General features: G+C 40.8%; 1 protein-coding gene and 1 pseudogene across 3 annotated transcripts; one reads left to right on the top strand and one right to left on the bottom strand.

Annotated features, from left to right (window-relative positions):
- Positions 1 to 12,855: 12,855 nt before the first annotated feature.
- TCEA1 (transcription elongation factor A1) lies at positions 12,856 to 71,616 on the top strand. Of its 3 annotated transcripts, XM_005563317.5 has the most exons (10): positions 12,856 to 13,101; positions 25,112 to 25,174; positions 35,743 to 35,848; positions 42,285 to 42,372; positions 48,654 to 48,799; positions 49,889 to 49,945; positions 52,402 to 52,556; positions 57,710 to 57,856; positions 67,367 to 67,438; positions 70,057 to 71,616. In XM_005563317.5, exons 1-10 carry the CDS (start codon positions 13,039 to 13,041, stop codon positions 70,063 to 70,065), a joined length of 906 nt encoding a protein of 301 aa, XP_005563374.1. In that variant the 5' UTR covers positions 12,856 to 13,038; the 3' UTR covers positions 70,066 to 71,616. The 3 variants fall into 3 exon arrangements, with proteins under 3 accessions (XP_005563374.1, XP_005563376.1, XP_065375295.1); XM_005563319.5 differs by lacking the exon at positions 25,112 to 25,174; XM_065519223.2 differs by lacking the exons at positions 67,367 to 67,438; positions 70,057 to 71,616 and adding an exon at positions 58,982 to 59,050.
- On the bottom strand, positions 63,954 to 66,206 carry LOC102140713 (ESF1 homolog pseudogene; annotated as a pseudogene).
- Positions 71,617 to 72,089: the final 473 nt, after the last annotated feature.

Genomic DNA, 72,089 nt, shown 5'->3' with positions numbered 1-72,089 from the left:
GACACTAAGCTAACCAAACAGATACTTTAGTGACTACACATGACAGTTTAGAAATGTCATTAAACATATAAACTAAAAAACTCACATTAACAATAAGCGGCAAGAATTCTGACTTTAAAAGTTACATTATAATCTTCAATATGTTCATTTTTCAGCAAAAAATATGAGGCATACAAAGAAACAAAGCCTGGCCCATTCACGGGGGGAAAAAAAGAAATGAGCAGAAACACTGTCCTTGAGGAAGCTCAGATATTGGACTTACTGAGCAAAGACCTTATTCAGCTGTCTTAAATGTAACTCAAAAAACTAAAGGAAACCATGGAGAAAAAAATTAAAGCAGGAGGACAATATCTCAACAACTAGAGAACATCAATCAATAAATACAAATTATAAAAAGGAACCAAATACATATCTAGAACTGAAGATAACAATAATTAAAATAAAAAATTCATGAGTTGTACAGCAGGTTTGAGCAGGCAGAAGAATCAGCAGACTTAAAGATAGTACAATTGAAATTATCCAGTCTGGCCGGGCGCGGTGGCTCAAGCCTGTAATCCCAGCACTTTGGGAGGCCAAGACGGGCGGATCACGAGGTCAGGAGATCGAGACCATCCTGGTGAACACGGTGAAACCCCGTCTCTACTAAAAAATACAAAAAACTAGCCGGGCGAGGTGGCGGGCGCCTGTAGTCCCAGCTACTCGGGAGGCTGAGGCAGGAGAATGGCGTGAACCCGGGAGGCGGAGCTTGCAGTGAGCCGAGATCTGGCCACTGCACTCCAGCCTGGGCGACAGAGCAAGACTCCATCTCAAAAAAAAAAAAGAAATTATCCAGTCTGAGGAATAGAATGAAAAAAGAAAATAAAAATGAACATAGCCTAAGAAACCTGTGGGTTTCTAGAGTAGCAACATACACAAAATGGAATTCCAGAAGGAGAGAAAAAAGAGGAACAAAGGGAATATTTGAAGAAATAATGGCCAAACCCCAAATTTAGCTGGGCGCAATGGCTCATGTCTGTAATGCTAGCAATGAAAGGCTGAAGCAGGAGGATCACTTGAGGCCAAGAGTTTGAGACCAGCTTGGGCAGTATATTGAGACCCCATCTGATACAGTTTGGATGTTTTCCTCTCCAAATCTCATGTTGAAATGTGATCCCCAACGTTGGTTGTAGGGTCTCATAGGAGGTGTTTGAGTCATGGGGGCCGATCCCTCATGAATAATGGCTTCGTTCCTTCCTCACAATAATGAGTGAATTCTGGCTTTATTAGTTCTTGCAAGAGCTAGTTGTTTAAAGAGCCTGGCACTTCCTCCCGGCCCCACTTGTTCCCTCTCTCACCATGTAACATGCCAACTCTCCTTCTCCCTTCTGCAATGAATAAAAGCTTCCTGAGGCCCTCATGATGCTTGCACCGTGCTTTTTTTTTTGAGACAGGCTCTTGTTCTATTACCCAGGCTGGAGTGCAATGACATGATCTCGGCTCACTGCAACCTCTGCCTCCCAGACTCAAGCCATCTTCCCACCTCAGCTTCCCAAGTAGCTGGGACTACAGGTGCTCACCAAAATGCCTGGCTAATTTTTGTGTTTTCTGTAGAGATGGGATTTCCCCATGTTGTTTGGGCTGGTCTTGAACTCCTGAGCTCAAGCTATCTGCCTGCCTCAGCTTCCCAAAGTGCTGGGATTACAGGTGTGAGCCACCCTGCCTACCCACCATGCTGCTTATATAGTCTGCAGAACTATGAGCCAAATAAGGTTTTTTTTTTTCTTTTTGAGATGTAGTCTTGCTCTGTCGCCGGGCTGGAGTGCAGTGGTGTGATCTCAGCTCACTGCAACCTCCAACTCCCTGGTTCAAGTGATTCTCCTGTCTCAGACTCCTGAGTAGCTGGGATTACAGGCACATGCCACCACACCCCACTAATTTGTGTATTTTTAGTAGAGACAGGGTTTCACCATGTTGGCCAGGATGCTCTCGATCTCCTGACCTTGTGATCCACCTGCCTCAGCCTCCCAAAGTGCTGGGATTACAGGCGTGAGCCACCACACCAGGCCTGCTTTTTTTTTTCTTTAATTATTTTTATTTTTATTTTTTATAAATAGTTACCCACCCTCAGGCTGGTGCAGTGGCTTATGTCTGTAATCCCAACACTTGGAAGCCTGAGGCAAGTGGATCACTTGAGGTCAGGAGTTGGAGACCAGTCTGGCCGATGTGATGAAACCCTGTCTCTACTAAAAACTACAAAAATTAAGGCCAGGCGAGGTGGCTCTTGCCTGTAATCCCAGCATTTTGGGAGGCAGAGGCAGGCGAATCACCTGAGGTCAGAAGTTCGAGACCAGCCTGGCCAACATGGTGAAACCTTGTTTCTACTAAAAATACAAAAATTAGTTGGGCATGGTAGTGGGCACCTGTAATCCAAGCTACTCAGGAGGCTAAGGCAGGAGAATCGCTTGAACCTGGGAGGCCGATGTTGCAGGGAGCCAAGACCATGCCATTGCACTCCAGCCTGGGCAACAAGAGATAAACTCCATCTCAAAAAAAAGCAAAAAACAAAAAAGAAAAATTAGCTGGGCATGGTGGCACACACCTTTAATCACAGCTAATCCCAACAACTCAAGAGGCTGAGGCAGGAGAATTGCTTAAGCGTGGGAAGCAGAGGTTGCAGTGAGCGAGACTGTGCTACTGCACTGCAGTCTGGGTGACAGAGCAAGACTTCGTCTCAAAAAAAAGAAAAAGAAAAACAATAATTACCCACTCTAAGGTATTCCTTTATAGCAATACAGAATGGATTAATACATTGTCTCTAAAAAAGATTTGTAAAAACTTCACTGGGTGTCTGGTACATGCCTATAGTCCCAGCTACTCAGGAGGCTGAGATGGGAGGATCACTTGATCACATGAACCCAGTAGTTTGAGGCTGCAGTGAGTCATGATTATGCCACTTCACTCTGGCCTGGGCCACAGTGTGAGACCCAGACTCTTTTTTTTTTTTTGAGATGGAGTCTCACTTTGTCACCCAGGCTGGAGTGCAATGGCACTATCTTAGCCACTGCAACCTCCGCCTCCTGGGTTCAAGCAATTCTCCCACCTCAGCCTCCCGAGTAGCTGGAATTACAGGCACCCGCTATCATGACCGGCTAATTTTGGTATATTTGTGAAGATGGAGTTTCACCATGTTGGCCAGGCTGGTCTTGAACTCCTGACCTTAGGTGATCCTCCTACTCGGCATCCCAAAGTGCTGGGATTACAGGCGAGAGCCACTGCACCCAGCCGAGACCCAGACTCTTAAAAAAAAAAATCCCTGACTTTGATGAAAGACGTAAATCTACACATCAAAGAAACTCAATGAACTCCAAGTAGAGTAAACTTGAATATATTCACACCAAGCCAATTATAATCAAACTGTAGTAAGACAAAAAGATTATTGATAGCAGCAAGAGCAAGAGAACTTATCACATCCAAGTGTTTCAATGAGATTAACAGCCAATTTTGCAGCAGAAACCATAGAAGCTAGGAAGTAGTGGGATGATACTATTTAAAATGCTGAAAGAAAAAATACCTGTCAATGAACAATTCTGTATCCAACAAAACTATCCTTTACTTGAGCCTGGAGTTTGAGAACAGCCTGGGGAACATTACAAAAAATACAAAAATTAGTATGGTGGCATGCATCTTGTAGTCTCAGCTACTCCAAGGAAGGAGGGTGGCTCAAGACCTGGATTTCGAGGTTATAGTGTACAATCACACCTATGAATAACCACTGCACTCCAGCCTAGACAATGCAGCAAGACTCCTTTTTCAATGACTTTGGCTGGATACCACAGGTAGTTTGAGACCTGGATTTTGAGGCTATAGTGCACAACCACACCTGTGACTAACCACCTGCACTCCAGCCTGGGCAATGAGCCAGACTCCTTTCTCGATGACCTTGGCTGGATACCCATGGGTGCCCTTACACAAGTGACCAAAACTAAGAGGGCTCCAATGGATGTGGAGTAGGAGGCAGCAGGCCTGGGGCAGCCAGAAGTGGGGAGAAGCCTCTGCTGCAGCCAGTTGGTGGGGGTTTATGGCCCCCACAGCATGTGGCAGACCCATATGCTCCTTCCTGTGAACACAGAGCCTTAAGAATCTAGCTTAAATAGGCTGGGCGCAGTGGCTTGCGTCTGTAATTCCACCATGAGAGGCCAAGGCAGGTGGATCACTAGAGGTCGGGAGTTTGAGACCAGCCTGGCCAACATGGCGAAACCCCATCTCTACTAAAAGTACAAAAATTAACCGAGCATGGTGGTGGGCGCCTGTAATCCCAGCTACTCAGGAGGCTGTGGCAGGAGAATTGTTTGAACCCAGGAGGCAGAGGTTACAGTGAGCTGAGACCGCACCATTGCACTCCAGCCTGGGTGATAAGAGCGAAACTCTGTCTCAAAAAAAAAAAAAAAAAACGAAAAAAAGAAAAAAAAGAATCTGAATAATCCCAATTTAGCTTCAGCAGTATACAAATGCTGTGCTCCTATTCAATTTCATCCTTCTATCTTCATATAGTTGTTGTTACAAATGAAATCTGTACACAATGTATGCCCATTAACATAGATTTATAACTTATGCTTCTATGCATTTGTGTTTTAAATGGCAAATTCAGCTCACAATAGGATTAAAGTATGCAATTAAAAGAGATTGGTAAAATAAAAATTTTAAAAAGAGATACAACTATATGTCTTCAAGAGACTCGTTTTAGATCCAAGACAAATATATTGAATGTAAAAGGATGGAAAAAGGTGTTCCACGAAAACAGTAACTAAAAGAGAGCTGAGGTGGCTATGCTAGTATAAAAAAAGAGTGAAAGTAGGCTGGGCGCGGTGGCTCACGCCTGTAATCCCAGCACTTTGGGAGGCCGAGGTGGGCAGATCACCTGAGGTCAGGAGTTCGAGACCATCCTGGCTAACACGGTGAAACCCCATCTCTACTAAAAGTACAAAAAAATTAGCCGGGTGTGGTGATGGGCGCCTGTAGTCCCAGCTACTCAGGAGGCTGAGGCAGGAGAATGGCGTGAACCCGGGAGGCAGAGCTTGCAGTGAGCGGAGATCGCACCACCGCACTCCAGCCTGGGCGACAGAGCGAGACTCCGTCTCAAAAAAAAAAGAAAAAAAAAAAAAAAGTGCTAGTCAAAATTTGCTACAAAAGAACATTATATATGTATAAAAGGGTTAAACCATCAAGAAGATATAACAATCATAAACATGTCCATGCCTTACAACAGAGCCCCCATATATATGAAGCAAGAACTGACATAGTTTAAGGGTGAAATAGGTGGTTCTATAATAATAATTAGAAACTTAAAAATACACCTCTTTGGCGAGGTGCAGTGGCTCATGTCTGTAATACCAGCACTTTGGGAGGCCAAGACAGGTAGATCACCTGAGGTTGGGAGTTTGAGACCAGCCTGACCAACATGGAGAAACCCTGTCTCTTCTAAAAATACAAAATTAGCTGGGCGTGGTGGCGCACACCTGTAATCCCAGCTACTTGGGAGGCTGAGGTAGGAGAATCACTTGAACCCAGGAAGCGGACATTGCGGTGAGCCAAGATCACACCATTGCACTCCAGCCTGGGCAACAAGAGTGAAACTCCATCTCAAAAAAAATCAACAACAAAAAACCCCCACCACTTTTATTAATAGATAGAACGGTTAGAGGATCAGTAGGAAATACAGAACTTAAACAACATTATAAGCCAATTAGACGTAGTACATACAGTACACATCACCCATAAGAATACATATTTTTCCAAAGTGTACAGGGAACATTCTCCAGAATTATTATGAGGGAACATTCTCATATGTTAGACAAATTAAATGTCTCAATTTTTTTATTTTCAATTTTTTATTTTCAATTTTTATTTTCAATTTTTTGGCAGAGTCTTTCTCTGTCACCCAGGCTGGAGTGCAGTGGCGGGCTCTCAACTCAATGCAACCTCCACCCCCGGGTTCAAATGTTTCTCATGTCTCAGCCTCCCAAGTAGCTGGGACTACAGGCGCACCACCATGCATGGCTAATTTTTGTATTAGTAGAGACGGAGTTTTGCTATGTTCGTTGGCCGGGCTGGTCTCGAACTCCTGACCTCAAGTGATCTGCTTGCCTCAGACTCCCAAACTGTTGGGATTACAGGCATGAGCCACTGCACCTGGCCTCAATAAATTTTTTTTTTTTTTTTTTTTTTTTGAGACGGAGTCTGGCTCTGTCACCCGGGCTGGAGTGCAGTGGCCGGATCTCAGCTCACTGCAAGCTCCGCCCCCCGGGTTCCCGCCATTCTCCTGACTCAGCCTCCCGAGTAGCTGGGACTACAGGCGCCGCCACCACGCCCGGCTAGTTTTTTGTATTTTTTTTAGTAGAGACGGGGTTTCACCGTGTTCGCCAGGATGGTCTCGATCTCCTAACCTCGTGATCCGCCCGTCTCGGCCTCCCAAAGTGCTGGGATTACAGGCTTGAGCCACCGCGCCCGGCCAAATTTTTGTTTTTATTTCTTTTCTTATTTTTCCTTTCTTTCTTTTCTTTTTTTTTTTTCTTGAGACGGAGCCTCGCTCTTGTTGCCCAGGCTAGGGGCAATGGTGTGATCTTGGCTGACTGCAACCTCTGCCTCCAGGGTTCAAGCGATTCTCCTGCCTCAGCCTCGTAAGTAGCTGGGATTACAGGTGCCTGCCACCATGCCCGGCTAATTTTTAGTATTTTTAGCAGAGACAGAGTCTCACCATGTTGGCCAGGCTGGTCTCGAACTCCTGACATCAAGTGATCTTGAGGTCAGCCTCCCAAAGTGCTGGGATTATAGGCATGAGCCACCATGACCGGCCTTGTTTTTATTTATTTATTTATTTTGAGTCAGGGGTCTTGCTCAGTCGTCCAGGCTGGAGTGTAGTGGCACAATCATAGCTCACTGCAACCTGTGTCTCCCAGACTCAAGTGATCCTCCCACCTCGCCCTCCCCAGTAACTGGGAGTACAGGTACATGCCACCATGACTGGCTATTGTTTTTATTTTTATTTTTTTAGTACAGGTGAGATCTCACTATGTTGCCTCCCTATGGTGGTTGATCTTGAACTCCTGAGCTCAAGCAATCCTCCTACCTCAACCTTCCAAAATGCTGGGATTACAGGTGTGAGCCACCATGCCCAGCCAAAGAATTTTTAAAAATCATAATCATACAAAGTATTTCTTTAACTATAATGTGATGAAGCTAGATATAAACAACAGAAGGAAAAAAGGAAATTTCACAATTATGTTGAAATAATACACTCATACAATTTCAAAAAGAAATCAGAAAATAGAATAATATTTTGAGACAAATGAAAACAAAGCTATGATATACCAAAACTTATGAAATGCAGTGAAAATAGTGCTCAGAGGGAAATTTATAGCTCACGAAAAAGAATAATCTCAGCCAGGCGTGGTGGCTCATGCCTGTAAATCTCAGCACTTTGGGAGGCTGAGGAGGGCGGATCACCTGAGGTTAGGAGTTCGAGAGCAGCCTGACCAACATGGAGAAACCCCGTCTCTACTAAAAATACAAAATTAGCTGGGCGTGGTGGCATGTGCCCGTAATCCCAGCTACTCGGGAGGCTGAGGCTTGAACCCGGGAGGTGGAGGTTGCGGTGAGCAGAGATCATGCCGTTGCACTCCAGCCTGGGCAACAAGAGCAAAACTCCGTCTCAAAAAAAAAAAAAAAAAAGAAAAATCTGACATTAATTACCCAACTTTATGCCTTAAGGAATTGGAAAAAGAGAAGAAAAGTAAATCCCAAGTGTCAGAAGGAAATTTATTAAAGATTAATTAGAGGCAAAAGAAAAGATTAGGGCAAGGAACCGTGGCTCATCCCTGTAATCCCAGCGCTTTGGGAGACCAAGGTGGGAGGATCTCTTGAGCCCAGGACATTGAGGTTGTAGTGAGGTATGATTGTGCCACTGCACTCCAGCCTGAGTGACAGAGCAAAACCCTGTCTCAATAAAATAAAAATTAATAAAAGATAATATAATATAGATAACAAAATAAAATAAAATACCAAGAATAAATTTAGCCAATGAGGTGAATTTAGCCAAGAGTTGCACAATGAAAACTATTTTATATTGCTTAAAGAAATTAAAATAGATCTAAATAAATGGAAAGATATCCCATTGTAATGAAATAATAGACTTAATATTGTTAAAATGGCAATGGTCAATCTTCATGACCTTGGATTTGCAATTCTTTCTGAGATTTGACACCAAAAGCACAAGTAATAAAAGCAATATATGAATTGGACTTTGGTAAAATATAAAGTTTATGCATGAAAGGTCAATATCAAGAGACTGAAAAGAAGCTGGGCAAGGTGGCTCACACCTGGAATCCCAGCACTTTGGAAGGCTGAGGTGGGAGGATTGCTGGGGTTCAGGAGTTTGAGACCAGCCGGGGCAACATAGTGAGACCCTGTCTCTACAAATAATCCAGAATTAGCTGGGCATGGTGGTATGTGCCTGTAGTCCCAGCTACTCAGGAGGCAGAGGCAAGAGAATTGCTTGAGCCCAAATAGTGGAGGCTGCAATGAGCTGTGATCACACCACAGCACTCAGCTTGGGCAACTGTGAGACCCTGTCTCAAAAAAAGAAAAAAAAGACTGAAAAGATAACCCACAAAATGGGAAGGGAAACAATGCTTGCAAAACATATTTATCTCAAGGCTCTAGAGTCCAGAATTATATAAGAACATTTACAACTTAACAACATAAACACAACTCAGTTAAAACTTGGGCAAAATACTAGAATAGACATTTCTCTAGAGAAATCATAGACGGCTGGGGGAGGTGGCTCATACCTATAATCCCAGCACTTTGAGAGGCCTAGGTGGGCGGATCACCTGAGGTCAGGAGTTCCAGACCAGCCTGGCCAACATGGTGAAACCCTATGTCTACTAAAAGTGTGAAAATTAGCCAAGGGTGGTGGTGCTCCCTGGTAATCCGAGCTACTCAGGAGGCTGAGGTGGGAGAATTGCTTGAACCCGGGAGGTGGAGGCTACAGTGAGCCGAGACTGCGCCACTGTAATCCAGCCCAGACAACAGAGTGATACCCCATCTCAAAAAAAAAAGAAACCATAGAAATGGCCAACACACACATGAAAATATGCTTAACATCATTAATTATTAGGGAAATGCAAATCAAAGTCACAATGAGACACCATTTCTTACCTCATCAGATAATTAGAGTTCTAAAAATGAACTAAACAGTCTGGGCACAGTGTCTCACTCCTGTAATCCCAGCACTTTGGGAGGCCAAGGTGGGTGGATCACCTGAGGTCAGGAGTTCAAGACCAACCTGGCCAACATGGTGAAACAGCATCTCTACTAAAAATACAAAACATTAGCTGGGCATGATGACAGGAGCCTGCAATCCCAGCTACTCCGGAAGCTGAGGCAGGAGAATCACTTGAATCCGGGAGGTAGAGGTTGCAGTGAGCTGAGATTGCACCATTGCACTCCAGCCTGGGCAACAAGAGTGAAATGCCACCTCAAAATAAAATAATAACAATAATAAGAAAAAGGACAAAAACAGTTGTTGACAAAGATGCAGAGAAGTTGGAGCCCTACTATGTTTCTGATGGGTATGTAAAAATGGTGCAACTGCCATGGAAAACAGATGGACAGTTCCTCGAATTTAAATGTAGAATTACCATGAAACCCAACAATTCCACTCCTAGGTTCACACCCAAAAGAACTGAAAACAGGTGTTCCCACAAAACTTTATATAGGAATGTTCACAGCTGCACTATTCACAAGAGTGAAAATGTGTAGTGAAAGGTGGGTGGAAATAATGCTTATGTCCATCATGTGATGAATGAATTTTAAAAATGTTACCTGTATACAATGCAATATTATTCAGCCATAGAAAGGAATGAAGTACTGACACAGCTACAACACAGGTGAACCTTGAAAACATGCTAAGTGAAAGAAGCCAGTCCGAAAAGGTCACATATTCTAGGATTCTATTTATTAAATATGTAAAATGTTCAGAATATTCAAGACTGTAGAGACAGCCAGTTAGTGGTTGCCAAGGGTTGAGGGGAGAAAGGAATCAGGAGTGACTGCTTAATTGATACTGGGCTTCTTTTTGAGGTGATGAACATTTTTGGAAAACTTTTGGGGACTATTGAGTGGTGATGGTGCTACTACATTGTTATTGTTAGAAATGCCACTGAATTGTACACTTCATTTTATTTTATATTTACTTATTTATTTATTTTTGAGATGGAACCTCGCTCTGTCACCCAGGCTAGAGTGCAGTGGCACAATCTCAGCTCACTGCAACCTCTACCTCCTGGGTTTAAGCGATTCTCCTGCCTCAGCCTCCCGAGTAGCTGGGATTACAGGCGCCCATCACCAGGACGGCTAATTTTTGTATTTTTAGTAGAGACAGGGTTTCACCATGTTGGCCAGGCCGGTCTTGAACTCCTGACCTCAGGTGATCCGCCCACCTTGGCCTCCCAAAGTTCTGGGATTACAGGCGTGAGCCACTGCGCCCGGCCAGAGATCTTTATTTTCAAACATAGGTGTCTACAGCTATACATTTCCATCTGAGCGTTGCTTTTGCCATATCCCATGCACACTGGGTATGTACACACCAGGCCTTTACACTTTAAAATAGCTAAAACAGGCCAGGCGTGGTGGCTCACACCTGTAATCCCAGCACTTTGGGAGGCCAAGGTGGGCAGATCACCGGAAGTCAGGATTTTGAGAACACCCTGGCTAATGTAGTAAAATCCCACCTCTACTAAAAATACAAAAATTACCAGGGCATGGTGGTGGGCACCTGTAATCCTAGCTACTTGGGAGGCTGAGGCAGGAGAATTGCTTGAACCTGGGAGGCAAAGGTTGCAGTGAGCCGAGATTGCACCACTGCACTCCAGCCTGGGTGACAGGTCGAGACTCTGCCTAAAAAAAATAAAAAATAAAATAAAATGAATTAAAATCTAAGAAAATAGTTAAAATTTGTCTTAGACAAGGTAGCATGAAAAAAGAAAACTAGTTACAAGCATAAATTTTGTGTTATGTGTATTTTACAGTAAAAAAAAAATCAACTGATTCTTTGGGAAAAAAGAAAAATGACAGAATTATTAGAATAAATATACAAATCCACATCATAAAGGGAAATTTTTACATACTCATTAATTGAGGCATCGAGCAGACAGCAAACAGGGATGTAAATATTGCAACATTTTCTGTAGAAAACAATTTTTTTCTGTGTGTTCTTTTTTAGAACACATAGATATACATAAAAGTTGACAAAACAGGCCGGGCGCGGTGGCTCACGCCTGTAATCCCAGCACTTTGGGAAGCCAAGGTGGGCAGATCACCTGAGGTCAGGCATTCAAGACCAGCCTGGCCAACATGGTGAAACCCCGTCTCTACTAAAAATACAAAAAATTAGCCGGGCTTGGTGGTGGGCGCCTGTATTCCCAGCTACTCGGGAGGCTGAGGCAGGAGAATCGCTTGAATCGGGAGGCAGAGGTTGCAGTGAGCCGAGATCACACCACTGCACTCCAGCCTGGTCAATAAGAGCAAAACTCCGTTTCAAAAAAAAAAAAAAAAAAATTGACAAGATAAATCTCAACAAATACTAAAATTTAAGCTGGAAATTAATAATAAAAAGATAACTTTAAAATGAAACGAAATAGGGAAACGATCCCAATACTTGTTCCCTAAATGAGTGAGTCAGAACCAGGAAAAACCTGTCATCTCAGTATAGAAAGAACATTATTAGGTGGTGTACTTTGATGAATGATAGTTACATGGTGTGGGGAGTTATACCTGCAAATAGCATGAGTTGGTAGTGAATGGTTTAAGTGGGGAAAGACTTTTTGGAGGAGCCTACATTCTCCACTATGAACCCTGTCACAACTTAAGTCACTTTCCTCTCTGATCCTCAGAAGCTGGTGGGATGCCTTGTGTAATTTCTGACCAGAAGGTTTCTGTCAACTGTTCTTCAACTATTCAAACTTCCTTTCCCAAGACTGGGTCTCAATACTCCAGGAGCTCACGAACGATTTGACTTTTATTTATTTTTTGTTTTTTTTGAGACGGAGTTTCGCTCTTGTCGCCCAGGCTGGAGTGCAATGGCAGTCTCGGCTCACCGCAACTTCCGCCTCCTGGGTTCAAGCGAATTCTCCTGCCTCAGCCTCCCGAGTGGCTGGGATTACAGGCCACCATGCCCGGCTAATTTTGTATTTTTAGTAGTGACGGTATTTCTCCATGTTGGTCAGGCTGGTCTCAAACTCCTCACCTCAGGTGATCCACCCGCCTCGGCCTCCAAAAGTGCTGGGATTACAGGCAAAATCGCTTGAACCTGGGGGCCAGAGGTTGCAGGGAGCCGAGATCGCGCCACTGCACTCCAGCCTGGCGACAGAGCGAGGCTTGGTCTCCAAAAAAAGGAACTCTTAAAACGACTAACTCCGTAACCTAATTTAGGGGACGCGGGTTCCGTTTTTCCCTGTAGCAGTCTCCTATGGAGAAAGTGCTTGGCTTCCCACAGACTTTAAAACCTGCCAAAGTTCCATGTTCGGAATCTGCCCCTGTTTCGAGCTGCTTGAGCCTCCGTGGGTTCTAAAACTTCGGGCTGTCAGGAGGTAACCGAGGGCCGAAAACCCGCCCTGTGCGGAGGCGGGGCCGGAGGTGAACGCGCAGCAAAACCTGGCATCTTCCATGACCTTCTAGCCGGAAGCCACGCCTGCCCACTAGCCCGACGCCCGCCTGGCGGGAACCTGGGCTCGCCCCCTCCCAGCGATCTGCAGTCAATTGGTAGCGCCTGCATGTCGCGCGCGGTGTTCGATTGTCGCTGCCTGGGGAGGAGGAGCTGCTGCCGCCGCCACAGCCGCCGCCGCCGCCGCGGGCTTGGTTTGTGAGGAAGGGAGCCTAGGCCGGGGCCTGCGGTGGTGGGGCTTGCCGCGCGCTGGGGGTCGCTCCTGCCGTGTCCTGCGTTCCAGCTTCGCCCACTTCCCCTTGCCAGCGGGCTGGGCGCGGAGAAGACCTGCCGGAGCCATGGAGGACGAAGTGGTCCGCTTTGCCAAGAAGATGGACAAGATGGTGCAGAAGAAGAACGCGGTGAGCGCGGCGAGAGGCGCGGGCCAGGAGGGAGGCCGAGCCGCGGTCCGGCTCTAGGGCCCCCGGCTCCTTCTTCCTCCCCTTCCCCTGCAAGCTCTCGTCTGGGAGCCGGGCCCGTGGCGCCCGCGTCCCCGGGGAGGGTGTCCGGGCCCAGGGCGTCGGGTCCCGCGGCCACCGGCGATTGGACCCGCTCGTTCTTGTATTTCCAGTTCCTCCTCGCTGGTGCCGTGTAATAAACCTAATCGATTTAGGGATTAGGGCACGCTCTCCGTTGACTTTAAACTTTTGTGGTAGTAAAACCTTGGCAATTTAGCTTAGGAATTGAAGCGTAGAAAGTCCTCAGAATTTGAAAGAATGGACTCTTCCGTGATCTGTGGCCAACATCTAGAAAGAGCATTAAATAGAGGCTTGTGATCGGTATTAGACATCAGGCTGGTAAAATGTAAAACTCTTGTATCTTATTTTTGAAGAGGGCTGAACATTCGCCTGGTTATCTCAGCTGAGCTGCATGTTTGCTTAGCGATTAAAAAGGTAAAGTGTGCCAGTTTCTTGGCGAGTTGCTAAACGTTTTATAAAAAGCGGGTCTTGTCCTGTCGTAATATACAGAAGAGTTATGACTAAAGCACGCACATTCACCAGAATCCTGGTAGAGGGATTTGGACAAATCATATTGTTGGGTATTTTTTAAGTGATTTACCGTTAATACTGATGACATTTTCTTGTTATTGATGAATGTTTATGTGAGCATGTCCTTTTGTGGTTTGTAAGAAGTCGTCATACGACTAGTTTCTACAGTTTGCCCATTTGTCCCTTGATTCAGTCCTTGATTTCAGTCCCTTGATTCAGACTCATCTGTTCTCAGCTAAACTTATTTTTTTGAGACAGAGTTTCACTCTGTTGCCCAAGCTGGAGTGCAATGGCTTGATCCGGGCTCACTGCAACCTCCGCCTCTCGGGTTCAGGTGATTCTCCTGCCTCAGCTTTCCGAGTAGTTGGGATTACAGACGTGTGCCACCACGCCTGGCTAATTTTTTGTATTTTTAGTAGAAACGGGGTTTCACCATGTTAACCAGGCTGTTCTCAAACTCCTGACCTCAGGTGATCCGCCCACCTCGGCCTCCCAAAGTGCTGGGATTACAGGCGTGAGCCACCGCGCCTGGCCTCTCAGGTAAACTTCTATAATTGTCTTCACTTAACTTTGTTTCACCACGTTCGGCACATTTTCGTCATCAATATACCCGAAATAATTTTTCTTCCATCTATGAAGTAAATTTCCATGTCAAACTAATGTGAAGAGAAAAGGGATGTTCTGATTTGTACAGCACTTTGGAGTTAAAAAGCATCTGCTCAGAATTCTTTTGTGACTCACACAGAGCTGTGAGTACATAAAGGGCATCCATTTTACAGATTAAGACACTGAGAGGTTAGGTACTACTACTTAAATTAAGTACTGTGTAGTTTGGAATAAGCCAGGACCCAGGTTTTCTTCAGGACAGCATGCTTTCCACATGACAGCTAGATCAGGAATTAGTGCTAGCACTAAATACATAAGACTTCAAACATCCTCTGTTCCCCTTTTTCCTTTAACAGGTGCATTGCCCAGTATTTCATTTCATACCCTGTTAATCTGTATTTGCAAATTTTGGCCTTTTAAAGTATTTCCTGTTTATTTTCTGTTCTAGATATTACCAGTGCCATTTTTTCCCCCATTGATATGGCCCTTCATGTCCCACTTCAAATTCTGGTTATTTGGTAGGTTATCTGGTTATTGTAACATTTTCATTATTTAAACTGGAAAATTTTTCTCTGTGCCTGGAGATCCCCAGACTTGCACAGTAGAAGCTCCCAGGGAAAAAAGCCATTTGTTGGGTAATTTTCTCTCCAACTTAGGCTGTAATATGTATCCTTTAATCATCTAATGCTTTAGATGTTTGCTTGATTTTGTTTCTTCTAATAGGTGTTTCTTAAAATGAGTAATTTTTTAGTGGGCAAGTGTGGAGAAGATAAGTTCATATTTATCTGCAGTTCTCAAATCATCAACAAATTTTCAGATCTTTTGTAATGAGCCTGGAAGAGAATGAGAACAAACTCCACAAATAATCCTCAAATCTAAGTTTTCTTCTCAAATCTAAGTTTTCAGGTAGTTCAAAACTTTTCCAATATGAAAACTTGCCTCCCAAAAAGAAAAGTACAACTGACTGGCTTTTGTACTTTTGTTTTCCCCAGCATTTTCTCTGCCTGTCCTCTGGAAGTTCAAACAGGCTGATGAAATACAGAGAAAGAGAAATGGTTAGAATGACACTCGTCTTTTCCCCAAATACATCATCGGCCCACAGATGGCTTTTTAAGTGTTCAGTAATTCAGTAGAATGTGTTTTAGGGGTTGTAGAATTATGGTATATTTGTTTCTCTTTTTTTCTGTAGTTTTCAGATTTTTCTCTCAACTTTTTAAATGTTTTATATTATGAAAAAGTTAACTTTTTTCCTTTTTCTTTTCTTTTTTTTTTTTTTTGAGACAGTCTCAGTCTGTTACCCAGGTTGGAGTGCAGTGGTGCAATCTTGGCTCACTGCAACCTCCGCCCCCCAGTTCAAGCCTCTCTAGTAGCTGGGACTACAGGTGTGCACCACCATGCCTGGCTAATTTTTGTATTTTTAGTAGAGATGGGATTTCAGCCTATTGGCCAGGCTGGTCTCGAACTCCTGACTTCAGATGATCTGCCCGCCCCGGCCTCCCAGAGTGCTAGGATTACAGATGTGAGCCACTGCGTCCAACCTGAAAAAGTTAAGTCTGAAGAGTAATAGTTATCAAAATTGACAAATTTAAGTGCAAATTTAGATATAATTTAAAAAAATATTTTAATATGCTGCTGCTTTACCTGAATAATTTTGTTTTACTAAGACCGTAGGTGTCACACTTAACTAAAATAAAAACAGCTTACCATTTATTGAGCTATTACTCTGAGCCAGGTATTCTGCTAAATACTTACCCACCTTATTCCATTTATTCCTCAGGCAACTTTGCAAGATGAGTATTATCCTCATTCTGAAAATGAGGATGCTAAGTATTTAGAAAAGTTAAATGAATAGTTTTAAGCCAAATAGCTAGTAAGTGGCCAAGTGAAGATGTGAATCTAAATCTATTTTGCTCCAAAACTAGTACTACTCTGTTAAGCTACAGTGTCTCTCCAGAAGACCCTTGCCTCTGTTTTTGAACCATGCATGGATACAATTAAGTGAATATAAAATCAGCAAGTAAGAGTGTGAACTTGCTGTTTTGGGGCAGGTGTGTTTCCCTAGATACCTAGATCAATATCCTGACCCTAGTTCTACCCAAGATGTTGTCCCACATGTGTACTTGATCTCAAGTGCACATGACCAAGCCACAGTGAACTACAGACAGTAGTTCAACATTTTTAGGTATTAGCTGTTTTCTGCTTAAGCTTTTGTCTCGTCACTTTGATTTGATGTCGGTAACCGAGACTGACTTCTAATGTGTGTTCAAATCCTGGCTTTTCTGAACTCTAGCTGTGTGATTTTAGGCAAGTTCTTTGTCATCACTAAAATGTTTTTCGTCATGGTAAACTGGAGATAATTTCGTAAGGATTAAGTGAATATAAAATGCTTCTAGTGTAGGATTGTGGGCCTAAAGGATGTAGTAAGGCCTAAAAAACAATCTGAGGTTGCCTTTCTTTGTAAAGGATTCATTTAGATTATAGAAGGAGGATTGAGGCAAGGACATAAAGTTTTTGAAGTTCATGGAGAGATTTTATGGGTAGTGTTGAGGTTTATTTATTTCTTTAATTGAAGGCTCAAGGTTGAGTGGAATTAAATTGCAGGGAGAGAAATTGAAATTAGATGTTAGAATTTCCTAGGAGCTGGGATACCTGAAATATTTATTTACATTTCCAAGTACCTGAGTTAAAACAGCAACTGCAACAAAACTTTCATATCTATATCAGTTAGATTAATTAGCATAAGTCAAAATTTAGAATGAGTACACAATTTTTAATAACAGCTTTATTGAGAAATAGAATTAAATTCACTCTTAAAGTGTAGTTGACTCTTGAACAATGCAGGGGTTGTGGTGCTCACACCATCCCCCCTCCCTACCTGCATGCGGTCAAGTAGTATAACTTTTGTAGTAGTATAACTCATTCTGTCATGTCACTCAGGCTGGAGTGTGGTGGCATGTTCTTGGCTCACTGCAACCTCTGCCTCCTGGGTTTAAGCAGCTCTCCCACCTCAGCTTCCCGGGTAGCTGGGACTACAAGTGTGTGCCACCACACGCAACTAATTTTGTATTTTTAGTAGAGATGGGATTTTGCCATTTTTCTCAGGCTGGTCTCAACATCCTGATCTCAAGTGATCCACCTGCCTCAGCCTCCCAAATTGCTGGGATTACAGGCGTGAGCCACTGAGCCCAGCCTTTTTGGGGTATTTTTTGTAGAGATGTGGTTTCGCCATATTGCCCAGGCTGGTCTAGAACTCCTAGACTCAAGTGATCCGCCTGCCTTGGCCTCCCAAAGTGTTGGGATTATAGGCACTCAGCCTGGGCGAAAGAGGGAGACAACATCTCAAAAAAAAAAAAAAAAAGGAGAAGAAAATAAAATCGTAAAGGAGAGAAAATATGTTTACTGTTGATTAAGTGGAAATGGATTGTACTATTACTACTGTATAATTTTAGAACGTTTTCATCACTGCAAAAAGAAACCCTGTACCTATTAAGCAGTCACTGCTCATTCAGCCCTCATGTGCCCCCACCAATTTCTCAAACTCCTCTGACAGCCACTAATATACTTTCTGTCTCTGTGTGTTCGCCAAAGCTGGAAATTTTCTCTCAGTGAAATTATACAGTATGTGGTCTTTTGTAACTAGCCTCTTTTGCTTAGTGTAGTCTTTTTTTTTTTTTTTTTGAGACAGAGTCTTATCTTGCTCTGTTGCTCAGGATGGAGCGCAGTGGCGCGGTCTCGGCTTGCTGCAACCTCTGCCTCCCAGGTTCAAGCAGTTCTCCTGTCTCAGCCTCCTGAGTAGCTAGGACTACAGGTGCAAGCCACCATGCCCAGGTAATTTTTGTATTTTTAGTAGAGACAGGGTTTCACCATATTGGTCAGACTGGTCTCAAACTCCTGACCTCAGGTGATCCACCCGCCTCACCCTCCCAAAGTGCTGGGATTAGAGACGTGAGCCACCGCGCCCAGTCTTAGTATAATCTTTTAAAGGTCAGTTCATGTTATATTATGCACCAGTATTTTATTACTTTTTATTGCTAAAAAGTACTCCACTGTACTGGTGGATACACAGTACCACAATTTTTTTTTTTTTTTTTTTTGGAGATGGAGTGTCACTCTGTTGCCCAGGCTGGAGTGCAGTGGCGCCCTCTTGGCTCACTGCAACCTCCTGCTCTAGGGTTCAAATGATTCTCCTGTCTCAGCCTCCCAAGTAACTGGGATTACAGGTGCTTGCCACCTCGCCTAATTTTTTTTTTTTTTTTTTGGAGATGGGGCCTTGTTCTGTTGCCTAGGCTGGAGTGCAGTGGCGCAATCTCGGCTCACTGCAACGTCCGCCTCCTGGGTTCAGGTGATCCTCCTGCCTCAGCCTCCTGAGTAGCTGGGACTACAGGCGCGCACCACCACGCTCAGCTAATTTTTGTATTTTAGTAGAGGTGGGGTTTCACCATATTGGTCAAGCTGCTCTCGAACTCCTGACCTTGTGATCCGCCTGCCTCAGCCTCCCAAAGTGCTGGGATTACATGCATCAACCACCCTGCCCAGCCTGATTTTTGTATTTTTAGTAGAGACAGGGTTTCACCATGTTGGCCAGGCTGGTCTAGAATTCCTGATCTCAGGTGATCTGCCCGCTTCGGCCTCCCAAAGTGCTGGGATTACAGGTGTGAGCCACTGCACCCGACCACAGTTTGCTTATTCATTCATCATTTGGTGGACATTTGGACTATTTCAGCTTTTTGGCTATTATGAATAATACTGCTAAAAACATTCCTGTACAAGTGTTTGTGTAGACATATGTTTTCATTTCTGTTGGGTGTATACCTCGGAGAATAATTACTGGGTCATATAGTAACTATGTTTAACCTTTTGAGGAACTGCCAGACCTTTCCAATGTGGCTGCACCATTTTACATTCCAACTAGCAGTGTGTGAGGATTCCAGTTTCACCTCATTTTCACCAATATCATTTGTCTTGATTATAGCTTTCCTAGTGGGTGTAAAGTGGTATTTCATTGTGGGTTTGATTTGCATGTCCCTTGTGATTAACAATGTTGAGCATCTTTTCATTGCTTCATGGCCGTTTGCATATCTTCTCTGGAGAAATAAATGTCTGCTCAGATCCTTTGCCCATTTTTAAAAAAAGAGTAAGGTCTGGCTATGTTGCCCAGGCTGGAGTACACAGTGGCTTTGCCCATTTTTAAATTGGGTTATCTTTTTATTACTGAGTTGTAAGAGTTCTTTATATTCTGAATACTAGACCCTTGTTACATATGCAGATACCGTCTCCCATTCTGTGGGTTGTCTGTCCACTCTTGGTCATGGCCTTTGAAGTATAAAAGATTCTAATTTTGATGAAGATGAATTTATATATATTTTTTCTTTTGTTGCTTCTGCTTTTGGTGTAGTTTAACTGCAAATTTGAGATGACATAGTAATATAAGTCCTGGCTTTATAGTGATGTTACTGAGCTATAACTCAAATATCTATAATTCATTGTTTAAGAAAATAGATAATGGGCCAGGCACGGTGGCTCAAGCCTGTAATCCCAGCACTTTAGGAGGCCGAGGTGGGCAGATCACGGGGTTAGGAGTTCAAGACCAGCCTGGCTAACTTAGTGAAACCCCATCTCTACTAAAAATACAAAAATTAACCGGGCGTGGTGGCGGGTGCCTGTAGTCCCAGCTACTTGGGAGGCTGAGGCAGGATAATCGCTTGAACCCAGGAGGTAGAGGTTGCAGCAAGCTGAGATCATGCCACTGCACTCCAACCTGGGTGACCCAGTGAGACTCTGTCTAAAAAAAAAAAAAAGATAATATCTTAATTTTTAAACCTTGAAATCTTATAATAATGCCTATGAAGAAGACACTATTGTAGAAGAAGTAACTGTTTTACTTGATTGAGCTTAAATATGCTCACTGAAAAAGCCGGCTTATGGCCCTTGGAGATTATTGTTATGGTAGAAATAAGTAATTATTTGTATATCTTTGTACTCCTCACCAACCATCCTATGTGTCAGACCCTCTATTTTGATACTTCATCTGTGTAATGTTGCCTCGTTTGACTGTTGTAACTACTCCTCAAGGTTGGTGTATTATGGTCACCTACATATAAAGTAACTGAAGCTTGAAAAGAACAAGTAACATTACCAAGATCTTGTAGTTAGCAAATGTCAGAGCATGGATTTGAATCTAAATCTGTCATATATGTATACCATATTCTTAACTGTAAATCCCTATTATTCCCTCCTTTTTACATCTCCTTGAGGAGAGGGATGTTTGTATCCTACATGGTCTTGAGTATACCAAGCACATAGTACAAGTTTTTGAATATCATGGTTTATAAAATCACTTTTTTTTATGTTACCAGATAGGAGCACCAACAATGTAATAACATAGTGTGATAGCTGTAGTTTATCTTTCAGCCAGTAGTGTGAACTACATTTAGCTCTGGAAATTAAAGAAGAGTCTTTCTTTCTCTTGCATCATCTATAGGAGATGCTACAATCTCATAGACTTGACATGTATTCTTTTCTTTTCTTTTAGTAGAGGTAGGATCTCATTCTGTTATCCAGGCTGGTCTCGAACTCCTGGGCTCAAGTGATCCTCCTGCCTTAGGCCTCCCAGAGTGCTGGGATAATAGGCTGAGCCATTGTGCCTGGCCTAGACTTGACATTTAGGCGATGCTTGAGGAAGGCTAAAATACAGCTTCTTGTTTGATGGTACTAGTTACCTGAGTTCACAAAGGAGTGCTGCCACTGGTGCACTGCTGGGGAAAGGGCAGCAATATAAGGGTCAGGCGACTAGTTCATGTCCTTACTACCCATCAGTATGACCTTGAGCAAGTCACTTTCCTTTTCTGGGTTTAAGTTTCTTTTTTGTGTGTAATTAAGGGTTTGAAATAGATTATCAAAGATTTCTGTTTGTTTTAAAATTCCCTGATATCAGAAAGGGTTTCAGTCTTGCTCACTGCTGTATCCCCAGTGCAGTAGATCTTGTTACATTTGACATTACTGGAGTAGATCTTACCTTTTCTAGTTAGTAATCATAGGACCTTGTGCAAGTTTCTTGACATATTTCCTCATCTGTAAAATGGAGATAATAGATACTTGCTTCTATAGGGTTTATAGTGAAGGTGGAATTAAATCTATGTAAAGTATTTAACAATGCGAAGCACGTAGTAACACTCAAAGTTTGTTGTCACCGAATTAATGTATGATTATCTGTTTTGGGTTTCACTCATTCCGATCATCATAGTTATTTCTTTTTGTCTGTCTTTTTTTTTTTTTTTTTGAGATGGAGTTTTTGCTCTGTCATCCACGCTGGAGTGCAGTGGCACAATCTCGGCTCACTGCAACCTCCACCTCCTGGGTTCAAGTGATTCTCCTGCCTCAGCCTCCTGAGTAGCTGGGGGATTCCAGGCGTCTGCCACCACGCCTGGCTAATTTTTGTATTTTTAGTAGAGATGGGGTTTCACCATGTTGGCCAGGCTGGTCTCGAACTCGTGAGCTCAGGTTGATCTGCCCGCCTCGGCCTCCCAAAGTGCTGTAATTACAGGCATGAGCCACCGCGAAGAGCCCATAGTTATTTCTTAAAGACCTGTCAGTGAAATATTTACTTGAATTGGTTGGAACACAGTGCAATTTTCAGAAAGGTCATAGTTTTATTCCATGAGTGTTACTTTTAGCTTTTTCTTCCAACCATGGCCTCACCAGAAAGCTGAGTAGAAAGGGAAAGTAACAAAATTAATGCAAATATATTGCCTCTACTTGGAAAACAATTTAAACTATATGTCTTGTTGCTGATATGTTAGAAGAAGCAACTTAATACTTAGGAAATCCTGCTTTTTAAGGAACTTCTAGAAGTGTGATTCTTTATCCTTTTTAAGTGATTCTTGGTCAGAAGTAGATCAGAAATCCTGGAAATATGGATAGAAGAAAAATGTCAATGGTAGAGAATACAGGCCCACAATCTGGTTTTTTTTTTTTTTTTTTTGGTGGTGGTGGTGGTTGTTGTCGTTGTTTGTTTTTTAATTTTTCTTTTAGACATGGAGTCTCACTCTGTCCGCACGGGCTGGACTGCAGTGGCATGATCATGGTTCATGTAATCTCAAGCTTCTGATTTTTTTTTTTTTTTTTTCTTTTTTTGAGACGGAGTCTCGCTCTGTTGCCCGGGCTGGAGTGCAGTGGCTGGATCTCAGCTCACTGCAAGCTCCGCCTCCCGGGTTCACGCCATTCTCCTGCCTCAGCCTCCCGAGTAGCTGGGACTACAGGCGCCCACCACCTCGCCCGGCTAGTTTTTTGTATTTTTTAGTAGAGACGGGGTTTCACCATGTTAGCCAGGATGATCTCGATCTCCTGACCTCATGATCCTCCCGTCTCAGCCTCCCAAAGTGCTGGGATTACAGGCTTGAGCCACCGCGCCCGGCTCAAGCTTCTGATCTCTAGCAGTCCTCCCGCCTCAGCTTCTGGAGTAGCTAGGACTACGGTCATTGTGGCCAGTTAATTTTTTATTTTTATTTTTTGTAGAGAGGGAGTCATGCTGTGTTGCCCAGACTTCTACAGTTTGTTAATCAAAACCCTTAGGGTCTGATATATTTGGTAATTCCAGATTTTATAAAGATAATTTAGTACATACATCATATATTACATAATACCCCCAGCAGGATTTGGGCACTTCAGCAACCAGACATTAACATTTCTTTTTTTGTTGTTTGAGATGGAGTCTCACTCTGTTGCCCAGTTGGGAGTGCAGTGGCAAAATCTTAGCTCACTGCAGCCTCCACCTCCTGGGTTCAAGCAGTTCTCTGCCTTAGTCTTCTGAGTAGCTGGGATTACAGGCACCTGCCACCACACCCGGCTAATTTTTGTATTTTTAGTAGAGATGGGGTTTCACTATCTTGGTTAGGCTGATCTTGAACTCCTGACCTCGTGATCCACCCACCTTGGCCTCCCGAAGTGTTGGGATTACAGGTGTGAGCCACCCCGCCCGGCCTTAACATTTCTATAGTCAGTTGTAATATTCACATTACATGGCATAAATAGAACACAAATAGCTTTACATGTGTTGTGATTAGGTTTAGCTGCCAAATGAGTTTACCTATGAGAAATCTAGAAATCTTTCGCTTTTCAAAGGTTTTTGGTCTGGGAATTTGCAGATAAGGGATTAAAGACTTCATTTACCCACAAAAATGTCATACCTGTAGAAATTCTTGTTTAATAATATGTTTTAAGTCAGTGTTAGATTTCTTTTCCAACAACTTTAATGTTTTACTGTTTCTAGATGACTCTAAATAGGAAGAATTTATAGAATTTTAAGATCAGGAGAGATCTTTAAACAGCAAATAATTAAAACATTATTTATAATAACATGTCATAATTTCTATTGAACTTAAATTTTTATTTATGAGGTATTGGGTTAAATTAAAATAATGTAACTCTTCGTTACCAGAATAAAAGCTAATGGTTTTATTCTCGAAGGCCAAGCCTTATGTCTGTCACCTTTAAATGAAAAATTACATGACTAGAAGCGTTTACTTGATTTTATATTTAAGAAATGAAGTGATACTATGAGAGTCTTTGCTCGCTTTTGCCTTTGGCATGTTTAATGAGGGACATGCTATGTTTCTTTCTGTTTTTTTGGGGGGAATATCCTGTATTTCATTGATTTATAGGGTGCCTGTTTTCATACTTTAACATTTTAGAAAGCAGGATAGGTACACATATCATTGGCCAGATGGCCATTGTGGTGTTTTTTCACAGGCAGAATGCTAAACCTAGCATCAAAACTTGTGGAATCAGTGTCACTGGCTTGGAAGGAAATCTAAGAGAGATTAGTGAAGTACTCTTTGAATCCTGAGGAACCAAATGACTGTGAAGAGCACTGGAGGTGAAAAGCAGCTGTGCACACTGTTACAAAGCCAGCCCAAGAGCTCACGGCATTAGCTTTTTTGTGGATTCTTCTATGAAATGCTTTGTCACTTGTGTTCTTAAACAGCTCTTTGTGGGGTAAAAACAGATACTGTTGAATCTGAGTCAAAAAGTTCTGAATGTGAAGTACTTTTAGTAACACCTTAGCCAATTTTGTTTTACTCACATGTATATTTTTACATATGTAAAAGGTGACGTGGTAAAAACTTCAACACTAAAATAATTCTCTTAATAAGCAAAAGTAAAAAGAAGTTATAATGCCAGGCATGGTGGCTCATGCCTGTAATCCCAGCACTTTGGGAGGCCAAGGCAGGCGGATCACCTGAGATCAGCTTGGCCCCCATCTCTACTAAAAATACAAAAATCAGCCCGGCGTGGTGGCGCATGCCTGTAATCTCACCTACTCTGGAGGCTGAGGCAGGAGAATCGCTTGAACCCAGGAGGGGAGGCAGAGGTTGCAGCGAGCCGAGATCATACCACCGCACTCCAGCCTGGGCGACAGAGTGAGACTCTGTCTCAAAAAAAAAAAACGAAAAAAGTTATAATAAAACACTGTATCATAGCTTAATAGTTTTTTCTTTATTGATGGAATATAAAGATGTGATTTATCCAGATATAATACATTGAGTAAACATTAGACTAAATGAAATAGAATGTGATTGTATTCGATTAGATGAAATATGATAGATTGAATTAGTATCAAATTGGAATATTTTGCTACAACCTATGGCTGGTGCTGTTGCTCCTTATCTGATTTTATTCCTCTTTAGGTGTTTTCTGTGATTCTCCCATGAACCTTATTTCTGGCTAGTCACTGTTTTACTATCTTGGAAATTCAATGTGAAATTATTTTATTTTATAGGCTGGAGCATTGGATTTGCTAAAGGAGCTTAAGAATATTCCTATGACCCTGGAATTATTGCAGGTATGTGCTTTTATGCATCACAGTTTTTTTAATAGGTAGTCGTCATAAAATACTGAAACATTTTCAGTCCCAATATGTTTTTGTAGTGTCCTGATAATGGTGTAAACCATTATTAACTGCTATTTTTTTTTTTACAGATGGCAATGTAAATCAATAATCTACTAAGTTGTCATTATAGAGCAATGTTGCCTTTCTTAAGAAGAATAAAACCTGAATCTCTAAAGTTGACAGTAGCAGTGAAATTTCACTGTGAGAGGAAGTTGGATTCTTGGCCCTGATTTGGTCTCCTGAGATTTCCCTTTCTTGATCTATTATTGATAGCTGCTGCCAGCATGAAGCTAGCTTCAGGGTGAGGATGGCAAGGTGTCACTCCTCTCCCTTTTTTTTTTCAGCACCGGTCAAGCATGTACACAGTTGATGTCTAGTAGACATTACACAGATTCATTACTGAAGTCTTATTCTTTATTGATAACATTTATACATGTTTATGGGGGTATATGTAATATTTGGTTACATGCATAGAATGTATAATGATGAAGTCAGGTTATGTAGGGTATCCCTCACCTTCAGTATTTATCATTTCTCTGTGTTGGGAGCATTTTAAGCCCTCTCTTCTAGCTATTTTGAAATATATAATGCTTTGTTAACTGGTGACCCTACTCTGCTGTGGAACCTTAGAACTTATTCCTTCTATCTAACTATGTGTTTGTACCCATGAACAAACCTGTCTTCATTCCCTTGCCTCACTTATGCACCCTTCCCAGTCTCTGGTATCCATCACTCTGCTTTCTATCTTTGTGAGGTCCACTGTTTAGCTCTCACATAGGAGTGAGAACATGTGATACTTGTCTTTCTCTGCCTGGCTTATTTCACTTAACATAACTCCAGTTCCATCCATGTTACTGCAAATACATGATTTCATTCTTTTTTATAACTGATAGTATTTCATTGTGTATATACACTACATTTTCTTTATCCAGTTATTCATTGATGGGCACTTACATTGATTCCATATCTTGGCTATTGTGAATATTGTTGTAGTAAACATGAGGGGTGCAGATACCCGTTTGTTAAACTGATTTTCTTTGGATAAATATTCAGTATTGGGATTGCTGGATCATATGGTACTTCAATTTTTAGTTCTTGAGAAATCTCCTTACTGTTTTATATAGTGGCTGTGCTAATTGACATTCCCATTAACAGTGTATGAGTTCCCTTTTTTCTGCATCTTCACCAGCATCTGTTGTTTTTTTGTCTTTTTAATAATAGCCATTCTGGGCCAGGCGCTCACGCCTGTAATCCCACCACTTTGGGAGGCTGAGGTGGATGGATCACCTGAGGCCAGGAGTTCAAGACCAGCCTGGCCAACATGGTGAAACACCGTTACTACTAAAAATACAAAAATTAGCCAGGTGTGGTGGTGCATGCCTATAGTCCCAGCTACTCAGGAGGCTGAGGCACGAGAATCAATTGAATCTGGGAAGTGGAGGTTGCAGTGAGCTGAGATTGCGCCACTGCACTTTAGCCCAGGCCACAAAGTGAGACTCTGTCTCAAAAAATATATAAACAAATAAACAAAAATAAAATAATAGCCATTCTGACTGGAGGAAGATGGTATCTCATAGTGGTTTTGATTTGCATTTCTCCAATGATTAGTGATGTTGAACATTTTTTCTTATACCTGTTGGCCACTTGTTTGTCTTATTTTGAGAAATATCTATTCATGTTCTTTGCTCACTTTTTTTTTTTTTTAAGATAGGGTCTCTCTGTTGCCCAGGTGGGAATGCAATGGCATAATCATGGCTGACTGCAGCCTTCCACCTCCTGGGCTCAAGTGATCCTCCCACTTCAGCACCCTCCCATCCCTTAACCCCAGGTAACTGGGGACTACAGGAGCATGCTACCACGCTTGGCTAAATTTAAAAAAAAATTTTTAGAGACGAGGTTCTCCCTTTGTTGGTCTTGAACTCCTGGGCTCAAGCAGTCCTCCAGCCTTGGTCTCCCAAAGTACTGGGATTATAGGCGTGAGCCACTGCGGCCAGCATTTTGCCCACTTTCTAATGGGATTATTTGGTTTTTGGTTGTTGTTGAATTGTTTGACTTCCTTGTTTATTGTTGGTATCAGTCCCTTTTCACATGAATAGTTTGCAAATATTTTCTCCTATTGAGCAGATTGTCTCTTTACCCTGTTGTTTCCTTTGCTGTGCAGAAGCTTGCTTTCTTTTTTTTTTTTTTTTTTTTTTGAGACACAGTTTCACTCTGTGGCCCAGGCTGGAGTGCAGTGGTGTGACCTGCGACCTCAGCCTTCCAGATTCAAGTGATTCTCTTGCCTTAGCCTACCCAGTAGCTGGGATTACAGGCGCCTGTCATCACACACGGCTAATATTTGTATTTGTAGTAGAGACGGGGTTTCACCATGTTGGCCAGACTAGTCTCAAACTCCTGACCTCAGGTGATCCACCAGCCTTGGCCTCCTGAAGTGCTGGGATTACAGGCGTGAGTGTTTTTTGATTTTCCATCAAGACTGAAACATAAAAATAAAACAAAAGTCAAAGTGTTAAAAAGGAAACTTAATATAGCCAATAACATGAATATCGTTATTTTCTGGTTGACATTTTTTATTATCCACAAATGCTTTCTTTGATATTTCTATTATATTCAGAATTTAGGGAAAGGTGGCGGGGGTGTGTGAACATGATTGAGAAAAAAAAGTCACATTTATTTTCATTAATGGCTAACTGAAATTGAACATTCTTTCATTTGTGATAACACTAAATCACAGTTGTATTACCAGTATTTATGACTGAAACTAAAATAATTCACAAATGTTTTAACTTCAGTTTACTTATATTTTATATTGTAAAAGTATTGAAATTGCTCATTATTATTGCTGTTATACCTTATGCTAGGTCTTACTTAATGTTTTGATAAGGAAGGGCTTGGCACAGTGGCTCATGCCTGTAATCCCAACACTTTGGGAAATCGAGGCTGGAGGATTGCTTGAGCCCAGCAGTTCAAGATCAGCCTGGGCAACATAGCAAGACTGTCTTGATAAAAAAAGAAAAACACACACCCAAACAAGGGAGCTTGTACATTACTGTCTTACGTTTAAAAATATTTTGTGGCCGGGCGCGGTGGCTCAAGCCTGTAATCCCAGCACTTTGGGAGGCCGAGACGGGTGGATCACGAGGTCAGGAGATCGAGACCATCCTGGCTAACACAGTGAAACCCCGTCTCTACTAAAAAATACAAAAAAAAAAACTAGCCGGGCGAGGTGGCGGGCGCCTGTAGTCCCAGCTACTCGGGAGGCTGAGGCAGGAGAATGGCCTGAACCCGGGAGGCGGAGCTTGCAGTGAGCTGAGATCCGGCCACTGCACTCCAGCAAGGGGGACAGAGTGAGACTCCGTCTCAAAAAAAAAAAAAAAAAAAATTTGTAATTGTGTATTACATAATTGGTTTGCTTTGTAATCCTATGTATTTCATTTAATCTGTTTTTAACGGATTCTGAGAAGGGGTCCATATGCTTCACCAGACTGCCAGAAGGATCCATGGTGCAAAAAAAGGGTTAAGAACTCTTCCTCTAGGCTGGCCCAGTGGCTCTTGCCTGTAATTCCAGCACTTTGGAAGCCGGAGGTGGGTGGATCACTTGAGCTCAGGAGTTTGAGACCAGCCTGGCCAACATGGTGAAACCCCTATTTCTACTAAAAATACAAAAAAATTAGCCAGGCATGGTGGCATGTGCCTATAATAATCCCAGCTACTCAGGAGGCTGAGGCAGGAGAATCACTTGAACCCAGAAGGCGGAGGTTGCAGTGAGCTGAGATTGCACCACTGCACTCCAGCCTGGGTAACAGAGCAAGACTCTGTATTTAAAAAAAAAAAAAAAAAAAGAACTCCTCCTCTATCTGTAGACCCCAGGAAGAGAAAGGAAGTAAGTCATGAAGTCCTACCTTCTGAATTCAGGTTCCTGACTTGCAACTTCTCTTGCAAGTCAACTCTAAGAATAAACTTTCCTTTGAGATAGGCCCTTACCGAGGCATAACTTTATCCTGACAGACCTATGTGGGGAAATCCACATCAAAAACAACATAGTAATCCCAATGTTTATTTAACAGGTACTTGTAGAGTTATAGAGTGTGTGGAGGTTGGATAGGGCTAATATTTATGACCATCTCTAATTTGTTCCTGGGTTTCCTTCTTTGGAAAGCCTATGTATTTATCTAACAAACAAATGAGTTTTACTATGATTAAGAATTGTGCTGGATTTATAAAGATGAATAAGATCAGGCCTTTCTCCCCTCATTGAGATTAAATTCTAGTAGAGGAAAACTGACATGTAAGCAAAGATGTAGGTACCCAAAGAAAAGTCCATACATACAGTGTTCATCTGGGGGAAAGAAGAAGGGTCGGAAGAAGCACAAAGAAGTTTACTTGTCAGTCTAAGTACATAATCTGGGAGGTGCAGAATGCCGTTATGTAGGTGATAAAGCTGAAATCACGTCTCAAAAGATGACTAGGTTCTCCCTCAGCAGATAGACCGGGAAAGGTATTTCAGCAGAGGAAACAGTATGTGGAAGCAGTGTGGCATTTAGAAGTGAAAATAAAGGAGAGTTAGTTGCATACAGGGTTAAAGACATGGGGAGAGCTAGTTACATACTGGATTTTAAAGACATAGGTGGTATGGCACGCAGGGCTTCATATGTGATGCTGAGAGCATCACTACTGAAAGGTGTTAGGCAGGGGAGTATGTGACCAGATTTGCACATTGGAGGAAATGGGAAGCTGGAGCCTGAAAGACCTGTTGACTAATGAAGTTATTCAGGTGAGGAGTGATGAGAGCTTAAACTAAGATAATAGCAATAGAAATGGAGAGAAGGGGAATTTGTTAATGAAAGACAGCCTTCCCTAGCAATGCTGTCAAGTATGACTTTGCAGCGATGGAAATGTTTCTGATGTGAGTGTTGACTGATATGGTAGTGCTTAACTACATGAGGCTGTTGAGCACTTGAAATATGACTAGGGAACGGAATTGTAAATTTCATTTAATTTTAACAAATTTTAAATAGCCGTATATGTAAACAGCTCTAGAATATAGGAGAAAGGACAGGTTTAGGAGATATTTGGAAAGTAATAGCATAGAGGTGGGTTAGATCACCTAGGAAAAAGGGAAAAGAGTTGGGATATAATAGACTGGTTAAATCAAATGAGATCTGAAGAGTCCATGGGAGTTTACAATTAGGAGTGCAGGAAACTTTGAGCAGAGTGAGAGAGTAGAGTAGAAGGTGGGTATGGGTTGAAGATGGGGAAGTAAACAGGAAGACAAATATTTGGGCCAGTAGTAGATTGGGCTAGTTTTGTAAGTTTTTATATATAGTAGATTATTCAATCATGATTAAGTGGCTGCTGTGTGCTGGACATTATTCCACATGCTGAATATAGTGGCAGACAAGACAAGGTCCTCTGCCATCTTGGAACTTATTAAAAGGATAGTAAACATAGCTGTATGTTTCTTTTTTTTTTTTAAACAGTATTATTGAGATATAATTCACATACCATCAATTCATTCATTTAAAGTGTATGATTCATTGTTTTTTAGTATATTTTGGTACTATCACCACAATTAACTTTAGAACATTTTCATCACCCCAAAAAGTCATTCTCCATTCCCCCAACTGGTCTTCCTCCTTCCAGCCTAGGCAACTACTAATCTTTCTGTCTCTATAGATTTCCCTGTTCTGGAGTTTTCATATAAATGGAATCATACAGTATGTGAACTCTGATGTCTGGCTTTTGTCACTTAGCTTAATGTTTTCAGGATTCATCCATGTTGCAGTCTGTGTCAGAATTTTCAGGCCTTTTAATGGCTGAATAATCTTCACTTGCATGGATATTTCACATGTTGTTCATCCATTTGTCGGTTGATGGGTTTAGACTTTTTTGGCTGTTTTGCATCACACTGCTGTGCATGTTTATGTACAAGTTTGTGTGAGCATATGTTTTTGTTGTTCTTGTGTAGATACCTAGGAGTGGTATTGCTGGTTTATGTGGTAACTGTGCGTTTAACATTTTGAGGACCTGCCAGACTCTTTTCCCAAGCCATGGTACCATTTTGTATCTCCAGTAGCAGTAAATGGGTCCATTTTCTCTGCATCCTTGCAAACACTTGTTGCTGTTTGTCTTTGATTATAGCCATTCGAGTGGGTGTAGTAGTATTTCATTGTAGCTTTAATTTTTATTTCCATAATGTCTAAGGATGTTGAATATCTTTTCATGTGCTTGTTGGTTATTTTTATATCTTATTTGGAGAAATGTCTATTCAGATCCTTTGCCCGGTTTTAAGTTGGATTGTCTTTTTTTTTTATTGAGTTGTAATAGTTCTTTATATATTCCAGATACAAGTCCCTTATCAGACATAGAGTTTGCAAATATTGTCTCTTTTTCTGTGAATTATCTTTTTACTTTCTTGATGATGTTCTTTGAAGCACAAAAGTTTTAACTTTTGATGTATTCTATTTTTTCTTTGATTGCTTGTGCTTTAGGTGTCATATTTAAGAAACTATTCCCTAATTCAAGGTAATGAAGCTTTACTCCTATTCATATTGAGTTAATTTTTGTGTGTGGTATAAGGAAGAGGTTCAGCTTTATTCTTTTACATGTGGATATCTAGTTGTTCCAGCACCATTTGTTGAAAAGAATATTCTTTTCTCCAATGAATTGTCTTGATATCCTTATCTAAAATCAGCTGATGAAAAATGTAGGAGTTTATTTCTGGAGTCTTAAATTTATCCCATTGATCTGCATGTCCATCCTTTTGCCAGTACCATGCTATCTTGGTTACTGTAGGGAATTATGAGTGCTCCAACTTTGTTCTTCGTTTTGGCTGTTTTGGGTCCTTTGTATTTCTGTGTGGACTTTAGGGTAAGCTCGTCAATTTCTACACTAAAGGCAGATGGGATTCTGATAGGCATTGCATTGAGTCAGTAGTTCAACTTGATTAGTATTGCAGTCTTAATATTTAAGTCTTCCAGTCTATCAACATGGGATTTTAAAATTTTGTTTAGGTCATCTTTAATTTCTTTCAACAATGTTTTATAGTAGCTGTGTGTTTCTTTTATGTTGTCTTTTATATATGTGTGTTTTAAATGTATGTTTTACATATGTGTTTTATAGTAGCTGTACAGTAGCTATATGTTTTTTACCTTAAGATTTAGTGGCTACCTTCAGATCATCTTGGCAAAAACTCATGAGTGATCACAAAGGAGACTTTTCTTCTGGAGCACACCAGATCTGCTTGTTTCCTGTGATGTTAACAGTGTCTCTTGATCTCAGTACTCATTCCTTTCTGCTTTACCGTCAGTGTGCAGCTGACCCCTAAGGCTGCTTAAGGCACTTTCCACCTTTCCAAGGTAATGTCTTTCTTTCTGTATACCTGATGTTCTATAGAAATCATGGGCAAAGGCACATATTTTATCTGCTAGAGTTTCACAATGTACAGTTTGTCCTGAAAGCTTTCATTAGTCCTGCAGTCAAGAAAACAGTTATAATCCCACAATTCCTAAGGACACTTGAGCACAGAATACTTTCGTATAACCTATCTATTACATTTTGTAAGTCTTAGCATACCAATTTTAGGAAGAATTCCTAGGGAATTCTTAGAGGCAACTCTAGGCTTGCTTATCCAAGTGAATAGCTTCATAATCTTTTCCTCTACTTTTTTTTCCCATTTTTTTCCATAGTACCCCCAAAGGAAAAAAGAACTTATTTCAAATCGTTGTTTTTCATTCTACCTCAGCAACCTCATTTCTTTTTTTTTCTTTCTTTTTTTTTTGAGACAGAGTCTCGCTCTGTCACCCAGGCTGGAGTGCAGTGGTGCAATCTGTGCTCACTGCAACCTCTACCTCCCAGGTTCAAGCGATTCTCCTGCCTCAGCCTCCCAAGTATCTGGGACTATAGGTGCGTGCCACCACACCCAGCTAATTTTTGTATTTTTTTAAAGATGGAGTTTCACCGTGTTAGCCAGGATGGTCTCGATTTCCCGACCTTGTGATCCACCTGCCTTGGCCTCCCAGAGTGCTGGGATTACAGGCGTGAGCCACCGTACCCACCCTTTTTTTTTGTTTTTGGAGACAGAGTCTTGCTCTGTAGCCCAGGCTGGAAGCTGGAGTGCAGTGGTGTGATCTCGGCTTACTGCAACTTCCGCCTCCTGGATTCAAGCGATTCTTCTGTCTCAGCCTCCCGAGTAACTGGGACTACAGGCACTTGCCACCACGCCCGGCTAATTTGTTTTTTGTTTTTGTTTTTTTTTAGTAGAGTTTTACCATATTGGCCAGGCTGGTCTCGAACTCCTGACCTCGTGAGCTGCCCACCTCAGCCTCCCAAAGTGCTGGGATTACAGGCGTAAGCCACCATGCCCCCCATTTCTTATTATTTTGGCTTGACAGTCCCTTCCATAGATAGGCATGTTTATTACAGGTAACTATATTCTTAGTATAGGTTTTGTTTGGGGCTAAGCGGGATAATCATTGACTTTTTAGTAATCAAAACATCCTCTGATAATTAAAAAGCAATCACCCAGCAGTACATAGTTTATTCATCATCTCCTTACACCTTTGCTCTCCTGCAAGCCCCTAGTAAAGTGCCATTTTAGTTTTTTGCACATTTGTGTCAGTTCTAGGCTTCAGAACACACTAGTAAGTTATTTCCTCCACACATTCAAAAAGTAGAGTTTTTTCCTAGTAAACTAGCCTTGTTAACCCCAAATTATTTGGGGCTTTAAAATTGTGGAGTCCCTTTATCTTTCTGCTGTTCAATCTTGTCTGCTTTGCTCAGCTTTCTAAGAGATATAGGACACTCTAGCCAACCACATATTCTAAATTCTTGAATAAAACTTAGATCCTGAATCTGTCTCTTTGTTGAGAGGATTGAATAATTTAGAAGGAAACCTCAAGTACTGGTATTTTTTTCTGCCATAAAGCTTACAATAGGGGTTCTCTTCTTTTTTTCACCACTAAGAATTTCTTCTGTTATTTTTTTCTTCCACAGACCATATGTTTGAAAGATTGTCTGCTGACAACCCGAACTTACTAAATAATTTTCCATTTTTTATTTATCATCCATATTTGGGCTGTCATAGCTTTTGTGTTCTTTGAGCACAATTTGAAACCACTGATGTGCTAGAAAGACCATGGACTTTGGCAGTGGACAAACCTGGATTAAAATCCCAGCTTTTGGCTGGGCTGATGGGTCACGCTTGTAATCCCAGCACTTTGGGAGGCCAAGGTGGGTGGATCACTTAGAGGTCTAGAGTTCGACACCAGCCTGGCCAATGGGTGCAACCCGTCTCTACTAAAAATACATAAAGTAGCCGGGCGAAGTGGCCTGCGCCTGTAATCCCAGCTACTTGGGAGGCTGAGGCAGGAGAATTACTTGAACCGGGAGGTGGAGGTTGCAGTGAACCGAGATCGTGCCCTATTGCACTCCAGCCTGGGTGACAGGGTGAGATTCCGTCTCAAAAAAAAAAAAAAAAAAAAAAAAATCCCACCTTTGCTGGTTCGTAATGGTGTGATGCTGGGTACGTTATTTATTGTTGCTTCCAGTCTCTTCATCTTTAACAATAGGGATAATCTCAACTTTGAAGGGTTGTTAGAAAAAAGATTGATGAATGTGGATGCTCTAAGTGTAATTTTAGGCATGTAATTATCACAGGTTAAATTTTACCTATATTTTGTGAAGTGTATTTTAATGTCTCTGATTATATGCTGGTTCCTGGCAAAATAAAGCCTTTTAAACCTCCATAGCTGGGCGTGGTGGCTCACACCTCTAATCCCAGCACTTTGGGAGGCCAAGGCAGGTGGATCACGAGGTCAGGAGATCGAGACCATCCTGGCTAACACGGTGAAACCCTGTCTCTACTAAAAATACAAAAAATTAGCTGGGCATGGTGGCTGGTGCCTGTAGTCCCAGCTACTTGGGAGGCTGAGGCAGGAGAATGGCGTGAACCTGGGAGGCAGAGCTTGCAGTGAGCCAACATCGCGCCACTATACTCCAGCCTGGGCAACAGAGCAAGACTCCATTCCCCCCCCAAAAATAAATTAAATAGAATAAACCTCCATAGGTGGTAGTTTTAGTTTGGATATCCTCATAATCATTTGCAGCTGGTGCTCTGTGAAGTAATCCATGTAGAGGAATGTATAGAAACAAAGAAATGCCTGTATTAGTCATGATTGCTTCAGCCTGACTTACATACAACATTTTATATTTTATCCTCATTTATCTTCACTTCTCCCTTGTGGAAAGATTGATTTCATTTTTCTAGTTAACCAGACTTATTACAGTAGCAAATTTTATGCTTTTAGATCTTGGTGATAAGAACATTAATGAGTCTAGGACTTATTTGATCTGAAGATGTATGTATCTTAATATAGTTTGCTATTATAAGGATCCAAATAATTGAAGTTTTAAAATTCTAGAATGGAAACAGGAATCTGGGAAAGAAAAGAATGTGGGTGAAATACTAGTTTGTTTAAAATAAAATTGGTATACATAATTTTTTTGTTATTGCCTTGCAGTCCACAAGAATCGGCATGTCAGTTAATGCTATTCGCAAGCAGAGTACAGACGAAGAAGTTACATCTTTGGCAAAGTCTCTCATCAAATCCTGGAAAAAATTATTAGGTATCATTGATCTTCCCTTACGTATATTTATGATGTTGAGATTTATTCAAACGGTTAATAACCATTAACCATTAACATTTTACGGTTAGTTAATGGTTACATTTTTTTCTTAATGAATCTAGATATACTGAAATCAGTGCCTCGTAATAAAGGCGAGGGGAGTTAATTTGACCTTTAGGGCTTTTTTTTTTTTTTTGCCTTTTAGGCTAGTCAAATTTGGCTTTCTTAACTTTTGACACAGCTGGATAAACTCTTTCAATAAGAAGAATTTTCTCTTATGGGAAAGGTTGTGGATACCTTCTGAAATGGTTTTTGAAATTTTTTGACTTACGGAAAACTTGCAAGGATGATAGAAAGAATGCTGTATCCTTCATCCATATCATCAATTTTTAATATTTGCCATATTTGTTTTATCATATTCTCTCTTTTGCTTTCTCTATTTGCACATACACAAATTATTTTTTTCTGAACCATTTGAAAGTAGGTTGAATATATCATGCTCTTTTACCCTTTAAATACTTGTGTATATTTCCTTACTACAAGCTTATTTTTTTATGGAATCATAGTATAAGAAATTTAGGGCCGGACGCGGTGGCTCAAACCTGTAATCCCAGCACTTTGGGAGGCCGAGACGGGCGGATCACGAGGTCAGGAGATCGAGACCATCCTGGCTAACACGGTGAAACCCCGTCTCTACTAAAAAAAAAAAAAAAAATACAAAAAACTAGCCGGGCGAGGTGGTGGGCGCCTGTAGTCCCAGCTACTCGGGAGGCTGAGGCAGGAGAATGGCCTAAACCCGGGAGGCGGAGCTTGCAGTGAGCTGAGATCCGGCCACTGCACTCCAGCCTGGGTGACAGAGCGAGACTCCGTCTCAAAAAAAAAAAAAAAAAAAAGAAAGAAATTTAGGAAATTTAACATTGGTATAGTATTTTGTGGTTTATGTTCAGGTTTGTCAGTTGTCCCAATAATGTTTTTTATAGTTGTTTTTTTTTTCTTTTCACCTCCAGGAAAAGATCCAGTTCAGGATCACATAGCTAGTTTTCTTTTTTTTTTTTTTTTTTTTTTGAGTTGGAGTCTCACTCTGTTGCCCAGGCTGGAGTGCAGTGGCGTGATGTTGGCTTACTGCAAGCTCCGCCTCCCGGGTTCATGCCATACTTCTGCCTCAGCCTCCCAAGTAGCTGGGACTACAGGTGCCCACCACCACGCCCGGCTAATTTTTTGTATTTTTAGTAGAGATGGGATTTCACCATGTTAGCCAGGATGGTCTCAATCACTTGACCTCGTGATCTGCCTGCCTCAGCCTCCCAAAGCGCTGGGATTATAGGCGTGAGCCACCGAGTCTGGCCTCACATAGCTAGTTTTCTAATTTGAAATCATTCTTAAGCTTTTCTTTATCTTTTATGAAATTGACATTTTGAAGAATACAAATACCCCTTCTCCTTTGTTTTTCTCCCAAGGCAGAAATGTTCCTTTCTCATTTGAAGACCAACCTGTTTACTTGGGTTCATGATTTTACTTTTTGTTTGTTTTTGGTCTGTGATATTTCACTATCAATTATCACCTCTGTAAGAAATGTACATAGGGTCCTAGCCCAACAAATATGAATTCCCTCCCCTTAAATCTTATTTTGGAGTTGTCAATTTTTTGTTGATATATTTCCTAAAAGTAAAATTTGAAAGGAAAGAAAATTAAATGCAATTTTGTCTTTCACGTTAATTGCACAAACCCAATAAAAAAAATTACTTGTGGGCCATGCTTTAAAATTTTATGTGTGTGTGTGTATATATCCTGCCCCTTCCCCCTCATTCCTGGTCCCCTGCCTCAAGTAGGGATAAAAGAAGCAAGGGCATTTCCTATAGAAGAAAGTATGTATGCCTCCTGAACATGTGGAGTTTAACTTTTTATTTTGACATAATAAGTGACTCACAGAAAATTACCAAAAACAAAAAGTACGGAAAGGTCTCATGTACCCTTTATCCAGCTTCCTCCTGTGGTAATATTGCATAACTCTCATATACAGACTCTCAACCAGGAAATTGACATTGATACAATTTACAGACCTCATTCAGATTTCATCAGTTTTTACTGGCACTAGTGTATGTGTGGGGGCATGTGTCCTTCTGAGCAATTTTATCCTATGTATACATTCATGTAACTATCACTAATGTGTATTTTAAAATACTTTCATGCAAAGTGAGTGTTTTATCAAATTATGCAAAGTGAGTGTTTTATCAAATTATGCAAAGTGAGATTTTTATCAAATTCATAATGAGCTTAAAAAATGGAACTTGGATATGTTATACAATATGCAGAAAATGACCGGTTGTAATGAATGCAAAGTAGAATTGGATTTTGGTTTAAAAGTAAAGTAGGAAATATATTCAAGGTAGAATTTCCCATGTTTTTAAGTTGGATCCTTGAAGCAGGTTTATTCCCCTATTCCCCCCCTTCCCCACCACCTTTTTTGTTTTGTGTCGAGATAAGGGTCTTGCTATGTTGCCTAGGCTAACCTCCAGCTCCTGGGTTCAAGCAGTCCTCCACTTCAGATTCCTGAGTAGCTGGAACTGTAGGCATCTGCCACTGCCCTCCTTTGTTACTTATTTATTTATTTGAGACAGAGTCTCACTATGTTGCCCAGACTGGTCTTGGACTCTTGGGTTCAAGCGATCCAACCTGCCTCGGCCTCCCAAAGTGTTAGATTTATAGGCGTGAGCCATCGCGCTTGGCCCATCCTTTGTTTTTAATAGCATATTCCATATTTGAGGTGTACCTGCTTTTTTCTCATGATTAGATCAGGTTGTACATTCACAGTTGGAATACTATGTAAGCATGTTATGTCCTTCTCAAGGTATCATATCCAGAGTCATTGATGGTAATTTTGAGAATCCAGTCAAAGCTACACTGTATAGTGTATTGTTTTTCCTCTTGTAGCTAATAGCCATTCTGTGGGAGACACTTTTAAGATCCTGAAACTGTCTTACACCTTAACAGATCTTTCTCTTCCCCTCCCAATTTAGGATCTGTTGATTTTTTTGCTCAAACCAGTCTTTGTAGTGGTAGTTGCAAAATTGTGATTTTTCTGACTCCTCTGCTTCAGTACTTATAAAATCATCATTCTTTAGAAGAAGAACCTTCTGGCCAGGCACGGTGGCTCATGCCTGTAATCTTAGCACTTTGGGAGGCTAAGGCGGGCGGATCACGAGGTCAGGAGATCAAGACCACCCTGGCTAACACGGTGAAACCCTGTCTCTACTAAAAAAATACAGAAAAATTAGCTGAGTGTGGTGGTGAGCGCCTGTAGTCCCAGCTACTCTCGAGGCTGAGGCAGGAGAATGGTATGAACCCAGGAGGCAGAGCTTACACTGAGCCAAGATCACACCGCTGCACTCCAGCCCGGGCAACAGAGTGAGACTCCATCTCAAAAAAAAAAAAAAAAAAAACCAACAACCTTCTTTATATCCCTTAGCTATTTATCTGTTAGTGTAGACTTGCAGGTTCTTTTTCTGTACAATGGATTGTAATACATTACTGTTCAAATTTAATTTGCATAAATTTTACCGCTACTGTAATTTTACATATGCTCTGTGGGTACTTAATTTATATTACCTTTTTTAATGAAAATACTTTGTTTTTCTATCATAACTACTATTTTTATTGGTTTCAGAATAATTTATTCAGTTGACTATACTATTTTAGTTGATCACTTGCCTGTTGTTAGATTTGTTATTGTTTTTAACTTTGTGGCGGTTGTAACTAATGTCTTGATGGACATCTTTCTGCCTAAAGCTTTTTCTTTACATTGTTAGCTACATTTCTACATTTACTACTACTGCTACTAGGTAGCACATTTTTGAATACTTAAGATATGTCAAGCATTGACCTGTATTAATGCATTTAATCTTCAAAACAATCCAATTTGGTAGGTGCCAATATAATCTCCATTTTATGATGAGGAATCTGAGGCATTGAGCAGTTAAATACCTAGCACACAGTTGAATCGGTGGTGAATAGCCAAGCTGGGACTTGATTGCAGACAGCTGGAGTCCAGAGCTGGAGCACTTCCTTCCCTGCTAGCTGAGCTGTGTTGCCCACAACACCATATCAGATAGTAGGGATGCTTCTGAGGCTGTTCATGCCTCTTACTGCTGTGCTTTCCAAAAGGATTGTACTAATTCACTGTGCCAGAGCAGTGTGTGAGGTAGTTCTGTGTCCCTTTGGCAGCATTGGATCCTTGCTGGATCATATTTCATTGTTACATCAGTTTTCCCTTTTAAATGCTTTCTACCCTATTACTTTTGGACCATTTGTTAGTCCTTGCCATGTGTCATTATTACTTCTGTTTTCAGGGTTACAATACTATAGCCTCTTTGGGATTTGAGTCTTCAAGGTAACTATTGAGAATAACAAGGAGCAGCAAAATTATGTGAAAACTAAAGTGTATGTGCACGTTTTATCAGAGGGCTTGAATTGTATTTTAGGTTTGACAGACTTCAGCTTTACAAGATGAGTTCTCCAGTTGTGATTTGAACCTTTCTCTTATCAGTGATTCTCATCCAGATAACTATATATTAGAGCTGTCTAAGGAACTTTAAAAAATAATGATGTTTGCGCCTCACTGCCAGAGATTTGGATTGAATGGATCTGGTTTGGAGCTTGGCATGAGGATATGTTTAAAGGCTCCCTAGGTGATCCTGCTATCCAGTTGGATATAGTTTCTTCTATATTCTATACAGAGAGATGTGAAGAATTGAAAAAAATTATTTATGTAGCCTTTATTGCTTATGTAGTGAGTAAAACATAGTTAACTGGTGTACTTTATACGGTAGACCCAAACGTTTTCTGAACTTAGCTTCAAGGCTGTGTGTTTTGTTTTTGTTTTGTTTTTTTTGAGACGGTATCACTCTGTCATCCAGGCTGGTGTGCAGTGGCACAATATCGGCTCGCTGCAACTTCCTCCTCCCAGGTTCAAATGATTCTCCAGCCTCAGCCTCAGCTGGGATTGCAGGTCTGCACCACCATGCCCAGTTAATTTTTGTATTTTTAGTAGAGACAGGGTTTCACCATATTGGCTAGACTGGTCTCGAACTCCTGATCTCAAGTAATCCACCTGCCTCAGCCTCCCAAAGTGTTGGGTTTACAGGTGTGAGCCACCACATCCGACCCCAGGCAGGTACCAGTTTTAAAATTTAAGGCTGTGTTGATTGATTTGAAAGTGAATGTTTCTTTTGGCTGTTAAAATATTGCACTGACTCAACCTATTTTATGTACATTATTTCATAATATCTCATTGCTTACCTTTTTTTTTTTTTTTTTTTTTTTTTGAGACAGAGTTTCTCTCTGTCGCCCAGGCTGGAGTACAGTGGCACGATCTCGGCTCACTGCAACCTCCGCCTCCCAGGTTCAAGCGGTTCTCCTGCCTCAGCCTCCTGAGTAGCTGGGACTACTGGTGTGTGCCACCACGCCTGGCTAAGTTTTTGTATTTTTTTAGTAGAGGCGGGGTTTCACCATGTTAACCAGGATGATCTCAATCTCCTGACCTCGTGATCTGCCTGCTGTGGCCTCCCAACGTGCTAGGATTACAGGCATGAGCCACCATGCCCAGCCACCTCTTTAGGTCTTAAAACTTGTGCATTCTGTATTACTTTATAGATCATTTAAGATAGAGAAGGTACTGGGTAGGTCTTACTCATCCTGAGGTATTTTCTTTGAAAGTGTTTTTTGTTTACCCATACCAGAAATATTTATATTTTGGATACCACCTTAAATTTTCCAACTTTATGGAAATTTATTAAAACAATATTGCTATGTATGCTTTATGCTTTTATTTTTATTTTATTTGGCTTTATTTTGAGACAAGTTCTGGCTCTATCGCCCAGGTTGGCATGCAGTGGCGTGATCTTGGCTCATTGCAGCCCCCACCTGCTAGGCAAAAGCCATCCTCGCACCTCAGCCTCCTGAGTAGCTGGGACTACAGGTGTGTACCACCAAGCCCAGCTAATTTTTGTATTTTTTGTAGAGACAGAGTTTCATCATGTTGCCCAGGCTGGTCTCAGACTCATGAACTCAAGTGATCCACAGCCTCCCAAAGTGCTGGAATTACAGGCGTGAGCCACTTCACTGACCTGTGCTTTCATTTTTAAAGTAGCAGTGCAGATATTTCCATATTCTTCCCACCTCTTTGTTCCATATACTTTCCTCCCTTTAGGTTCCCATGGCATATGAACTTGTAGTTCCCACCAAATGAGGGAATTTATTTGGAAGTGTTGACTGAACTTGCATTGTGAAAAACAGTACATATGCTAATAGCTTAATCAAACTTCATCTACTTGTAGGAAACTTAGGGTTTTAATTCATGTTGTTGTGCAAATAGCCTGTTAACATGCAGTATTTTAGTTTTTACAAATGCTAGCAACTTAAGAGATTTCATAATTTTCAGATGGGCCATCAACTGAGAAAGACCTTGACGAAAAGAAAAAAGAACCTGCAATTACATCACAGAACAGCCCTGAAGCAAGAGAAGAAAGGTACTTCACAGTATAGACATTTATTTATATTGAAAGTCATAGTTTTACTTCCTGCATCAATTCCCCCCGTCTAATGTTCCCCTATCTACACTCCTTTTTTTGTTTTCTAATCAAATGGAATTAGTAAATGTATGTAGCCAAGTATTCTAATTTTTTTTCAGATTTCTTGAACATTTGAGAGGTAGAAGACATTGAATAAATAAGTAGTTATTTATATTGTACTTAACAAGTTTAATTGAATGGGATTGCTGGGGTAGGCACTGATAAAATTGATAATAGAGGTAGTAATTAGAGATTCAAATGATTACTTCCTCTATTTACCACATTTCTTTTTTAGATTTATTTTGGCCCTCATTTTGATCTCATTCTCCTTTGCATGCTTTTTTTCTTCCTTTCGAATTTCGCAATTTGTGGCCAGGCACGGTGGCTCACGCCTGTAATCCTAGCACTTTGGGAAGCTGAAGTGGGAGGATCACTTGAGGTTAGGAGTTTGAGACCAACCTGGCCAACATGGTGAAACCCTTTCTCTACCAAAAAAAAAAAAAATTAGCCAGGTATGGCAGCATGTGTCTGTAGTCCCAGCTACTTGGGAGGCTGAGGTGGGAGAATTGCTGGAACCCAGGAGGCAGAGGTTGCAGTGAGCCAAGATCATGCCACTGCACTCCAGCCTGAGCAATGGAGTGAGACCTTGTATTTAAAAAAAAAAAAATAGCAATTTTTTATAAGAACTTAAAATGTGAAGTTCGTTAACGAAGAGTTCAGATTGTCCCTCACCTCCTATGAGGCCTTTGCATGTGTTCTTTCCTATTACATATCATAAACTATGCAGTATTGGACATGTTGCCATACGCATAGTTGGTTAAATACAAATCGTTCCTCTGTTCTTGGGAACCTGGTAGGTTAACTGTCAACACTGATTTAAAGCAATGGTTCTCGAAAGTACGGTCCCTGGAAGAGGAGAGAAATACAGATTGTTAAAATACAGATTCTCAGGCCTCATCCGGTAACTACTCAATCAGGAATTCTGGTGGGGAGGGGCCACATACCTTTTTGAGACAGAGTCTCGCTCTGCCACCCACGCTGGAGTGTAGCGGTATGATCTCGGCTCACTGCAACCTCCACCTCCCGGGTTCAAAGCAATTCTCCTGCCTCAGCTTCCCAAGTAGCTGGGATTACGGGCGCCCACCACACCTGGCTAATTTTTGTGTTTTTAGTAGAGATGGGGTTTTGCCATGTTGGCTAGGCTGGTCTTGAACTCCTGATCTCAGGTGATCCACTCTCCACAGTGTCCCAAATTGCTGGGATTACAGGCGTGAGCCACCGTGCCTGGCCTTTTTTTTTTTTTATTTTTGAGACAGAGTCTTCCTCTGTCACCCAGGCTGGAATGGTGTGATCTCGACTCACTGAGATCTCCACCTCCCAAATTCAAATGATTCTCCTGCCTCAGCCTCCTGAGTAGCTGGGATTATAGGTGTATGCCACCACACCTGGCTAATTTTTATAGGTGTATGCCACCACACCTGGCTAATTTTTATATTTTTAGTAGAGACGGCATTTCACCATGTTGGCGAAATTAGTCTCGAACTCTCAACCACAGGTGATCCACCTGCCTCGGCCTCCCAAAGTGCTGGGATTATAGGCGTAAGCAACCGCGCCCAGCCGTGTTGAGGTATTTAGGACATTAAGGCTACTGCCGATTTTAACTTTGTTTCTCAATATTTTCCCAAAATTGATCATGCACTGCTCATGTTTATGTTAATGTCTTGTACACTGTTTTTGGTATTTGTATTAACTATATTAAATATATATATTAAACATATTAACTATATTAAAAGAGGTAAGTCAAAGGTGGGCTTAAGCAGTGGTTGTTAATAAAGTTTATGCAATTTTTTCTAAATTATATCCGTTTAGTTTTCTTAAATCTGGGATAGTTCCTCAGTCTCTCGTCTTTGTTTTTATTTTATTTTATTATTATTATTATTATTATTTTTTTTTTTTTGAGACGGAGTCTTGCTCTGTAGCCCGGGCTGGAGTGCAGTGGCCGGATCTCAGCTCACTGCAAGCTCCGCCTCCCGGGTTTGCGCCATTCTCCTGCCTCAGCCTCCTGAGTAGCTGGGACTACAGGCGCCCGCCACCTCGCCCGGCTAGTTTTTTGTATTTTTAGTAGAGACGGGGTTTCACCGTGTTAGCCAGGATGGTCTCGATCTCCTGACCTCGTGATCCGCCCGTCTCGGCCTCCCAAAGTGCTGGGATTACAGGCTTGAGCCACCGCGCCCGGCCTTATTTTATTATTATTATTATTATTTTATTTTTATTTTTTGAGACGGAGTCTTGCTCGGTCGCCCAGGCTGGAGTGCAGTGGCGCAATCTCGGCTCACTGCAAGCTCCGCCTCCTGGGCCCATATCATTCTCCTGCCTCAGCCTCTCGAGTAGCTGGGATTACAGGCGCCAGCCACCACGCCTGGCTAGTTTTTTTGTGTGTGTGTTTTTTTAGTAGAGATGGGGTTTCACCGTGTTAGCCAGGATGGTCTCGATCTCCTGACCTCGTGATCTGCCTGCCTGACCTCCCAAAGGCTGGGATTATAGGCTTGAGCCACTGCTCCCGGCCTATTTTGTTTTTTTTTGAGACGAAGTTTTGCTCTTGTTGCCCAGGCTGGAGTCCAATGGCACAATCTTGGCTCACTGCAACCTCTGCCTCCCGGGTTCAAGTGATTCTCCTGCCTCAGCCTCCCAAGTAGCTGGGATTACAGGCATGTACATCACGCCCGGCTAATTTTGTATTTTTAGTAGGGACGGGGTTTCTCCATGTTCTCGAACTCCCGACCTCAGGTGATCCTCCCGCCTTGGCCTCCCAAAGTGCTAGGATTACAGGTGTGAGCCACCACGCCCTGCCTTGTTTTTTTTTTTTTTTTTGAGATGGAGTCTCTCTCTGTTGCCCAGGCTGGAATGCAGTGGCACAATCTTGGCTCACTGCAACCTCTACCCCCCAGGTTCAAGCGGTTCTCCTGTCTCAGCCTCCCGAGTAGCTGGGATTAGAGGTGCACGTCACCACACCCAGCTAATTTTTGTACTTTTAATAAAGATGGGGTTTCGTCACGTTGGCCAGGCTGGTCTCAAACTCCTGACCTCAAGTGAGCCGCCCACCTTGGCTTCTCACACTACTGGAATTACTGGCGTGAGCCACCGTGCCCGTCCTCTTGTTGTCTTTTTCAGTTTTATGTGCTTGATGTGTAGGTATAGAACCTGTCTGCAAAAGAAAATTACTGTATATGAAGTCTGGTAAAGTAACTGATTGGTATCTATCTACACATGCCCCCCTGGCCCCCCCCCCCCCCAACACACACACAGAAATGCAAGAGGATTGAGAAGTATCAGAATGTAGGAACTGGGACCAGCAATAGTGAAACTAGTGAGGAAAAGTTTCTCTCAGTCTGTGTGGGCAGTTTCCCTTGGTTCTTGGTTCCTGCGTAGCATTTGGCTGCAGACACAGAGAAGCAAAAGCATTTAATCAAAGTGTTTAAGAAGTGGGTTTTTGGTTGGGTGTGGTGGCTCACACCTGTAATGTCAGCACTTTTGGAGGCCAAGGTGGGGGATCACTTGAGCCCAGGAGTTTGAGACCAGCCTGAGCAACATAGGGAGACCCTGTCTCTACAAGTAATAAAAAACATTAGACAGGTGTGATGGCACATGCCTGTGGTCCCAGCTACTTGGGAGGCTGAGGCAGGAGAACCGCCTGAGCTTGGGGGTCATAGCTGCAGTGAGCCATGATTGTTTTACTGCATTCCAGTCTGGGTGACAGAATGAGACTCTGTCTCAAAAAAGAAAAGAAAAGAAATGGGTTTTGGGGCCTGGCACGGTGGCTAATGCACTTTAGGAGGCCAAGACGGAATTATCACTTGAGATCAGGAGTTCGAGACCAGCCTGGAGAACATAGACTCTTTCTCTACCAAAAACAAAAGGTTTATTTGTTTGTTGGACTGTTTTTTGTTTTTTGGAGACAGAGTCTTGCTCTTTTACCCAGGCTAGAGTACAGTGGCATAGTCAAGGCTCTCTGCAGCCTCAACTTTTCAGTCTCAAGCCCGCCCCCCACTTCAGCCTCCCAAGTTGCTAGGACCACAGGTGCATACCACAATGTTTGGCAACCCCAAGTCTCACTATTTTGTCCAGGCTGTTGTTGAACTCCTGGGATTACAGGCATGAGCCAGCTTGTCTGGCCAAAAAATATTTTTAAAATTAACTGGGCATGGTGGCATGTACCTGTAGTCCTAGTTACTCAGGAGGCTGAGGCAGGAGGATTGCTTAAACCCGGGAGTTCAAAGCTGCATGAGCTATGATGGCACCACTGCACAACTCTTGCCCTGTTCACCACTATGAAAAGTCTTGCTCAGTTGCTCAGGCTGGAGTCTTAAAAGAAAAAGAAATGGGTTTTTAAACATTGGTTTGCTCATTTGTTTATCACTGACAGGCATTATGCTACATAATGAAAACACAAAGAAAAGTAAATCCTAGTTTTTGTTCTTGAGAAATTCAGTCTGATAGAGAGAAAAATGTTGAAAAGTCATTGTATACAAACCTGTGTGAATCAGTATTTTGGGAATACAGGGGGAAATCACTGAAGGCTTCGAAAAGGAACTGACTAAATTTAGAAGGTATTAATGACCATCTTACCCACAGGCACCTGTTTGTGAAGTTTAACAGTGGTTATGTTTTGGAGAGAAGGCAAGGGAGTATGTTCTTGCAGCATTGTAGCAAGTCACATCTATGGATGGTGGATGATTTAATCAGTCTTTGAAAAGGGTTACTGCAGCTGTCTTAAATGCGATAAAGCTTAATTGTAATCACGAAGATTATTTTGGAAAGAACCCATTTTAGTGATAATCCAGTGTAAGAAGCTACTCAGAAGCAATTGAAAGAATTAGGTTGACTGGAAAATTATAAAACTTCCCAAATGTTCATACTGAGGTGATGTTTCTGGGGAGAAACACACCATTTTGTAGCCTCACGACTCATCAGTACACATGGTATTTGTCTCACTGGGGACCTCACTATCTAAGTGGAACAAGGTTTTTCTTTTTCTTTTTCTCTCTCTTTTTTTTTTTTTAGTTGGAGTCTTGCTGTGTCACCCAGGCTGGAGTGCAGTGGTGCAGTCTTGGCTCACTGAAACCTCTGCCTCCTGGGTTCAAGCGATTCTCCTGCCTCAGCCTCCCAAGTAGCTGGGATTACAGGCGGGCACCACCATGCCCAGATAATTTTTATATTTTTAGTAGAGATGGAGTTTCACCATTTTGCCCAGGCTGGATTTGCTGGCCTCAAGTGATCTGCCTGTCTTGGCCTCCCAAAGTGCTGGGATTACAGGTGTGAGCCACCGTGCCCTGTGAAACAGGGTTTTTCTAGCATTCTCTCTCTCTCTCTCTCTCTCTCTCTCTCTCTCTCTCTCTCTCTCATCTCTGTCTCTGTCTCTGTCTCTGTCTCTAGTTTTGGTTGAAAGCTGTCATTCTCTGGCGTGATCCTGGGAGGCGGAGCTTGCAGTGAGTCGAGATGGCACCACTGCACTCCAGCTTGGGTAACAGAGCAAGACTTCGTCTCAAAAAAAAAAAAAAAAAGGCTGGGCGCAGTGACTCACGCCTGTAATCCCAGCACTTTGGGAGTCTGAAGTGGGTGGATCACGAGGTCAGGAGATCGAGACCAGCCTGACCAACATGGTGAAACCCCCTCTCTACTAAAAATACAAAAAATTAGCCAGGCGTGGTGGAGGGCGCCTGTAGTCCCAGCTACTCGGGAGGCTGAGGCAGGGCAGGAGAATGGCGTGAACCTGGGAGGTGGAGCTTGCAGTGAGCTGAGATCGCACCACTGCACTCCAGCCTGGCAACAGAGCGAGACTCCGTCTCAAAAAAAAAAAAAAGAGAAAGCTGTTATTCTCTGGTCCCATCCCTTCATCCTTCTCCTTATACCAAGATCATTGCTTTTCATTTGTTTTACTGAACTATAATGGGTATTTTCTCTATTAAAAATATTGCTTGATATTTAAAATGAGAATCAAAGATAAAATGTTTAGTTTTTAAAAAAAGGCACGATACTTGTCTCTTTACTAAATTGTAAACTTTTTAACTTCTTTTTAATCTGTATGCAGGCAATTTTTTTCCCCTCATATAAAGGTCACTGAGATACTGTGTCATTTATTTAGGCCCCAAATTTTGTTTTTACAGCATGATAGTAATATTGTTACTTTGAGAAGATTGTTCTTGATTTCTTTTTGTGGTGTTTTTGTGTGCGTATTTCAGTACTTCCAGCGGCAATGTAAGCAACAGAAAGGATGAGACAAATGCTCGAGATACATACGTTTCATCCTTTCCTCGGGCACCAAGCACTTCTGATTCTGTGCGGTTGAAGTGTAGGGAGATGCTTGCGGCAGCTCTTCGAACAGGGGGTAAGTCCAGCGCATGTTATTTCTTAGCCCTTTGGTCACCACCACCACCTACTGCCATCTCCAACTCCATATTACTGTTTGATGAGTGTCACCCTGTGGATAGCCCACCCACTGCTGCTTAGCTCGGGGATTAAGGGGGAGAGGGGGAGAAATACTGGGGCATTTGCTTATTACTATGTAATTGTAAGAAATAGATTCCCTCTAATACATGGATGTTTTCACTGAATTCATAGTAATGTATACTTTTTTCTCACAAATCTTTTGTTTCCCCACAATTTAATCTGCAAACTGTGTATGCTGATCTTAGGTTGAGAGTTAACAATACTGAATTGTTAAATAGTATGACATACAGTATGAGCGTTTTCTATTTTCTGTTTAAGAGAGGGATGAGTCTTGATTTATGTATGGGAGCTTAATTTAATTTGAGAGTATCCAGTATTAACATGTAACATTTTGGCTTTAAAGTTTTATATACAGGAATATTTATCATTTTATACGAATTCATCCTTTTTCTTTTCTCTCATTCCGCATCATGGCTACTTTGACCTGTATTTCTCCTTACTCTGCCCTTTCTACTTTGATTTCCTTACTGTCTCTTTATTTTTATTTATATATATGTATATATATATATTTTTTCTCTCCCTAGTTTATTTCCTTCTTTTGAATATTCGTATAGGAGTCTTCTGAGTGTGTCTGTATATGTGATTGGCAGGTTAAATGAATGGTTTCTTTGCATTGAAGCCTGAGTCACAGGAGAGAAGACAGTTCTTTCTGTAACTTTCTTTACTCTCTGCTGGAGCAGCCAGAATTTATGGAGTTATGAAAGATGAATTGCCTGCTAGATCAGTTACTTCCTGTGCCTGAGGGATCAGGAGTCGTCAGTGCAGGAGCACTGTGGGTATCAGGTGAAGCCCAGAAAAGGAGTCTAGTTGGCAGTGAAGTGACTAGATTCTAACCAACTAAACTGAACGGCTTCTTTATGTCAGGCAAATGGGGTTTAAGAAATAGGTATGTAGTTTAATTACCTGGTATTAGAATTTTCTTTGAATCTGTAACAATAACTTGTCAATTCTTTATGCCTGTTTTTAGATGACTACATTGCAATTGGAGCTGATGAAGAAGAATTAGGATCTCAAATTGAAGAAGATATCCTTTGTGTGTATATTCATAATTTTTTTTAATAAGTAATACTGATTGAACATATACAAGTGCCAGGCACGGTTTTACCTGCGGTAGTCCTTTCAGTGAATTAGGTGCTCTCAACCTATTTTACAGAGAGAAGACAGAAGCAGAAGAGGATCGGTCATTGTTCTAGATCACACAGCCTGACACTGACAAGGCTGGGATTCCAGTGTAGGGAATTTGTCTCCAAGCCCATGATCTTGACCACCACGCTAGACTTTTTCCTTCATGATGAAGCTGAATGAACTAGAACAGCGAAGTTTGAAAGGACCTGGCTCTTTGGAAACTGAAGTATATAAATCCTGGTAAAATTGATTCAGATAGCAGGAGAGTGAAAATGTGATTGAGAATGAGAAAGGCAAACCGATAACATAATTAGAAGAGATTACAAAATACATGAGAACATGGGTGTAACTCATTGGCAATTCAAAAACCTAAAGAATTTCTCTTTCCTAGCAAAACACTAGTGTCCAAGATTGACTTCATGTACTTGGCAGGATAGGCTGTGTTATATTGTGGTAACAACCTTGAAATTTCAGTGGCTTAATACCACAAAGGTTTCTTTCACAGATTAAACTGGACAAATAGGAATTTATTTGTCCTATATGTTCAGCACAGGCTAGCTGAGGACTCTGGGCTTTGGGTCATTGTCCTCTAGGACGAGGCTGGTGGAGTGGCCATTGTGAGCTGGTGATGTGGCAGAAGGTAAAAGGGATAAATTGCATACTGGCTTTCAAAACTACTGCCAAGGAGTGTCATCTGTTACTTCTGCTACCAGCCAGACAAGTCACTCGGTGTCACACAACTTCAAGGGGGGGTCATAATTGTTTTAAGAAATCTGCTAGCTTAATTTTTCCTGCTGGTATAGAATTCAAAGTCTTATTCTTCACTTTTTGTCTTAATTGTATTGTTTTCTTGGAAAGGAGAGGGACATCTATATCATTTTATTTGTCTTGTTTTTCCTGTTATTCAAAAGCAAAGTACAGTATTGATGGCTTTTAAAATTTTCTGCCTTGTAAATTGAGAATGTAGTGTCTGAACTTAAGTTGTGCAAAAGGGCATGGAAAGCATACACACGTAAATGTTAAGACTTCTCAGTTAGGGGGACCTCAGAGCACACACAGTCACCTGAGCTCATTATCCCAGAGGAAGCCTGTTCATGCTGAGCACCGGGAAAAGGCTTCAGGAAAGGGATACTGTGTGTGGGTAGGGGCAGGGAGCATCTAGGCGGCTGTGTAACATGGGATTGTCCTAGTTGAGGAAATGGCCGTATTAGGAAGGGAGCTGTTCCAGGGTTCAGCTTTGGCAGTGACCTCTTCTGGGGAAAAGAGCCTGCTGAGAGGTAGCTCCTGCTGAGCAGGGGGAGGAGATGAACCCTCATGGCCATGTTGAATGGTCTCTTCTCAGAGACCCTACGGGAACTGTGTAACCAAAGAGACTTTTAGGATCCTTAGTAGAATTCAGATTTGGGCAAGTAGAGCTTGAATAAGTTCAAGCTCCTTTTCAAACATATGCTTTCTCATGTTGAGTACTTGAGTTACTTTTTGAAACCCTGTTGACTTGCATACTGCTGGCACTAAACATTTAGGAAATAAAACATGACTAGGCCGGGCGCGGTGGCTCACGCCTATAATCCCAGCACTTTTGAGAGGCCGAGATGGGTGGATCACCTGAGGTCAGGAGTTTGAGACCAGCCTGGCCAACATGGTGAAACCCTGTCTCTACTAAAAATACAAAAATTAGCCGGGTGTGGTGGCAGGCGCCTGTAATCACAGCTACTTGGGAGGCTGAGGTAGGAGAATTGCTTGAACCCGGGAGATGGAGGTTGCAGTGAGCTGAGGTCCAGCCTGGGTGACAGAGTGAGACTTTCTACCCGCCTTCACAACAAACAAGCAAACAACTAGTTTACAGTGTAAAAGTAGTATCACTATTATTTGCCAATTACCGTTCAAGGAATTAGATATACTACCTTGTTTTTAACATACTCTAAACTGGAAACTGGAAACAGTTGTTGTGAATTGCTTAGAAATTTCAGGTTTTTTTTTTTTTTTTTTTAAGATGGAGTGTCGCTCTGTCGCCCAGGCTGGCATGTAGTGACTTGATCTCAGCTCACTGCAGCCTCTGCCTCCCCAGTCACGTGATTGTCCTGCCTCAACCTCCTGAGTAGCTGGGACTGCAGGCACCTGCCACTACGCCCAGCTAATTTTTTTGTATTTTTAGTAGAGACGGGGTTTCATCATGTTAGCCAGGATGGTACCAATCTCCTGACCTCGTGATCCACCAGCCTTGGCCTCCCAAAGTTCTGGGATTAGAGGCATGAGCCACTGTGCCCAGCCTCAGGAATTCTTATTTTGGCAGAATAGGAAAAAAAAGTGATCTTGTTTTTATAATTTTACCTTTTTTCCTTAACGGCCTGGTACCTATATATCAAGAAATAAGGAATACAGACATGAAATACAAAAATAGAGTACGAAGTAGGATATCAAATCTTAAAGATGCAAAAAATCCAAATTTAAGGAAAAATGTCCTCTGTGGGAATATTCCTCCTGACTTATTTGCTAGAATGACAGCAGAGGTGAGTATGTATGAATCTGAGGTTTCTATAATGTGATTCTCTGTTGTGAAGTGTAAAGCCTATTACCATCACAGACTACTATATAAATATTGCATATGTAATAAATTTCTGTTAGTTATTCTGATATATACTAGACAAATACTTAAGGTGATTATATCTTTTGTCAGTACTTTGCTCCTTCTCCAGCTGTTTCCATGCTTTTAATGTGATTACGTTAAATTATTGTCTAAAAACAAACGTGTTTTACTTTTTGTTTCTTTGAGACTGAGTTTCGCTCTTGTTGCCCAGGCTGGAGTGCAATGGCACGATCTTGGCTCACCGCAACCTCTGCCTCCTGGGTTCAAGCGATTCTCCTGCCTCAGCCTCCCGAGTGGATGGGATTACAGGCATGCACCACCACGCCCAGCTAATTTTTTAATTTTTCATAGAGACGGGGTTTCTTCATGTTGGTCAGGCTGGTCTCGAACTCCCGACCTCCAGGTGATCTGCCCGCCTCAGCCTCCCAAAGTGCTAGATTACAGGCGTGAGCCACCACGGCTGGCTGCCAATTGTTTTACTTTTTATGAATTCATGTAGAGCCAGAGAGTTGAATCTCTAATTGCAAGTAAACTTTGTAAGTGCTAACCTTTTTTCATGGTTAAACACTATAAAATTGGTTACATCATATTATTTCCTTTTTTTTTTTATTTGAGATGGAATTTTGCCTTGTTGCCCGGGCTGGGATGCAATGGCTACTGCAACCTCCGCCTCCCGGGTTCAAGCAGTTCTTCTGCTTCAGCCTCCCAGAGTGCTAGGATTGCAGGCTTCAGCCACTGTGCCCATCCTATTGATTATTTCTTAAATTTTAATAGGGAATTATAGAAAAAATGAAATTTGTAGCTTGCTATTTATAGACGTGGTTGTTCATAGATATTAGCTATATTGTATCTACAATTTCACTGTTTTAGTAAACATTCAAGAGAGTGAATTTTTCTTCTGTACATGAACATACCTCAGATATGTTGCAAGTTTGGATTGGACTGCTGCAATAAAATGAATATTGCAATAAAGTGACACACAAGAGTCACACTAATTGTTTGACTTTCCAGTACATATAAAAGTTATGCTTATACTATAATCTGTTAAATGTGCAATAGCATTACACCTAATAAAACAGTGTACACCTGGCTAAAAATTGCTCATGATCATCTGAGTCTTCAGCAAGTTGTACTATTTTTGCTGGAAAAGGGAATTGTCTGGATGTTGACGGCTGCTGACTGATTAGGGTAGTGGTTATTGAAGGTTGAGGTGACTGTGGTAATTTTGTAAAATAAGACAACAATGAGGTTTGCTGCATTGATGGAACAAATATTCATGAAATATTTCTTGGTAGCTTGCGATGCTGTTTAATAACATTTATGCATAGTAGATGTTCTTTCAAAATTGGAGTCAGTGCTGTCACATGCTGCTGCCGCCTTATCAACTAAGTTGATGTACTATTCTAAATCCTTTGCTGTCATTTCAACAATGTTCACAGCATCTTCACCAGGAATAGGTTCCATCTCAAGAAATCACTTTTTGCTCATCCACAAGAAGCATCTCATCTGTTCAGCTTTTATTATGAGATTGAAGCAACTCAGTCACATCTTGAAGCTCCACTTCTAATTTTCCTTCCCATGCTTTCTCCACTACATTTGTGGTTACTTTTTTTTTTGGTGGTGGGGGACGGAGTTTCACTGTTGTCGCCCAGCCTGGAGTGCAGTGGTGTGATCTCTGCTCACTGCAACCTCCGCCTCCTGGCTTCAAACGATTCTCCTGCCTTAGTCTCCTAACTGGGATTACAGGCTCCCGCCACCATGCCGAGCTAATTTTTGTATTTTTAGTAGAGATAGGGTTTCACCATGTTGGCCAGGCTGGTCTCAAACTCCTGACCTCAGGTCATCCACCCGCCTCGGCCTTCTAAAGTTCTGGGATTACAAGCATGAGCCACTGCACCTGGCCCCTCTGTGATTACTTTCTTCGGTGAAGTCAAAGCCCTCAAAGTCATCCATGATGATTGGAGTCAACTTTTTTCAAACTCCTCTAAATGTTGATATATTGACCTCTTCTCAATGAATCACTAATGTTCCTAATGGCATCTAGGATGGTTAATCCTTTCCAAAAGGTTTTCAGTTTACTTTATTCAGATCTATCTGAGGAATTACTTTTTGTAGGAACTGCAGCCTTACAGAAAGTATTTCTGAAATAAATAAAACTTGAAAGTCAGTTGGGCATGGTGGCTCACACCTGTAATCTGAGCAGTTTGGGAAGCCGAGATGGGCAGATCACTTGAGCCCAGGAGGTGGAGACCAGCCTAGGCAACAGCAAATTCCCATCTCTACAAAAAAAAAAAAAAAAAAAGAAAAATTAGCTGGGCATGGTGTGGTGCATTCCTGTAATCCCAGCTACTTCAGGAGGCTGAGTTGGGAGGATCACTTGAGGCTGAGAGGTGGAGGTTTCAGTAAGCTGAGTTTGCGCCACTGCATTCCAGCGTGGGCGACAGAGTGAAACCCTATCTCAAAAAAAAAAGTAAGTCAGAATTACTCCTGATCCATGAACTGCAGAATGAATGTTGTTGTTAGCAGGCATGAAAATAACATTAATCTTCTTGGATGTCTCCATCAGATCTATTGGATGACTAGGTATATTGATGACTACGTGCATTGTCAATGAGTAGGAATATTTTGAAAGAAATCTTTTTTCTGAGCAGTAGGTCTCAATAGTGGGGTTAGAATATTCAGTAAATCATGCTGTAAATAGATGTGCTGTAATTCAGGCTTTGTAGTTTCATTTATAGAACACAGAGTAGATGTAGCATAATTCTTAAGGGCCCTAAGATTTTTTAAATGGTAAATGAGCATTGGCTTCAGCTTGAAGTCACCAGATGCCTTAGCCGCTAATAAGAGAGTCATTCAAAGTCCTTTGAGGCATTGAAGCCAGGCATTGACTTCTTCTCTTTAGCTGTGAAAGTCCTAGATGTCACTCTCTTCCAATATTCATCAACATTGATGATCTGTTGTTTAGAATAGCTACTTTCATCAATGATCTTAGCTAGGTATTTTGGATAACTTGCCACAGCTTCTCCATCAGCACTTGCTGCTTCACCTTGCATTTTGTACTGTGTTATGGAGACGGCTTCTTGCCTTAAACCTCATGAACCAGCTTCTGGTAGCCTCTTGACTTTTCTTCTGCAGCTTCCTTCTCTCTCTCAGCATTAAAGAGTTAAGGCCTTATTCTGGATTAGGCTTTGGCTTAAGGGAATGTTGTGGCTGGTTTGGTCTTCTGTCTAGGCCGCTAAAATGTTTTCATATCAGCAATAAGGCTATTTTGATCATTATCCATGTGTTCACTGGAGTAGCACTTTTAATTTCCTCCAAGAAATTTTCCTTTGCATTCACAACTTGGCTAACTGATGTAAGAGGCCTAGCTTTTGGCTTATCCCAGCTTTCCACATGCCTTCCTCACTAAACATAGCCTTATTTCTAGGTTTTGATTTAAAGCGAGAGACATGTTGACTCTTCCTTGTCCTTGAATACTTAGAGGCCATTGTAGGGTTATTAATTGGCCTAATTTCAATATTGGTGTGTCTCAGGGAGTAGGGAGGCCCAGGGAGAGGAAGAGAGACGGGGAAAGAGTGGAGCAGTCAGAACACGCACAACATTTGTCGAGTTTACTGTCTATGTGGTCAAAATTAGTGGTGCCCCCAAAACGATAGTAACATGAGAAATTACTCATCACAGATCACCTAACAGATACAATAATAGTGAAAATGCTTGGAATATTGTGAGGATTACCAAAATGTGACACAGAGACATGGAGCGAGCACATGCTTTTGGAAAAACAGCACCAATAGACTTGCTCAACACAGCATTGCTGCAGACCTTCAATTTGTAAAAAATGCAGTAACTGCAAAGTGCAGTAAAATGAAGGACAATAGCGCAAAGCAAGATAAAGCAAAGTATGACTAGCTAGTAAAAACTGGCTAGTAAAACTAGCTAGTAAAAACTGGCACAAGAAGATGACCCTGGCATATTCTGTACATTTCTTGCCTCAAAACTGGAATCAGACATTGCTCCAGAGATCCCTGACTTCTTTTGGGGATGGGGTGTAGGCAATGGTATTAAAGACTATAATCTGGATACTAGAGGTACTCGTTGTAGGTTTACATTGTTCATAGTGTAATCACAACAGCTTCTTCCTGCCCACTACACACACAAAACCAGTTCACTGAGACTGCACTATTGCGGTTAAGAAAGAGTTTTATTAACACGAGACTGGCCATGCAGAAGACGAAGTTATTACTCAAATTAGTCTCCCTGAAGACTGGGAGGTTAGGGTTTTACAAGGATAGGTTGGTGGAGACTATTCCTATGACTAGGGAATGAGTGCTGCTGATTGGTTGGGGATGTAATCACTGGGATGTGGGAACTGGTCCTTCTGTATCTCTGGGTTAGGAGCCTGAGTTCTGGAGGGCTCAGTCTGAAAAACATCTCAAAAAAACCAATCTCAGGTTCTACAATAACAATGTTACCTGTAGGAGCAATCGAGGAAGTCACACACTTTGTGCCCTCTGGCCACATGACTCCTAAGCAGTGAGGGATTATAGAAACTATGTCTACATTTTAGTAGAGTTCAGGCTGCTCCCATAATCCTAATCCTCTGGCCTTTCATTAGTCTTGCAAAGGTGATCTCAGGCTCTGAACGAAGAGGCATTGGTTTTAGGGAAGGACCGTTACCATCTTTGCATCAAAGTTAAACTATAAATTCCTCCCATGGTTAGCTTGGCCTGTGCCCAGGAAAGAGGGAAGACAGCCAGCCTGTGACACTAGAAGCAAGATGGAGTCAGCCATGTTCGATTTCTCTCACTATCATAATCTTTGCAAAGGTGGTTTCAGTAGCCTTTAAACAGTACTTAAGTCCAATTTTCACATGTAAACTTTTAAGTATTTGAAGAAATTTTTAAAAGGAATTAAACTTTTACAAGCCCTGGGAGGAAAAATATTAATTTAATGCTTTTAAAACTTTAAAGGTTGATATGTGGTTTATTATTATGATTAGGCTAATTGATCAAAATATCATTCAGGATATGTATAGAAGGTGTCTATAACTGAGTGGTATTGCCCCCTACCTAATAGGAAATGGCTAGTGATGAGCTGAAAGAGATGCGGAAAAACTTGACCAAAGAAGCCATCAGAGAGCATCAGATGGCCAAGACTGGTGGGACCCAGACTGACTTGTTCACATGTGGCAAATGTAAAAAGAAGAATTGCACTTACACACAGGTTTGTGATTGTTTATAGATTCTTATTTTTATATAAAAATGCTTGCAGCTCCTGTTTTAAAATAAATAGCAAAGATAGTTACCAGTATGGTAGTCCCTCACTTATCCATGGAGGGATATGTTCTAAGACCCCAGGTGGATGCCTGAAACCACAGATAGTACCTAACCCTATGTATACCGTGTTTTTTCCTATACATACGTACTGGTAAGTTTTATTTATAAATTAGGCCTAGGAAGAGATGAACAATAATAACTGTTAATCAAATTGAATAATTATAACAAGATACTGTTATGAAAGAAATATGAGTGTAGTCTTTCTGTCTCTCACAGTGTCTTGCACTGTACTCACCCCTGTTCATTTGATGAGATGAGGCAAAGTGAATGATGTAGGCATTGTGACCTAAGTGTTAGGCTGCTATTCACCTTCTGATAATCCATCAGAAGGAGGCTCATCTGCTTCAGGTGGTCCTGCCTCATCGAGCCCTGATTATGTGGGTGGGTAATGGGTAGGTAGCATTATAGTGACATACACTGGACAAAGGGATGATCCATAGTCCAAATGAGACAGAGTAGGATGGTACAGGCTCTCTTCATGCTACTCAGAACAACGCGCAGTTTAAAACTGATGAGTTATTTATTTCTGGAATTTTTCATTTAATATTTTCAGACCACAGATAACTGAAACCATGGAAAGCAAAACCATGGAAAGGGTAACTGGGGACTAGTTGAAGAGGAGATAAGATTTCTTTCTTAAGTATGAGAGTGATTTCTTTTAAAAACATTATTATTATTATTATTTTTTGTGGAGATGGGGTCTTGCTGTGTTGGCCAGGCTGATCCCAAATTTCCAGACTCAAGTGATCCTCTCACCTCGGCCTCCCAAAGTACTGGGAATACAGGCTTGAGCCTCTGTGCCTGGCCAGAATGCTTTCTTAATACTGATTCTAGTTAACTAAAACCAACTTGATATATCTGTACTGTCATGGAAATAGCTACTGTGAAAACTGTGTCAAATAAAATTTATAAAATATAGGAATTAATAAAATGACCTTGTTCTTTTTTAAAAGTTCATAAGCAGTTGTATTAGTTACTAGGTAAATTGGCCATAATCCTTTTTATTTTGCAGGACTGTATAAGGAAAGTTCTTCACTCTCCTCCACATGGCTTATGGGTACTTTAGACTTAACTGGCTTCTGGATAATTTGTTCCTTTTTTGTAATATTGATAACTTATATTTATGTCTGATATGACTAGCCTTTTTATTCTTCAACAACTGAAAACTATGCTATAGTTATTTTGGTTGCATGTGCATATGAGAAAATTGTTTTTATCACTGTCTTAATTTCATTTGCCAAATAGGTTTTTGTGCTATATCATCTGCTGTAAGCTCAAGATTGTCTCCTTAAGGGAGATAATATTTAGAAAATCTGTTTCAGACAGTAGATTTGGGGAATTGATTTTTTTCACTGATAGAACAGTAAGCACTTTAAAAATAACATCACTAAACTCTAAAGGGGCCGTAAAACAAATTTTGTTGGTAGTTATTTTTGTGGTTAAAAATTCAAAAGGTACAAAAGGTTATGAGTAGAAAATTCCCTTCCCACTTTTGCCTGTGGCCACCTTGTTCTCCCTCCCTGGAAGTAAAGCAAGGTTACTAGTTCGTTGTGAAACTTTCTAGGTATTTTATGTGTATACATGAAAATATTTTTGTTTTCCTTTTTCTTTTTTTTTTTTTTTGAGACGGAGTCTCGCTCTATTGCCCAGGCTGGAGTGCAGTGGCACCATCTCTGCTCACTGCAAACTCCGCCTCCTGGGTTCGCACCATTCTCCTGTCTCAGCCTCCCGAGTAGCTGGGACCACAGGCGCCCACCACAAGCCCCGGCTAATTTTTTTGTATTTTTAGTAGAGATGGGGTTTCACCATGTTAGCCAGGATGGTCTCGATCTCCTGACCTTGTGATCCGCCCGCCTCGGCCTCCCAAAGTACTGGGATTACAGGTGTGAGTGATCACGCCCGGCCTTTGTTTTCCTTTTTCTAAACACATATGGTAGAATGTTATATGAGCTTCTGCCTCTTTTCTACTATTTACAGACATATAGTCTCCATTTTCAGATATACTTCATTTAACCAGTCCGAAGTCCTTTACCTGTTTGAGTCTCATTAAGTCACAGTTGTGTATTTCCATGTTTCGTTTTGTAGCAGTTTTACTACTGATTGCTACTAAAATGCATCAGCACTGATAAAAGTGGTCTCAGAAAATTCTGAGTTTGAATTGCTCTATTTTCTTTTAGTCAGGTAGAAATATCTTAACAATACAAATTGTACCCTAAAAATGCCATGTATTAAGTATTAAGTATAAATAGAAAGTTATTTAAAAGTTAAAGCTTCTTTAAAATGTAAACAATAGAAGTGATATACTTACGTAATCGAGTTATAAATAGCTAAGACAAAAAATGTAAATACCAAGTTTGTTTCTTTTAGCAGAAAGAACCCAGCCTAAAGTTGAAGCCAGTATGATTTTCTTAGAATCACAAAGTGTTCTCTTCAGATAGAGAACTCTCAAAGTTCTCATGGAAATAACAGATGTAAAAGAAATAAGTGTAACTCTTGATTACTGTGTACCCAACAGGAGATTAAAATTTTTCCCAGAGAGCAAAAGATTCCTCATGTCCACTTTTGGGGCCCTGGATATCAGAATTAAGTATATGGAAAGTATAGCAGAGTTTTCAAACCATTTCATCTGAAGGCCTTAAGTGAGCAGAACGCTGCTGTTCTGAGGATAGTGCTGCTTTGTCCTTTGAGTTGGAAGGCATGTTAATAGTTTACTGGTGTCATGAACCTTTGATCTTTGAAGTGGTGATAAACTGGGATTTTATCATCTCATATGGAATTTCAATAAACCTTATTCTAAATGCAGCATTGTTAGTATTTAGGTTCTTGCCACAACTTAAACTTAAGAATAGCATTTAACTTTAATAATGCTTTGTCATCTTCATTCAGAGAAATAACCTTTCTGTTTTTGAGACCTTTGGTTCTGGTAATTCTCTTCAGTTTAGAACTTCAGAAATTTATAATCTTGTATAGATTAAGTTTTTAAAAATCATATTAGCTTTTTTCTTGCTGAGTTCTCTTTTTAAGTTTAAACAAAAGTAGTTGTGGTAGAATATATATATATTTTATATATATTTATATAATATATATTATAAAATTATATAATATATATTTATATAATTTATATATATATAAAACCTAAAATTTCCCATCTTAACCAGTTAAGTGTACTGTTCAGTAGTAGAGCATTCACAGTGCTGTACATCCAGTCCCCAGAATGCTTTTCCTCTTGCAAAAGTGAAACTCTTTACCCATTAAACAGTAACTCCCTATTCCCCTCTCCCCCAGCCCAACAACCACCATTCTGCTCTCTGTCTCTCACAATTTGACTATACCAAGTACTTCATATGAGTAGAATCATAGAATGTTTGTCTTATTGTGACTGACCTATTTCACTTAGCATAGTATCTGCAAGATTTATCTGTGTTGTGGTATATGTCAGACTTTCCCTACTTTTTACGGCTGAATAATATTCCACTGTATGTTCATACCACATTTTGAATTTTTTTCTATGTATAGTTGGAATTAAATACTGTAAAAACCATTTTTTGCTCTTCTTTTAATTTAGCTACCATAATAATAATGTAAGCATTTTCCTCTTTTTTTTTTTTTTTTTTTTTTGAGATGGAGTCTGGCTCTGTCCCCCAGGCTGGAGTGCAGTGGCGCGATCTCGGCTCACTGCAAGCTCCGCCTCCTGGGGTCACGCCATTCTCCTGCCTCAGCCTCCTGAGTAGCTGGGACTACAGGCGCCTGCCTCCACGCCCGGCTAATTTTTTGTATTTTTAGTAGAGATGGGGTTTCACCGTGGTCTTGATCTCCTGACCTTGTGATCCACCCGCCTCGGTCTCCCAAATTGCTGGGATTACAGGCCTGAGCCACTGCGCCTGGCCGCATTTTCCTCTTTTAAAAAATTTTTCCAGATAATAGTTTATTTGAGATGTATAAAAAATCAATGCTATACAAAAATTAATAAAAATATTTTGCTCTTTTGTTTACAAATTAATTTCATAAACAAACTATACTTAACATGATAAAAAGTTCTTGACTTCCATCCTTTATGGCTAAAAAAATAAATTATTATTATTTTATTTTATTTTTTCAGACGGAGTCTTGCTCTGTCACCCAGGTTGGAGTGTGGTGGCACGATCTCGGCTCACTGCAAGCTCTGCCTCCCGGGTTCACACCATTCCCCTGCTTCAGCCTCCCAAATAGCTGGGACTACAGGCGCCTGCCATCACACCCGGTTAATTTTGTACATTTTTTGTAGAGACAGGGTTTCACCATGTTAGCCAGGATGGTCTTGATCTCCTGAGCTCGTGATCCACCTGCCTTGGCCTCCCAAAGTGCTGGGATTACAGGCGTGAGCCACTGCGCCTGGCCGCATTTTCCTCTTTTTAAAAAATTTTCCAGATAATAGTTTATTTGAGATGTATAAAATGAAATAAGTCAATGCTATACAAAAATTAAAAATACTTTGCTCTTTTATTTACAAATTAATTTCATAAACTATACTTAACATGATAAAAAGTTCTTGACTTCCATCCTTTATGGCTAAAAAAATAAATTATTTTTATTTTATTTTATTTTATTTTTTGAGACAGAGTCTTGCTCTGTCACCCAGGTTGGAGTGCCATGGCGTGATCTCGGCTCACTGCAAGCTTCGCCTCTCAGGTTCACACCATTCTCCTGCCTCAGCCTCCCAAGTAGCTGGGACTATAGGTGCCCGCCACCGCACCCAGCTAATTTTTTACATTTTTTGTAGAGACAGGGTTTCACCGTGTTAACCAGGATGGTCTTGATCTCCTGAGCTTGTGATCCACCTGCCTCGGCCTCCCAAAGTGCTGGGATTACAGGCGTGAGCCACCGCTCCCGGCCAGCGAAAAATAAATTATTTTAATAGCTATTTAAATCTGCCTCCCGCTCCCAGAGAAGTTAACGTATTTTATATATATATATATTTCAAATTATCCCTAACCTTTAAACAAACTTAAGAGTAGATACTGCTCTATTTTCACATAGAATTGTAAACAGCCTTTTAAAACGCTGGAGTAGGCTAGGCACGGTGGCTCAAGTCTGGAATCCCAACGCTTTGGGAGGCTGAGGCAGGCGGATCACCTGAGGTCAGGATTTTGAGACCATCCTCGCCAACATGGTGAAACCCCCATCTCTACTAAAAATACAAAAAATTAGGCAGGCGTGTTGGCACATGCCTGTAATCCCAGCTACTTAGGAGGCTGAGGCAGGAGAATTGCTTGAACCCAGGAAGTGGAGGTTGTAGTGAGCCAAGATCACGCCATTGCCGTCCAGCCTGGGTGACAAGAATGAAACTCCATCCTCCCGGCCCCCGCTCCCCCCCCAAAAAAAACAAAAGCTAGAGTAACCTTCCACTAGTTAGAATTGAACTTCATAAAATGTAAACATTTTATAAACCCTACAATTCAGGTAATTTGATCTAATTATGACTGATCTGTAGGAATATACAATACAAATTTGTCATCCACAATTAAGAACAACTATTTATGAAGAAAAATTTTACTGTGTTCAAAATAAGATTTTATTCATATTATTGAAGGTAGCTTTGTTCCCAATAAATGCTTCTGCTACTCTTTCTGTATATTTTAGATGTTTTCAATTCAAAAAGAAATAACATCTAGGTATTTGACTTTTTTTTTTTTTCTTGCTTGAAACTGCTCTGTTTTGGTTTTTATAGATTTAATAAATATTGACAAGGCAGGATCAGTGGACTTCACTGCAACCTCTGCCTCCCTGATTCAGATGATTCTCCTGCCTCAGCCTCCCGAGTAGCTGAGATTACAGGTGCCCGCCACCATGCCTGACTAATTTTCTTGTATTTTCAGTAGAGACGGGGTTTCACCATGTTGACCAGGCTGGTCTCAAACTCCTGACCTCAGGTGATCTACCCACCTTGGCCTCCCGAAGTGCTGGGATTATAGGCGTGAGCCACCGTGCGCGGCCCTCTTTTTTCCTTATTGCCTGAGTTCTTGTTTTTTCCGTTCTCTTTGCTGGGCTTTCTCCTCGAGGACTTTTTCCATAGCTTTTGTTTTCTTGAAACTGGGATCTGAGGGATGCAAATTGAACATGTGGGAAGTGTACATTGCCTGAAACCGTGCATTGCTAATATTTACCTAAAAGTCATCCTCTAATAATTTCTTTTTTTTCATGAGCTGCTTTTTCTTCTTTTTGTTCAGGTTCTGATGCTCCACAATCTTGTAATTGAAGTGTTTCTAACTTTCCTCCTCCTCATCCAATGAAGAAAGCCATTTCAGCCTTTTGTCTATTTTAGTTTCTTCTTCTGGACATGTGCCGTCTTTTGCAGATTTTATCCGCTTGTTTCTTTATACCAATTTTTTTAAACTTCTTTAGCAAAGTACCACTCATTCGTATCAACATCAGAGGGAAGTTAATTTTCACTGGCCTCTTCAACAAGAGTCTTCTTTTTCTTTCTGTCTTTTTTCTCTTTCTTCTTCTCTAAAAATTGTTCCTAAGGCGTCAGTTTATCCTTTCCTTCCAATTTGTTCTTGACCATCTTTTTGCACTTTCTTTAAGACCTGGAACCCACTTCATTTCCATTTCCATATCATTTTCTTTGTCTTTCTTTTCTTTTTCTTGAATAATCTGCAAGAGTTGCCTATATTTAGTGATTTGTTTTTCATCGTCCTTCTGACTTTTCTTATTTTCCTATCTTCTTCTGCATTGACTTGGTCATCACCTTGTAGCTCCTCTTCTATCTCCTCTTCATTTTTGCTAGAGGAAGCTAAGTAGTCTTGAAAATCCATGTCCAAAAGCTCTTCCTTTTTAAACTTCCTGTTGAGTGTTGTAATTCTTTCATGATCAGTCTCATCCCAAGTGATTTCCACCATTGATGTTCCCATTGCAGCAGATGTGATATATTTTGGTTTATATGCTGTTAAATATACCTCTGAGTCCGCGTCCTTGGGCTCATCATCAAAAGGTAGTATCAACTGGTATAAACATTAGATCTGTGAAAGAACAACTACTTTCGAATTCCAGGCCACCACAATCCTCATAAATTTTACTGGCTGTTTCAGGAGAATCACAGTCTACCACTGCATAATAGTACTTCAGTCATTTGAATTAATAATCTCTCAGTTTTTCTGTAGAGGTTCAGTCCTTTTCTGGGGCATCTTCAGGAATACTTAATAGCTCTACTGGTCCTCAGACTTGCTCTTCCTTCACCCTCTCCTTTCCAAACTCTGAAGAATGTATTTTTACAGGAAATATAACACTTCCTTTGGGTTTAAATCAATTGAACAGAGCCAGCAAATCTTTTGCCTTTAATCTATCCAAGTCCATGTTGCAAACTGCTAATTGATGTGTAATGTCATCAGCATGAGGAGCAGGTTTATCTGATTCTCTCCAAGTATGCCCAAAACTAGCTTCTTCTGGAAACAAATCTGCCGTATCATCTTCATTTGCAGAACTAGTTTCTATATTTCCTTTACCCCTTGCAAGATTAGGGCTGCTGTCACTTTCACCATCATCCTCACCATTCTCGTCATCCTCCTCTTCATCTTCATCATCACCACTTCCATTGTCATCATCACCTGAAGCTCTCCCAACACTTGTAATTTCATTTTTAGATTCCTCATCACTTCGTGTTTTACTAACAATTTCTAAATCTTCCTTCAGAGCATCTTTGTCAAGCATTTTACTGTCTGTTGAGTTTTCATAACCATCACTGCCGCTTGTTGCGGCACTGATGAACCACTGGTTGCATTTATCTTCTTGTCTTAGAACACTTGATCTTGGGAGAGTTCACAGCAGAGGTGCCTGAGTCTAATGTCCTTCATTTTTCTTTGAAAGAAGAGTTGATAGTATGTTGAATAATGTTTTTTTTCTCTTTTGTACTTTTTTGTGTAAATTTTTTGCTGTCCTTCTTTGGACTTATGTTGGGAGCTATCTTAGATTTACATGGTTTTCATTTTTTTAATTATTTCAGAGTTATCTATATCAGTTTTATTTTCAGAATCCTTTTGATTAGCTTTCTTGATTTCTTTTTCTCAACTAGATTTTTTTGAATCTATTGCTTTTTTAGTCTGCAGTTTTTTCTTCTATATTTTCTTTTGATTCATTGCTTGCTATCTTCATCATAAAGATTGGAATCAGAATCTGAAAGGTCATAAAAATGTTTCAAGTCGTCTGTAGTGCTATGGTTAATGTGGTGCCCTCTTATCCACAGCATAGTTCAACTTGAACTTTTTTTTTTGAAATGGAATCTCGCTCTGTCGTTAGGCTGGAGTGCAGTGGTGTGACCTCGGCTCACTGCAGCCTCTGCCTCATTGGTTCAAGTTATTCTCCTGCCTCAGCCTCCCGAGTAGCTGGGTAATCAGGTGCCCACCACCACACCCGGCTAATTTTTGTATTTTTGGTAGAGACGGAGCTTCACTGTGTTAGCCAGGCTGGTCTCGAACTCCTGACCTCAAGTGATCCACCTGCCTCAGCCTCCCAAAGTGCTAGAATTACAGACGTGAGCCACCATGCCTGGCCAATTTTGATTTTTTGATTCTTTTCTGGCATTTCCCAAAATCTCAGGTCCTTTGCCATATGCTTAAATTGCTGGTCACTGATTATTTCTTGTTTGGTGCCATTTTTAACTTTTAATCTTGCTGAACAAATGCTTGAAGAAACCAAACACATCTGGAGTTCTCTCCCTTTTGTTTAAAAAAAAAAACACCAAAAACCTTTGTAAGCATCTTACTGGCTGTGTAATATTTAATCAAATGGATATACTCTTACTTTATGTCATTACTTCCCTGTTGGATATTTGTTTTTAGTGTTGTGCTGTTGTAAAATTATACTCTTTAAACATCCTTTGTATTTTTGTGTTTTTAATTGCCATCTTAGAAATAGATTAGATAACAAGTTTCTAGGTTACAGAGAATGCTGCCTAACTTTTAGAAAGGTTGTTGCAGTTGTATTTGTCAGACTGAGATATTCTTAATTTTTACATCTTGTTAATTTGTAAGAGAATATTGACATATGTTTAATTTTATTCATTTCTGTGCTTCTTACTGATGAAATTGTTTTTGAGATCCTTATTCCAAATAACTTACTGGTGAATTTTTAAAATATTTATTAGCTATTTATTAAAAAAATAAGGTGTGACTTTACAGGATTTTCCCACTTACCTAGCATATATTAAACAGGAAAGACAAAGAAGGACTTAGGAAAATGAAGTTTGGAAATGTGTGCTTTGTTGACATTATTTAGCTTATTTAAACTTGTTTTAGACTTCTATTCATTTTATTGTGGTACCATTATATTTATCAAATATTATATATATTTATGTATAACATTATTGGGGTTGGGTTTTTTTTATAGTACTGCAAAAAGTACATTTAATTTAATTTTGCTGCAGGTACAAACCCGTAGTGCTGATGAACCAATGACAACATTTGTTGTCTGTAATGAATGTGGAAATCGATGGAAGGTATGGACCCTCTTGGATTCATATTATACTCACTTATAATAGAATGATTTCTTCTGGTCTTTTCATAGGTCTGCCTAGATATCTAAATATATACAGATATGCTCACACTATCCAGTACTCTTGTAGTCCCTGACTACTTGTAATGGAATATACTATCTTGTTACCCTACTAGAAATAAAAGAGTATTAACTTGACCTTACCACCTTTATTTGTTTTGGTACAGGAAATGGGGAGTGACTCTTAACTGCTCAATTATTATATCACCGACCTATTTATACTATATTCATTAAGTAGTTTTGACTCTTGTACTTCAGAAAATCTCTATGTATTTATTACTTATTTTAATAGAGTTTGATTTTGGAAAAATTTTTTCCCCTTGTTGAAATCAGACCCAATGATTTCAGTGTTTATTTTAGAAATTACAGATGAGCACTGCTGTCGTTTTGTACACTTTTCACTAAGCCTTCATATTGCCTGTGTGCTCTTGAAATTAGTCCCACACAGGCAAGTTTATATTATTTAAATGATTCATTCTTGAGTGATTTTTTGAAACAAAAGCATAAAATTTAAATTTGGGAGCAGAAATACACATCAGTACTAAAAACATTTTAATTATTATTATAGATGGGGATGTTAAGGGTGTGAGTTTGGGAGGCTTATGTGTCTTTTAGTCTTTGGAATCATGCAAACTGATTTTGAACTCCCTTGCCACTTCCCATTACTGAACTATATTGTTCTTATGTATTAAATGTAAATACTACCCACATTTTGGATTGTGATGAAGAGTAGAAATAATATGTTTAGTGTGCCTGATAATTGTTGGTGTTCTAAAAATGCTGGCTATTTTTATTAGTTTTTCTGAAGTTTGTACAAGATTTTTTTTTTTTTTCATTTATACTTACATAGACTTTTCAGTTTAATGCTCATTTTGATTTATTCACTTAGCTTAAAGCATTTTCTGAAAATCAGAAGTGAACTAGAAGCCCTTTGGGCCAGAGTCCCAAACCATATTGAGGATATCCATTTGGCTTCTTCAACTCCACTTTAAGGGGTTGGGGCCAGTACCTATTTTATTTATTCATTAATTTTTTTGAGATAGAGCCTCACTCTGTTGCCCAGGCTGGAGTGCAGTGGCGCTATCTCAGCTCACTCATTCCTTCACCTCCCAGGTTCAAGCGATTCTCCTGCCTCAGCCTCCCAAGTAGCTGGGATCACAGGAACGTGCCACCACGCTGAGCTAATTTTTGTATTTTTGGTAGAGACAGAGTTTCGCCATGTTGGCCAGGCTGCTCTTGAACTCCTGACCTCAGGTGATCTGCCTGCCTTGGCCTCCTAAAGTGCTGGGATTACAGGCGTGAGCCACCATGCCCGGCCAGTACCCTTATTACGTACAAAGATTTAGTTCTGAGCTGGAAAGATTACTGCTATTGAAAGTGTCTTCATGGTTTGAAACAGTATTTCCTACCCATCTCAGGTTGCAGAAGTTGTCATTGGTCTAGGAGAGGGACATTCACCTTTTTCAATCCTGTTGAGCAAATTTGGCCTGTTCTCTTGGATTTGTTTTGCATGATGGATCTTTTTTTTTTTTTTTTTTTTGAGACAGAGTCTTGTTCTTTTTCCAGGCTAGAGTGCAGTGGCGTGATCTCAGCTCACTGCAACCTCCACCTCCCGGGTTCAAGAGATTCCCCTGCCTCAGCCTCCCGAATAGCTGGGACTACAGGTGCACGCCACCATGCCTGGCTAATTTTTTGTGTTTTAGTAGAGACAGGGTTTCACCATGTTGGCCAGGATGGTCTTGATCTCCTGACCTCATGATCTGCCCACCTCGGCCTCCCAAAGTGCTGGGATTACAGGTGTGAGCCACCGTGCCTGGCTGATGGATCATTTTTATTATGGTGATGAGGTGTGCAATGCAGTTTGTTTTGAATACATGCAGTTTGTGACACAAGTTTTGACATAGTACTTAATTGAATTTAAGAAAGTTCAATTTAGGATAGAAAGCTGAAGCCTAGGGTGGCATATTTTAGAAGTTCAAGTTTGGAATTTTTTTTTTTTTTTTTTTTGAGACGGAGTCTTGCTCTGTCGCCCAGGCTGAAGTGCAGTGGCCGGATCTCAGCTCACTGCAAGCTCCGCCTCCCGGGTTCACGCCATTCTCCTGCCTCAGCCTCCCGAGTAGCTGGGACTACAGGCGCCCACCACCTCGCCTGGCTAGTTTTTTGTATTTTTAGTAGAGACGGGGTTTCATCACGTTAGCCAGGATGGTCTCGATCTCCTGACCTCGTGATCCGCCCGTCTCGGCCTCCCAAAGTGCTGGGATTACAGGCTTGAGCCACCGCGCCCGGCTGGAATTTTTTTTTTTAACCTTAAAAACATAAGGAGGCATTTAATAAAAATGCTGAAATTGTTTTATACAAGTTCTTTAGTTATATGTTCCTAGTAGTTCTAAGCTGGGAAAGTCAGGCACTTAAGATAGGTGATTATTATGTGTGAAAAATACAGCATCTTTTTCAAAAATGCATCCTTTTTAAAAGCAGGGTCAAGTGTATGCTGTATTAAATGGGGAATGAACCTGATTTGGTATTTAAAGGTCTCACAAAATATTTTTTCTTTTTTGACAGTTCTGTTGAGTTGGAAGAATTGGCAAAATATCTGGACCATTAAGAAAACGGATTTTGTAATTAGCTTTAAACTAGGCCAAGCAACTAGTTTTCCTGCAAATCAGATTTTTAAAGCAACTTGGGTTAGACTTTGTTTTTGACCTAACATCCCGTCCTTTAAATGCCTTCTGTAGTTACAGATCAGTAGGGAGACCATATAATAATTATATGGTATCTGTTTCAAAACATATTTTTTCCGTTTTTATAAGTAAGTTGATATCACTTAAATTTTTGGCAATATTTTTTCTTTCTTAAAGGAAAATATATGTTAACTTTTTTCTTTTACACTGTGAAACATACACAGTAGAAATTCTGTTATTCTCTGTTATTAATACATAAATGAAAATACTTTTTTTTTCATATTGGCATGTAGCTGCAAATATTAAAGGAGGAGAAAAGGTAATATAATTTTAGGTTTACCAAATATGGTGTGTATTCAAATAATACTTGACCAGCTTATCTAAAGTGTACATAATTTTGAGGTAGCTTATGAATTTGATTTTAATTATTATGTTCACAAGCTTGGAATATTAGATATTATTTTGCATCTGTAACTAACCGTGATCATCATTTCTTGTAATTTCTTGTACATGTATATTACTTGTTCTTAATAGATTTTGGAAACAAGACTTTATTGAGATCAGTTTGGTTTTCCTATTAATTTACCTGTTTGACTTTATAATGTGTTTTAGTTTTGCAGAAGAACACTGTTATAGTTTAGAAGGCTTTTCATAAATCCCCTCATAGGCAAAGATGAAAACTTCCCACTATTTTTTTCCCCTCTTAGGAAGACATACTGGAAAGAAAATGTTTAACATCTTAGTGTAGTATAGCTATTGTAAACAGTTCATGACTAGATTTTGATTCGGAAATCTATACTGACCAAGGATTAATCTTAAGGATTGTATAAATCATTAAAGCTGTGGTCTTTTCATGTGGAGATTGATAGAAAATATTTTTGTCCCATGTCTTATTTGCTGACTTTTTCTGTCAATGAGTGAGATTGTTGAACAAACTGAATATATAGGCTATAGCAAGTAGCTTTACAGTACAGATCTTACAATTAAGTTTTACTTTTTGTTAAAGTGTGTACCATTTTTTCGTTTGGAGTAAGACAAAAATTGTTTTCACATAGGTTCCCTAGGGTATACTTGCTCTAGCATACTTTAAAGGCCACTGTTGCAAAGTCTACATTTTATGCTGAATCTGCATTCTGTCAGGCACGCATAGAAAGACCTCAGTACATGCTTTGCACTCTCCTTTGCTCCCTTTTTCCAATTTCTTATTGCATATCATTTTGTTGTAATACAGAAAGCAGCATTTTTAAATGTCCTAGTTAAGAATTGGCCCACCGGTACCAACTCAACCTCTATTTTGTCAGTTCATAGTTGAAGATTTTGTTTTATTTCAAAAATAAAGTACATTTTTGAAATAATGAGTTTCAGAATAAAATAATCTCACTTTTAAATTAAGTGATCCATTTTAAAATTTGTAATTCAATAAAGTTTTTTTGTTGTTAAACATGTATCACATTTTGTCATTTTATTTAGACATTGAAGCTTGCTTTACCTTTTGTTTAACCACATACCCGCTCTCCCTTCAACTACTAAGGTATTTCTAAAGTACAGTTTTAATTAAGTGAAGCCTGGTCTTCAGTAAAAACTAGTATTCAGCAGCACTACAGAGCATATCGTCTTTCTTATCTTTTCCTGGACCTCTGGTGATGGATGGAATGGCAGGTTCTGAGTAAATATGTGAGCACGTCCCATGTGTATATTTAATTTAATGTGAGAGACCAAATAGTGAGTTTTGCTATTGGAAAATACTGGAGTTTATTTTATTTACTTATTTTTTTGAGACGGAGTCTTGCTCTGTCGCCCAGGCTGGAGTGCAGTGGTGCAATCTCAGCTCACTGCAACCTATGCCTCCCAGGTTTAAGCTATTCTCCTGCCTCAGCCTCCCAAGTAGCTAGGATTACAGGCGCCCACCACCAT

Source organism: Macaca fascicularis, chromosome 8, assembly GCF_037993035.2.
Source record: "Macaca fascicularis isolate 582-1 chromosome 8, T2T-MFA8v1.1".
NCBI classification, from domain to species: domain Eukaryota; kingdom Metazoa; phylum Chordata; class Mammalia; order Primates; family Cercopithecidae; genus Macaca; species Macaca fascicularis.
Note: the sequence above shows the minus strand (reverse complement) of the source record. Positions and strands in the feature narration are given on the sequence as shown.

What these genes read in the sequence shown, in the direction of transcription:
- TCEA1 (XM_005563317.5), top strand. Translation starts at nt 13,039, where the DNA reads ATGGAGGACGAAGTGGTCCGCTTTGCCAAGAAGATGGACAAGATGGTG. An exon ending in ATCCTGGAAAAAATTATTAG is followed by an intron (nt 35,849 to 42,284) that starts GTATCATTGATC and finishes CATAATTTTCAG; the next exon opens with ATGGGCCATCAACTGAGAAA. An exon ending in CCTGAAGCAAGAGAAGAAAG is followed by an intron (nt 42,373 to 48,653) that starts GTACTTCACAGT and finishes TGCGTATTTCAG; the next exon opens with TACTTCCAGCGGCAATGTAA.